Consider the following 72,089-nt stretch of genomic DNA (forward strand, 5'->3'; position numbering starts at 1 on the left):
CAGTGCTGCTGACCCTGGCACATGTCCCTGCTGTTGTTGGCTCCAGCATGTCTGTCTGTCTGTGCCCTGTACTTTGGATCCCTGTGGCCCTGAGGGAGCCGTTCTCCACAGTGTGAGTTCATTCTTTTCTCTGCTGCAGTGTCTCATTGCCACTGCTTGCCTGAGCAAACGCCACCAGAGCTTGGCTCACATCGAATCGCTGCCGTCACTGGGCATCAGCTGTGGTGGTGTTCAGAATATGTAATGTCCTGTATTTATCTTCTTTCTTCCGTGATGTCATGTCCCACTGGAGCAGCAGCATTCGCCACGTACTTTGCATGGATTTGTGTCTGAAAATCCATTCTCAAATATTTTACCAGTGACTGTTATTAAGGGTGAAACATACAGTTCTTGCTTGTTTTACTGTCCCCTTTGCATCTGTGAAGAGACATTAGTAGGGTGATAACCCACTTCTCTCTCCTCTTTTGTTCCAGGTTGACATTGCCTTTGAAAAATCTCACTTCAGAGGGAGCAGCAATGTAGTTCTAGTTTCAGTTCACATTAGATATTTAGCTTAAAATGAAGTTATGACAAATCCTTAGACAACTCATAAATCTAAAGACTGTGATAGTCTTTTTAGCAAACTGTCAGCGCTAAATATTTTCACCAGTCACTTCACATTTCCATTAGCTCCTTAAAAAGCTGAAGTTCAGATTTGAATGAAATCTAATGTTTATGGCAGTGTTCCCTGTCTTTCAATTTAGACGACTGCTATGAAGCTTTATTTTAGTTAGGTACCTATAGTATAGGTAAATGTGTTTTCAGGGGCTGCTCTTTCTTGGGAAGACCACTGTTTTGTTTTCTCTTGTCTCAAAGGTCTGCATGGGTGTTTTGGGGTTTCTTTGGCTTGGTTTGGTTTTCCTCTCTTCCGCTATTCTACTGTACTGGTCTCCAGACCAACACAGGCCTGTCCTTGTTACTTTCATTAATGGGAATCATTGCTTTTGGATGGGATGATTCAACATAGCTGCCAATATAAGGAAGAGTCAAACCGTCATGTCCTCTCATTGTGCTAATAATAGTAATGTACCATTTTTCTGGCAGGCAATGCTGCTGCTAGTAGCAGCTTCAGGAGGGATCGCTGGAAGGGCAGCAGGGTCATTCAGGATCTCTTCTTCTTCCTCTCACCTTAGTATCTTTTCTCATACAGCTTCATTTCTCACCCGTTGAGACTGAACCATTCTTTTCATTGAAATAACCGCATAATTCTCACTGTGGTATCAACTAATTCTGATCTTGAACTGTGTAAAAAGGGCAAAGATAGTGCTGTTTTGTGAGGGGGTAGGGGGGAAACAACAGTTTTTGTGCTACCCTGAACAAAGTGCTACTAAAATTACAACTTGGAGAGTGCCATGTTAAAACAGTATGTGGATGTGCACATCAGGATGTCCTGTCTAAGTCACCTCAACTAATTGGAAAATCCACTTCTCTTCTCAATACCAAGGGAGCTTTCATATGATTCCCTTAACATGGGTGACACGGGAATTGTCCAGCCCTACTGGTTATGGAGGTTTTGAAGAATGCACAGTATCTGGAGTTTGATATGAAAGAGAAGAAATTCTTGTTCTTCTCAAAAAAAATAATAACAAAACCAAAATCTTTACAGTCAAAGAAACTTAAGGGAAATAGGCTTAAATGAAAGACAGTAGAAATCTGTCAGGTTACGGCAGGGTCTAGAGCTTTTCTAGTTTAAAGATTTCTGATAAATGTTTTATGGACTTTGGTCTTTGTTTCTTTAATGTTTGCCAATTATTCTAGGAAGTTGTTAATCTTGAGGGGGGAGGGAGAAGGTCTGAAGCAAACTGAGAAAATAACCTTTAAGTTATATACAACTTAATTGCTTCCAAAACAGCAGCCATATCTTATCCCTATGTAACTGCCTGCATTACTGCAAGGCCCGTGTAAAACTGCTGGCAAGTCAAAATGGCCCATTCCTTCACATAGCAGGCTGCTTGCTCGCTCTCTGGGAGGGAAAGGGGAAAACCAGCACATACAGAGTAAGGCTGTGGGGTCAGTGTTTATCTGATGGAAGAGGGCAGCTTAAAGGACATTCCGAGAACTACCTGAAGCTAAAAGTGAACGGGTATTTGGGGTGGTGATTAGGAAGACAGTTGGTATCTGTGCACTTGGAAGGCTGCAGGAGGTTAGGATCTGACCATCAGCAAGTGGGTCTTCCACGAAACGTGTGGGAAATGCTCTTCATAGAAGCTGTAGACCTGAGCTTAGGTGTTTCATGTTAGCCAAAGTCTTTGTGTCTGCTGCACTGGAACATTTGGGTTTGAGTGGGAAAAAATCAGAAGTTCCTCAACAAGATCCCTCCCAGACATTCATCACAGCTTTGATTATTTCCATTCAGTGAAGACATGCAGAACTCTAGCACTTGAAAATGGTAAATGCTGTAACATGACAATAAGAAATAATTTAAAAGACCTAGACCTAGGTTCCTTACCTTGAATACAAACATCAGATATAGGCATATCATGTTTTGATGCATTTATAAAAGCTAAAGAGAACTTCATGATAACTGTATCTTCCGTGATTGCATCATTATATGCTTAGGGACTCTAAGTGCCTAATTGACACTTTAATCTCTTTAATTGAGGTGGCTCCTGCCATTTGAAACTAATATATACACCTACGGTGATCGGAAGTCTGCAGGGATCAGAAAAGATTCCCTGATTTACCTGAGAACTTTTTTCTAAATATACTGTTCTTGTATTTTTCTAAAGCAACAGTTACTTTTCATAATGATAATACAAAAAACCTTCTCCAGTTTCCTTTTTTTTTCTTCCTACTCAGCAGCCATTCAGTACACTGAAACAAGGAAATGAGGATCTTTCAAAGTAGGGATACTTTGTATAAATTATTTCTAACAATACTTGTTGGTTTTGAAGGTTGACATTTCCTATGAATGTTAACAGTTAAGTAATATAATGGAACTGTCAAAGAAAACAAGATATGAGTTCCTCAGAAAAGAATAATGTAAATGTAGTGGTTTTCCTCTCAATGCAGTATGCTTTGGCAGATGCCATCTATTCTGGGGAAGTACCACATATACAAAGCACACAAATGTAAAGAGAGTGGCTTCAGGGCAGTCTGTCTCAAACCGAACAAGAGCACTGGGCATTTGATGGCACATCTTGAAAGTGTGTCAACTCTTAATTTGTAAAGACTTGGTGTGTCTGTGAATGAGTGAGCAGTACTGATGACAGGGAAGATGTGAGTTATTTCAGAACCTTCTTGGAGGATTGTCTGGTGTTTGCCATGGAGGCAGCCAGGCTGAATGGGGGCCTTTGACTACTGTGGTGTTATGAATTACAGCATTGCATGCCATGCTATAAATGAGTAACAGTGTACACAGAAAAGGGGCTGTGTACCCTGTATACAGAGCTGTATTTTCCTTCCTGACAATTCTTGTTCGGATCACTTCCATCTTCCTTTACACCCTCTCCCTGAGTTCTCCTGTGTGTGTATAGGGGTGTTGGTTGGTTGGCTTAGTTTTGAGGCTACACGGGAAACTCGAGGGAGAAAACAGAAGATAAATCGCATATCCCGCTCCCTTTTCCATCAAAGGGCCATAGTCCTCTCTTAACTGATACAGTGCCTTTGGTAAATGTGCTGTTACAACACAAGATGCAGGGGAAGAGCACTGGTAGTGGCTGTACAGCTCCAATCCAACAGGCATAGGGAGAGTACCTTCACGAAGTGCCATGGATATAGGGAGTGTATGACTATAGCGGTAGTTATAGTGATAACACTGTCCCATCAATTTCTTCTTGCCTCTTTTTTTTGCCTCTGTTTTGGCTATGTAGCTCACTGCTAGTCAGCAGTGATCAAACCATTGCCATGTCTGTCCATTTGGCTGTAGCCTATACAAAATGCAGTTGTACCTCTGTTAACCTCTGTCGCATGTTGTGTGGACAGTTTGTGGTCGGAAAGGAGTTGCCTGGTGTATTTCTCTTCTCCCAGTCAATTTCTTGTGTGCTCAAGTTTCAAGGGGGAATGTAGGCACTTCAGAACTGTAGGAATGTGAATCCAGGGCATTTAAAATGGAAAATTTCCTTCATTTAAAAAAAAAAACCAACAACAAAAACAACCACCACACAACCTAGCTTTTTGCCAGTCAAATCCTTTGTGTGTTTCAAAGTACCTGAGATAAGCAGCAACTTCTCTGGCCCCTTTGACTGGCTGTCAAATGAGGACAAGTTAAATCTCTGGGGAATTCTAGGTCAGGCTCAATCTGCCCTTAGACTCCTGTTTAATTTGTCTTCAGTATTTTAAGTGAAAAATAGCTTTAAAAAGTATTTGCAAATGGAGGAACTAAAAAACAGATTTACTTTCTCATACATGTCTCAGGGATGGACAGAAATTTCCCCAAATTCAGCCATTTTTACACCTTCCTTCCAAATCATAGTCAAATTATTTTAATATTTTTCCTTAAACTAGACTAGCAAGCCATGTGGGAAAAGCATTTTTTTCCTACACAGTATTAAGACTGTTCAAAGAGGTATGATATGCCTACATCTTTTTATAGGAATCCATACAATATTTTGTCAACTTTACTGCATTTGAAGATCATCTGGAAGGATTAGAAAACCTTCTCCAGTAAGATAAATATGAAATGCTGATTTCATTGTGTTAACAGTAGGTTTTGATTGTTTGTTCTTCACTGAAGGGAAAAATAAATATAGGGAAGACATTTTCCATTCCAACTTTTTAATGAGCAGGGGGGTGTGTGTGTGGGCATTGTCTTCTCATGAAGGCTTGATTGTGTGTGCTTTTCTATTGCATATATTGTAGTAAGCCTGGTAGTTAAAGCCAAGTTAAGACCACCTCTTCTTACAAATCTAAAATGACAAGTCGTCTTTTGCAAGTGCATCCAGGAGTTAGTAGAGTAGTAATAGCTGTCAGGTTCAAAGCAAAGCTAGTAATTAAATCTTCTGACCTATCATGTTAGAAATGTAATATATTTCCCTGTTTTCAGCACACAGGATCTTATGTATTAGTATGAATGCATCTATTAAAATACCTTTTATCACTATGTTTTGAGCTTTTCTGTCTTCATGAAATCACATAGCTGCTTTCCGTAGAAAGCCTTTAAAGAGCTTCCCACATCTGATCTGATAAAAAGCATCTTACTGTCATGAACCAACCAGACAAATAACTGTTCAGCTGTGGTAACCTTAACGCTTGCCAAAAGAAAATGATGCGGGGTATGTAAACCCGCGGGGAGGAGGGGAAGAATTGTGGTGAGTGGGTAGCCTCAGGCTCTGCTCCAGGGAGTCCATGGGAATTTCACCTCCTGGCTTGAAGGACAGTGGAGTCAGGCTGACACTCAGCAGCAAGGAGCTTTACCCAAACGTCATAAGCATATCATTTAGCGAAGAGAGAAGTGCGTAAGTTTTGCTTAAGTGTTTCAAGATGTAACTGTAACCTCCCTTGCACAGGGATCACAGGACTTTGGTTTGGTTGGGGCATGTAAAGACCTTGCATGGCAGAACTTCCCTTTGACGAGTGCATTGTGTCCCTGGCTCCTGCGGGAGCTGCCGGTGCCAGGGCATCTCATCTTTCACCTTGTGGTTCCTCCCTCTTTCTGTAGGGGTGACAGTGTAGGACTGTATGAAATGCAGTCTCCTGACAAGGCTGAGGAGGCTCGTGAGGACATCACGTTTTGCATAATCACACGTTGTCACCACCATAAGTAAAGGTGAGAATCCAAAGCTGAAACTCTCTCTTGTGCATATAACCTGTCAAACTTCATCCTTTTTCCTGTGTGTCCTTTAGCTTTTGTCCTTGGACCCCGTGGCTGCTGGGCCGTGAGCTGCATCATCAGCTCCGACAGGATGAAGTGAGGGGAGATGAGTCTCACGGCCATCCATGCCTCTTAGCTACTCTTGGCTGACACAAAAAAACAGATGAACCATGGGCTGTCACGCAAATACAGAGCAGATCCCACAGCCTTTCTTTCCACAACTGTCACTGGTCCTGTGCTGAGCCTGACACAGGTTTCCTAATTCTGCCTGTCATCTTGTGGCTCTGTACAATAGAGCTTTCTTGTTGGGAAAACCATTACAGCACATCAGCAAAAGCATGCTGGGTGAATGGAGCAGCAGCTGACTGCGAAATATAAACAAGTAGATGTCTGTGAGAAACAAACTGGGAATCGAGATGCTCCAGAAGGGCTGGGCCTAGACCAGACACCGTTTAAGTTTCATTTGTAAGACAGAAGCTTAAAAAAGGCAGATTATGCTGTTTACCAGTCTGTCATTCCCAGATTTTAATGGTAAGAAAGCAGTCACAAAGAATTATTTCTTTCTTTCTGATGAATAAAGCCAAAGGTTTCATTCAACCAGGGTGTGGCTGAATGCAGTCAGATCTCTGTTACAAGTTTTCTGGACATCCATAGTATGGGAGACTGCATCCTGGAAACGAGCAACTCTGCCAAGGTATTAAGGATCATACAGGCTACAGAACTTTAAGTTACTGTTACAGGGAGAGGACAGAGGGCTAATTTAATCCTTGGCAGATGGGATTTAAAAAAGAAACATTTTTCTCTTTGCATGGCATTCATGACAGTAATACTCAAATTCTGTACCTGGTTTTCACATCTTTAAAAGGTCTTTTGAAAACCTGCAGGAGGTATAGAAAAAGAACCACAAGAATTATTAGTGCAGAAAAAATTTCTGGTAGTGATTTAATGTGGGAAGGGTGGTGTGTGAGCAGCTTTTATTTATTATTTTTTTTCTGCATGTGTCTTATTTGTAATTATTGGATCCCTGTCCAGATAATTTTAGGACAAACTTCATCTCATCCAAAGACAAATGTCTAAAATAGGTCAGATAGATTGATCTGTCAGGTCTGTCTCTGTGAGACAGATTACTCTGTGGGTGATGGAGGACAATGTCACTGGCTGATAAGAAGTAGGCAGCTAGCTCTTAAACACTGGTAAAAAATGATCAAAAGAAAACAGGCTGAGAAGGTATGAAAATTATGGAGAAGGGCTTTGGGTTTTTTTACATTAATTAAATAGCAAAAAAGGGTAAAATGGCAAGGCAGCAAGCAGGGGAGATGACCATTGCTTATGTCCCTTCAGAAATACTTTTCAAAGTCATATTTTGTTGGTAGAAGCCCAAGAAAAGGAGGAAGATCTTGAGTGCCAGGATAAGCATTTTAGTTGTCTGACAGACCAGAAAGAAAAGACTGCATTTTATATATATTATGCATCGTCTTTCTACAGGACTTAGATGGACAGGTTCTTGTTGAATATCACGATCAGCCTGCAGGCTGGGTAGCTGGCAGGATGCTGGCTAATCGAGGAAGAGCCTCTTGGGAAAGCCTTGTGTGGGAGGGGAGATAAGAGGTTTGTCTGGCTCTGTGTAGAGCTTAACCTGGTAGCTGGATATCTCCAAGGAAATGTCAGAAGGGAGGATTGAAATTTCCAGTTCGGATAAGGAGAGAGAGAGGCCTGGAATAGGAGGTAAATCTGTGAGGTCCCCCTGTAGAAAGGATAACTGAATTTCTGTGGCTGGAAGAGATTGCCTAAGAGCAAACAGGAGGAGAGGCAAACGCTGCTGATAAAAAGCGAATTGTTTCCTCAGGATCCCACCTGCCTTTGAAAGATAGAAGTGGGAGAGAGGGCCCCAGAAGGTGGTGGTGGTGGAGCGGTTAGTGAAGTGCTGAGTGAGGTGCTGGCAAGGGCAAGATTTTAAGAGGAAGAAAGAGGTCAGGAGGTGTCTGAGTTGGATGAAGCTGATGCAATGCTGAGAGTACTGGCCAGGAAGAGTTTTGTGCTAAGGAGGGAGAAGGGCTGGCAGAAGAGCTGGAAAACATCTGTGGTAGAGCGGTAGGAAAGGAGTTTGCAGGCAGCTTAAACACTAACCATATGAGAAGAGACTGAACATCTTAGCTGCCTTGTACTAACCTTCTTTTACTTTCCTTTTTTATTTTCCTCCTCCTCCCATTTAGAGAGTGAGAGTGTGGTGGGTTGACCCTAGCTGGATGCCAGCTGCCCACCAAAGCTGTTCTATCACTGCCCCTCCTCAGCTGGACAGGGGAGAGAAAAATGGAATGAAAGACTCATGGGTCAAGATAAGGACAGGGAGATCATTCACCAATTACTGTCATGGGTAAAACCAGACTTAACTTGGGGAAAACCTAATTTAATTTATTGCCAATTGAATCAGAGTAGGGTAATGAGAAAATAAAAACACATCTTAAAACACCTTCCCCGAACCCCTCCCTCCTTCCTGGGCTTAACTTTACTCCCTAATTCTCTACTTCCTCCCTGCTAGTGGCACAGGGGGATGGGGAATGGGGGTTGCGGTCAGTTCATCACATGTTGTTTCTGCTGCTCCTTCCTCCTCAGCATGAAGACTCGCACTCTTCCCGTGCTCTAGCGTGGGCCCTTTCCATGGGGTGCAGTCCTTCAGGAACAGACTGCTCCAGCCTGGAGTCAGCCACAGGGTCACCAGTACTGCCAGCAAACCTGCTCCAGCATGGGCTCCTCTCTCCATGGGACCACAGGTCCTGCCAGGAACCTGCTCCAGCGTGGGCTTCCCACAGGGTCACAGCCTCCTTCAGGCATCCATCTACTCCAGCGTGGGGTCCTCCATGGGCTGCAGGTGGATATCTGCTCCATCGTGGACCTCCATGGGCTGCAGGGGCACAGCCTGCCTCACCATGGTCTTCACCAGGGGCTGCAGGGGAACCTCTGCTCCGGCGCCTGGAGCACCTCCTCCCCCTCCTTCTTCACTGACCTTGGTGTCTGCAGAGTTGTTTCTCTCACGTATTCTCACTCCTCTCTCCGCCGCTGTTGCGCAGAGTTTTGGTTTTTTCCCCCTTCTTAAATATGTTATCCCAGAGGCACTACCACCATCGCTGATGGGCTCGGCCTTGGCCAGCGGCGGGTCTGTCTTGGAACCGGCTGGCATTGGCTCTATTGGACACAGGGGAGGCTTCTAGCAGCTTCTCACAGAAGCCAACCCTGTAGCCCCCCCACTACCAAAACCTTGCCATGCAAACTCAATACAGAGAGGCATAACTAGAACTGCCGGCTGAAGTTCTAAATGGAAAGAAGGTGAACGGCTGCAGCTCTTCAAACCAGTAAATAGCCCTTCCCACTACTAGAGAAAGTGGTGGATCTCTAGAGTTGTCCAGCCCAGGGCAGGTCATGTGCCTGGGCAGTATTTGTTAGTCACATACAAGTTACTTGTCTTGCTTTCAGGGTACATGGGAAATGGGTAGTAATTTGTGGTGTCCAGGTTAACAAGCTAATGCATCCAGTGGTCCTTCTGACCCTAAGCTCCAGGAAGTCGTTTTCTTAATTTACAAACAGATATGCTGTAATGAAAATAGATTTTTTTCCTTCCTAAAGTGTCAAGAGAATGTGGGAAGAGGGCAAGAACACAATTTTGTCAGATTTGCTAACTTTCAAGCAGAATTTGTGGCAAAGAAGCAAGTAGGAGGGGAAGGTTAAAGCGAGGAGGATGTGCAAGAAGGGAGGAGGGAACCTGGTTTTGGTGACATAACTGTTAGTTGAATAACTGATCGGTAACCTGAAAATGCTACAGTACATACATATCTGAGCTTGTTCAAGTAAAGGTTGCCTGAGCTGTCAGGCCAGTCCTTTAACTACTGTTGTTTTTTTTTCTAAAAGTATGGTAGACTTTTTTTTTTCCTGTGTCACATCTCTCTAATTGGAAATCAGAGTGGAGGATGAGAATGTTGCAGGAATTAAATGCTTGGGTTTAGAAGTGCCAAAGGTTAATGCATGCTTCAATAATTACAAGTATTTTTAAATAGCATGTTGTTTAAAACTTAAGATGAATAAGGAAGACCAGAATCTTGAGTGTTTGGCTGTAAACTACTTCCAAGCTGCGTTTTTTTAGATTTGGTAATAAAGGGTGGGTTTTATATTGACAATCTACATAATCAGTTTGAGGATATATGTTTTCTGACTATTCACTGGAAAGGAACTGAGCCGATGATTCGTCTCACAGAAATGACACTGTTGGATAAATCTGAAAATGGGAAATAGCTTGAAGTGAAACTAGAGCTCCTGCCAATTGCTGTGTTCTGAATTCCTCCTTTTCCTGGCATCTCATCACATTTATTAAAATGCTCTGCCTACAGACTGATTTTGCTCAAAGTAGTGGGATTTGCATGTGGTTTTGTATGTATGATGTTTTTCTAGTACAGTTTCTAGAAATGCTTTGCTAAGTGTGTGGAAAATTGTTGTAGTTCACTGTTGATTTTGTACATAAGTCCCTGAATCTAATGCTGGATATGATTTGTGATCCTTCAGAGTATGTTTTCCTGAAGTTCTGGATATGGGGGCTGCAGCTATGTAAGGTGATAGTATTTTTCCCCTTCAGGCTTGGTAATCCATTGCATTAAAAAAAAAAATCTCTTGTGTGATGGGATTAATCTTCCCAAGCTGATAAGTACAAACTGAGCCAGTAAGTGGAGAGAGTAGAAAGGGTTAAGAGGTGAATTTTGTCTTTCTGCACGAAGACCACTTGTGCCACCACACAATTTTAAAAGCTTATTGACAGAGTGGAGCTGTTAGTTCCGGTTTTATACAGTCAATCTAAATAAAGTCTGACCCTTATTTTTTGTTTTTCAGGCTTGTCTAACACTATCTTGAGCCAAATTCCTAGACTGGTTGGTGCTTTCTCATGGGATCCCTGTGACTGACAAAGGAGAGATTGTTGTGGTAGGCGTTTGCATTGACTGTCTTGGCAACACTTGGCCTGGGCACAAGCAGATGCAGTTTCCAATGCAGCCACTCTTTCACAGGACTCTTATGCTAACAGGAGCTGGGAGGAAAAAAAGTGCCTGAGAGGGGGTTTTATAGTCTTTGGAATTGCTGTTGTGTTCCCCTATAAAAATCAAAACCACATAGCCCAAATTGCTACGGAGGAGGGAATTTGTCAAAGTTTGCTTTTAATTATGGAGCTCTAGAATGAAAAGGGTTGGTTCATTTACCAATTGAATGTAGGAAAACAACAAAATCTGCATTCTAGTTAACTTCTTAGCAAAGTCCAAGGTGCAGAGAGAAAGACTTGTTTTGGTGCTGTTCAATAACTGTTTTCGAAGCACAGTTTTACGGTGCTACCTAAAATGGGTTCACTAGGCTTTTATTTTTATCTCTCTGTATAACATAGAGATACACAGATATGTATTTCATGTTATACACATAATACGTATCTTTATATCTCTGTAACAGAGCCTGTTTTGCTTTTATATACGGTCCTTGATTTCATAGTTTAACGTCCCACAATACTACATTTTCAATTTTAAACAGCAGTAAATCCATACTCCAAATAAGGAAATGAGATAATAAAAAAGTGATTTCCTTTTTGAGATGGCTACATATCTAATGCACACTGTAGCAAACTATTGATATATTTTTATAAATGAATTTCCAGTCAATCAAAAAGAGTAGTGCATGTTTATCTTGTCTTCTAGAGGGTAGTAAAAATTCTGTTTAAATAATTGACGTCTATCCTTTTTTCTGTTTGCAGTTTGGAAAAGATCATCCTGTAAATATCACTAGAGCTGGAAGTGCTGTATTATGCTTATCCTAATACGTGGCTATACGTGTAAATAACGACATCTTTAGATTCTTCATTTGCCTAAGCTCATGATTTGCTGTTGGTAGCTTTCCATTTTCCCACGCAATGCCACTTTTTCATGCATGCATCTTCTGGAAATAGTATTGAAAAAGTCATATACTTACAGACTGGCGGATTTTAATTTTTTTCTCTTTTCCTTTAAAACTCATGTTCTTGGCTGAATTATCAAAGTGTAATGATGTTCATGCTTGACTTTTTCTAATCACAGGAGGAAACCTGTTGTGAAGAAAACATAATCATGTCCTTATTGGCTTGAATGTCAGTACCGAAGTTTTAATATAACAAGCTGTATGTTCAGCTTGAGTAACAAGTCTTTAGTGTAAAGAAGTACTGTTTAATTGTAAAGCATGTTGAAATATTTTTAATCTGGGATTTTTTTCTGCTCACTTTTTCAGTACTAACTGAAAAAAATCTTTTTTGTCACATCTTTTTTCCTAGCAGAAAAACAAAATGGGGAAAAAAGGAAGAGAGATTAAACTTAATTTAAAACCAAAATGTCTGATACTGTTTTCAGTAACCCTTGCTTAAAAAGCAAGTTGAGGTTCCAAAAACTACGGTTTCATTGCTTTTAATTTTAACTAGTTGATTTAAAACTTAAATACAGGGAAGTGGAAAGGATTTCTTGGGTCTTTCACGGTTTGGACTGTAGATGATATAAGTCCTTTCATAAATTTTCATCTTACAAGTAATCAGTATTTTTGTTCCCCCTACTTCATTTGGAAAGCTGTAATAGAAACATATCATGCATCTCTGATACTTAGAAACTTGAAGAAAGTTTCTATAATAAATGTATAATGGCAAGTTTATACCTGTCTGTCCTTGTGGTCGGTGATGTCTTTTTAGCTTAAACAATTCCTCTCCCATTGTGTGATGCATATTACCCTGCATCATATGTGCAGGGAGTGACCATATCTCTTCTTAGAGCTCCCTATGTGAAGCTAAATAAGCAAAGGTTCGTCAGCCTCCTTCCCTGAGATCAACTCTCATCCCTCTCCCTGAGAGTCCCCTACCTTCAGGCACAGCAGTCTGCCTCTGCACCCATTCCCCACTGTGTTCTTACAAGACGTGCAGCTTGTTCTCACCTCCCTGTTTGTTTAGTTTGCTGCTGACATGTTTCTGAAGATCCTCAAACCTCTCCAGGCACCATATCCCCTTTTCTGAAATACAAGGGGAAAAGTGTGTGTAAAGTACTCTCAGGACTTGAGTCCAGTCTCTTGGAAAAGCATGCAGAGCTGGTCTTTCTTTTTTCTTCCCAAAGAAGTAGAAACCTCAGTTTAGTGTCATTGTTCTGCCAAATGCAAAACAACTGTGGACTTCTACAATCTTTTGTAGACTTCTGTGATCAATGTGAGAGCAGCTCTGACATATTGTGCACATACACAGCTGAAATGTGCCGTGAGGTTTTTGAATCTTTCTGCTGCCTGCCAACCCTATTTCACTGAAATGACTCAGGAGGATTACTGAAATGGAGCATATCCTGGCAGGGGTCTATATTGGAAAATATTTGTGGCATATGGATGATTATGAGGTATTTGTGTAATGAACAAGAACATACCATGCATAGCTCAGACTATTAATACAAAGCAGAAGAGTGTTGCTCCCTGATTTTTCCTTGTCTAGCAGGCAGGAGCCCACCACTCCTGTCCATGTGATAATGAACATATTGGCAGAACTCATTGGTCTTTCCTAAGCATCTAGAGAAAAGTTTGTGCATCTTACCATCTTTAGAGATGCTTTCATAGATGTAGCTTCTCCCTGCTCATTAGAAGAGAGAGAAGGGAGCAGATGGAGCAAGTCAGAGTTTTCCAGTAAAAGGCAAAATTCTTCTCTAATGATCTAGTGTTGGCTTGAAATTGTGGGGCTTTCTTATGGAGTTGTTTATTTCTGTCTCATTGTTTATAACCTTAAAATAGTTATAATGTTTCATTTTGCTGTGGAAGAAAGCAATCATAATATTTTGGCTTTGCTTCAGATAAAGATAATGTTTTCTGAGTAGCTGTTTGTAACCCTAATGGCAGCCGAGACCTCTATAACTGAGTCAGTGTACCATAATTGAGTGACAAGTGTGCAGTGTGGGTGATCTAGCTCTAGTGACACATTTATAACTTGCATTATTACTATTATTATGTCTTGTAGCAGTAGCCAAAGACACAGCTTGGCTCAGTCCAACATAGAAAACTTTGATAGCTAAAGTGAAATTTAGTAAACATGGAAATATAATCTGCCTACAAAAGTCAAGTAGTGTGTTTTTCAGCCTGTGACAAGAAGGAAGAACTGCACTGCAGAGGTGGCAAACTCATTCTGTGGCGATAGCCACAAAATAAAGTTTGGTTTTAATTACAGATCATGAAACAGGATGTAAAATTAAACCTATTTATTGGCTTTAGTGCACAAAAAACCTCCTCCAATAGCAAAGAAAGGTTTGAAGGTGGGAAATTACTTTTTTAAATTACATTAAAAATTTTGCTTATTATATCAGCTCATTCTAGAGCCATCTGCATTCCTTTGTTTGCCTGGTTATTTATATGTGCAGGTCTGTGGCTTGTGCAGAGCAACATGGAGTGGTTTTAACCAGGCAAGGGCTTCTCAGTCTTCAAGGTTTTAAAATTCTTAGTTCTGACTGTCTCACTGTTACTACAGAAGAACTTAGTATCCTATTGAAATAAATAGCTGTAGGTTGCATTTCTGAGGTTTTATTTCAAATACAGGAGGGGTTTTCCTCCTTTGTTTTTTGTTTTTGTTTTGTTTTAAACCTAGTATTAGTTTCTAGTAAGTTCAGACTGAATAAAATGTTTTGGGCTTGTACCATATGCCAAAACCTAAATGGGAGTTATTTCTCCCCTTCTTCTTATGCTGTAGAACTGAAATCTCGCTGCAAATGTTTACTTTTTGAACAGATTCTGTATGCATGTGAAATTTGCTCTCTGAACAGTTTGTTCCAGGTTCTGTATAACTGGCTACTTTTCTGTTAAGAAGGGATTGGAAGAGTCAGTGGAGTTGGGGATAGTTAATTTTTGTCTTCTGTTCAGCAAGTGAGAAGGGAGTAGGGGACACTGACAACAGCAGATGTACAGAGCAGTGGGGAAAAGCAGTAGGATTCCAGTACTTAAATGTGCTGGAATGTACTGGCAATGTACAAAGTAGGGAAAGAGGCACAAGTCAAGACACTTGTCTGCTGTTGTGTATTTTGACCTTCATAGAGAAGAGTTAGGCAACCGCTGCATACCAATCCTTGTAGCAACTATCTGTCCTGTGCAAAAGGGTCTTGTTGCTGCATAACAAAGTCAGTTCCTAAGCTTTCATGAGCAGAACTTCCACGTTTTCTACTTCTTTTGAATGCAACTTACACAAATTCATTACAACAGTACTTTGCCTTACCCTAGATTCAGACATTACACTGGGACCTCTAATTTTATCTCTGATCAGTCTTTCATTCTCCTGTTAGTATATTGATCCCATCTCTTGCCAAGTGAAACCAGTTCAAAAGCTCCCTCTGTATTTGCTCTCATCTCAGTATTACTGAATCTTCCTCCCACCCCAACAGCTAGAAATTGAGCTCTTCCTTCTTTTCTCTTTAATTCTGTCTTGCTTTATGCATGTCTCAATCCAGTTTCACTTTCCTATAAAATTTGCTTGAAACCATCCTGCAGGATAAGAACTGCCAGTGGGAATGAAGCTACCAAAGAACTTTGCATCTCAGAGAGAGAACCTGTTAGCTTCATTCCTTTCCTTTGCCATCATGGTAAAAGGCCAATTTACAGCTTGCCATATTAGTCAGTAGTCCTTTTAATCTATCTGTCCTAATTTTGAGGACTGGTTCCCATTTCTGTAAAGATAGAGCCTAGGGCTGAAGAGGAAGCAAGTTGGTGGCTGCTCTTTCACAGGCACAAGCTGAGCAGTGCAAGAAAAGTAGTTTTTTCAGGGTCTGTGGAAGGAATTTCTCCAGGAACTTGGAGCCCTCTCAAACCTCACCATTTGCTGTTCCAAGCACAACACCCACTTTTCAACCACGCTTTCTTTAACCAAAACACAAAGCCAATCTCCCCAGAAGAAAACATTTTGAGTATTAGTAGAGAAGGCAGAAGAGAGTACAAACTGTCTGTGACACAGGATAATTATATTGCCTTATGCACTACATACCACTTTGCCTGCTTTTTCCGTCTGCTAAGTCTGTGACCACTGCTGGCGTTGCAGGAACCCAGGCCTCCTGGTTATTTCAGGTCACTAGCAGGTAATGGTGCATCCTCCTCAAACCCACCTCAGTTGATTTAAATCCATGGTTAGAAGTTAAGTCCAGTTTGTCCCTCAGTATTGAAGCGTTGTGCCCAAGTGCAGGAACCTGTAGTGTTAACCAGTGAGCAGGGGAAGAGGTCTCTGTCCAACAGCCTGAATTATCACTCTAGTGCTATTCTTCTGTGACTGTAATCGGTTCCTTTTATGTTGCTTTGTGATTATTTTTTTTCCTGTTGATTTTTTGTGTCATCTTTATCAGGCATTTTTACAAATGGTTAGTTACTTTTATTCATTTGCTAACAACCACATAGTTAGAAGCCCCATGTGGTCAGCTTATGCTTTATATGTTTTTAAATCTTCTATTTGGATGTTTCCTGGTCTGCCTGTCCTTCTCTCATTTTCACTGTCTTTCTGTAGACCTTCATTAGTGCGGTTTGGGTTTTTTGTTCTTTTGAAGTATGGATAGACTACAAATGTGCCTGTAGTTAATCAGTTACTGACCTAGTTGCTTTGTCAGTCATATTCCCAAACTTCCCATTAACTCAACCGTGTGACTTTAGCTATTAGAATTCAGAGGCTTACAGCTTATGTAGCATTGCCTTGGCTTACAGCTGGTGCAGTAAGTCGGGTGCAAAAACCTCCCTAGTCACCATTTAGAACAGAGTTTGGTATGGATGAAAGAAACCCTGAATTTCCTGTCTTCTGTTGCGTTGTGGGGTCTTCCTGCACTGCTCTGCCCTGGTCTTTCCCACCTAAATGAAATGTGAAGCCCACCAAGAACCTTTGTTCAAGTTGTGATGCTCTTGCTCCCATTTGTGCTGACCGGTGTAAAAGAGATGCATTGCCCTCGTGTCTCCAACTTCTAGACAAATGCTTGTTCCAACTCTTTTGGAGAAGCTGCAGCCAGCTTCTCTGCTCCTTCCTCTTGTTTGTTTTTTAAAGTAGCACTGCTTTGCTTTTGAATCTTTTTAATTGGTTTCCTGCTGGAAAGAAACTAAAGGGCTGCCTTTGCCAATTAACTAGGGCAAAATACTTTATTAGTAGACAATGTAGGTTAACCAAGGATTTCAGGAAAGAAATGGGGGATACCTTTGATGGTTAAACACTTCTTCCTTGGTGGGGGGTGCTTTTCATTAAATGCAGTATAGGTTTTCAAAGGCATTCCAGGATTCAGTTCCTTCTCTCTGAAAGTTTTCTTCCTGTCTAGTTTGAGTATTGACAAACTATTTAATCCTAAAAGCACGTAGAGCTCTTAACTCCTAGCCAAGCACTTTTTGTCCTTTGACAAAAAAAATCTGGAGAATGATTTCAGGCCTGTGACACAGCTTACTCATGTAATAGTCTATCTTTAGGAAGATTAATAGCCATATTTTAAATTAAATTTCTATTATTGGTCTCCTAGATTGCTAGGTACAATAAAGTCAACCAAGAGAGAGCAATCAGATTGAGTTTGTTACTAGGAATATCTAAAAACAAACCACAAAAGCTAATTTTAAGCAGTGGATTGCAATCTATGTTGTTTAGTTTAGAATCTCTGGAGCAGTTCCTTTCCAAACGTCTCTATTTTAAATTGGTATGTCACACCAACATGACTGCTCTTTCACGGTCTCCTTAACATAAAACAATATTGTGATCATTAAAGTAAATAGGAAAAAGTAACAATTACAAAACTTACCAAAAAAGATTCATTTCTTAGTGCAGTAGATTCCCTTTAAATAGGGGGGTATGTCTCAAGAGCTGAGGGGTGGGGTGGGTGTGGGTGTGTACCATGTTACTTGTCTGGGACCTTAATGAACAACCTCATCTGTGATCTTCCCAGAAGCTGAAAGAGGGCAGGCTTTTGTGGTTTGTCTTGTTTGGTTTGGGAAAGCACGAATTGAACTTGGAAAGATTCCTACTATCTAAAATGCTCAACACGTGGCCTCTGGAAAGTATAGAATATCTTTAACTACTGTTTTTTTAATTCAGCCTTTTTAATAATAACTTTTTCCAGTAAAATTTTTGTTTTACTAAGGCTTTTCTGCTTTATTTTTTAACACTGAAGTAATGTGAAATGGTTGATGTTGATTACTTCTGCTTTTTTAGGCTGCATACAAAAGGGAAGAAGCTACAGGAGTCAGAACTGCTCAGACAAATACTGTTGTAACAACGATACTTCCTGATAAGTGGGTCTAGAGAAAATGATTGTCCACTAAATTCAGCTACTCATCCATTTTCTTTGAGGCAGAGAATTTAGTACCGAGGGTATTAAAATTAGTTGAATTGTTTTATAACTGTTGATGTGCTAGAAACCAGGGAAGTGCTTGAGAATAGTCACATAGGAGTTAGGGCATCTCCCCCCATAAAGGTGGCAGGATCAATAGCCCAACTGAAGTGCATCTATACCAATGCACGCAGCATGAGCAACAAACAGGAGGAGCTGGAAGCCATTGTCCAGCAGGAAGACTATGGTATAGTGGCCATCATGGAAGCATAGTGGGATGACTCTCACAATTGGAGTGCTGCACTGGATGGCTGCAAACTCTTCAGAAGGGACAGGCAAGTCTAGAGCTTAATGATGGTGACATAGAGTTGAGTGTCTGTGGGTAAGAATCAGGGGGAAGGCCAACAAGGCAGATATCATGGTGGGAGTCTGTTATAGACCACCCAACCAGGACGTGGAGACAGACGAAATATCCTATAAGCAGCTGGGAGAAGTTTCACGGTCCCTAGCCCTTGTCTTCTTGCGGAACTTCAGTATACCAGATGTATGCTGGAAATACAATAGGGCAGAGAGGAAACAATCTTGGAGGTTCCTAGAGTGCATGGAAGATAACTTCCTAGCACAGCTGGTGGGTGAGCCAACTGGGGAAGGCACCCTACTGGACCTGTTTTTTGTGAACAGAGAAGGACTTGTGGAACATGTGACAGTTGAGGCTGTCTTGGGCAGAGCAATCATGAACTGATAGAACTTTTGATTCTCAGAGAAGTAAGGAGGAGGGGTCAGCAGAACTGCCACCTTGGACTTCCAGAGGGCTGACTTTGGCCTGTCTAGGAGCCTGGTGGACAGAGTCTCTTGGGAGGCAGTTCTGAAAGGCAAAGGGGTCCAGGAAGGCTGGACACTCTTCAAGAAGGAAGTCTTGAAGACACAGGAGAAGGCCATCCCCCTGTGCTGGAAGATGAGCCGGTGGGGAAGAAGACCAGCTTGGCTGAACAGAGAACTTTGGGTGGAACTCGGGGGAAAAAAAGGAGAGTTTATGACCTTTGGAAGAAGGAGCAGACCGTTCAGGAAGACTGCAAGGATGTCATGAGGTTTTGCAGGGAGAAAATTAGAAGGGCCAAAGCCCAACTAGAACTTACCCTGGCGACTGCCGTAAAAGACATTAAAAAGTGTTTCTATAAATATATTAACAACAAAAGGAGGGCTAAGGAGAATCTTCATCCTTTACTGGATGTGGGGGGAAACATAGTGACAAAGGATGAGGAAAAGGCTGAGGTACTTAATGCCTTCTTTGCCTCAGTCTTTCATAGGAAGACCAGTTGTCCTCTGGGTACCCAGCCCCCTGAGCTGGAAGACAGTGACGGGGAGCAGAATGAAGCCCCCACAATCCAAGGGGAAATGGTTAGTGAACTGTTACACCACTTAGACACCCACAAGTCTATGGGGACAGGTGGGATCCACCCAAGGGTCCTGAGGGAGCTGGCAGAAGTGCTCACCAAGCCACTTTCCATCATCTACCAGCAGTCCGTCCTGGCTAACTGGGGAGGTCCCTGTGGACTGGAGGTTAGCAAATGTGACTCCCATCTACAAGAAGGGACGGAAGGAGGATCCGGGCTGTCAGCCTGACCTCGGTGTCAGGGAAGATTATGGAGCAGATCATCTTGAGTGCCATCATGCGGCACATACAGGACAACCAGGTGATCAGGCTGAGTCAGCATGGGTTTATGAAAGGCAGGTCCTGCTTGACTAACCTGATCTCCTTCTATGACAAGATGACCTGCTTAGTAGATGGGGGAAAGGCTGTGGATGTTGTCTGCCTGGACTTTAGTAAAGCCTTTGACACTGTTTCCCACAGCATTCTCCCGGAGAAACTGGCTGTTCATGGCTTGGACAGGTGCACTCTTCCCTGGGTAAAAAAATTGCCTAGATGGCTGGGCCCAAAGGGTTGTGGTGAATGGAGTGAAATCCAGTTGGCGGCCGGTCACAAGTGGTGTTCCCCAGGGCTCAGTATTGGGGTCAGTTCTGTTTAATATCTTTATCAATGATCTGGATGAGGGGATCGAGTGCTCCCTCAGCAAGTTTGCAGATGACACCAGGTTGGGTGGGAGTGTTGATCTGCTGGAGGGTCGGAAGGCTCTGCAGAGGATGTGGACAGGCTGGATCAATGGGCTGAGGCCAATTGTATGAGGTTCAACAAGGCCAAGTGCCGGGTCCTGCACTTGGGTCACAACAACCCCATGCAACGCTACAGGCTTGGGGACGAGTGGCTGGAAAGCTCCTGTGCGGAAAAGGACCTGGGGGTGTTGGTCAACATCTGGCTGAATATGAGCCAGCAGTGTCTTATGAGGAGCGGCTGAGGGAGCTGGGGTTGTTTAGCCTGGAGAAGAGGAGGCTGAGGGGAGACCTCATTGCTCTCTACAATTACCTGAAAGGAGGTTGCAGAGAGGTGGGTGTTGGTCTCTTCTCCCAAGTGATGAGAGACAGGACAAGAGGAAATAGCCTCAAGTTGCGCCAGGGGAGGTTTAGATTAAATATTAGGATAAATTTCTTGCCTGAAAGGGTTGTCAGGCATTGGAACAGGCTGCCCAGGGAAGTGGTTGAGTCACCATCCCTGAAGGTTTTTAAAGACATGTGGATGAGGTGCTTAGGGACATGGTTTAGTGGTGGACTTGGTAATGTTAGATTAACAGTTGGACTTGATGTTGTTAAACGTCTCTTCCAACCTAAACTATTCTGTTACTCTATGATAAATTTGTATTTATATTAACTTCTGAAACCTGTAGTGCACTGCAGTGTGCACTATGCAAACAAAAAAAATAAGTAAAATCTTTTTCCCGCTGAGGAATTTGCAGTCTGAGGATGACATTGACCCTATTCTGGGTATCTTAAAGTATGGAGCAAGACCTGACCTCATGTTCAAGGTAGTTTGCTTGATTACTGTTAGTAAACTGGCTGAGTATCTGTTGAACTTCTGAAAAGGATTTTTCAGGCATAACTGATATCCAAGTTGGGAGGCTTGAAGTAGGTGTCTTACCTAGGCAGGGGCATGTCTTCAAAGAGCTATTAGCTGTTTCCTGGGTATTGTTTTTGTGAGACAAATTTTAGTCACCTTCTAGGTAATGGACTGATCACTTAGACTTGTGGAGGGAGATCATTTTATGAAGTGGCGTAGGTAATATATTGTATGTATCAATGCTTTAAATATAAGTGTCACTACTTTATTTTCTTTCCTTCTTTAGGAAGTAAAAGGACTTAATTCTGGTAATGTTAACTTCCTATAAAAACCATCAGCACTCACTGAAGAAATCTCTTCATTTACTGTTTTGTTTTTAAAGCTCTTCATAAATCTCTAGAATGATGAACACAAACTTAAGCTGCCCTAGAAATGTTTTTCCTCCTTGCCAGAATAAATCTATGCAAATTCCTCTCACTTTATGCTGCATGCCAGATCTCTCTGCTGCGAAACTGCAGAGAACAAGTACGTGTTTTCCATCCCTGTGCCCAGCATGCTCTCTGCTGTAAGCAGGTCAGCACTGCCACCCATAAGAAGCGTGCAGCGAGGGCTGTGTTTCAGTATCCTTCCTGCCCACAGTCACGAGCAGGTAGGAGTTACGGATTGAGCAGAGTGTAGGTTGCTTGCACAGAGCCACAAAACAATATTGTTCCTATGAATGTGCCATGTGGGATATAACCAACAGGCCAGAACTGAGTACCTGCTGCAATATGTGTGTTAATTTGGGGAAGGGGTTAATATGGTCTAGGAGTGCTGAGAGGCAATGCAAAATGTTAGCAGGCAATTCCTATCTTACGTAGTGAAAGTGACAGCCTACTCACATCAAATCTATAGCAAAGTCAAGTACTCTGATCACACTGGGTGTTTTTGCATTGCTTCATTGTTACCTGAGGTAGAATCATAGAATCATTTTGGTTGGAAAAGACCCTTAAGGTCATTGAGTCCAATCATTAACCTAACACTGCCAAAAGTCCACCACTAAACCATGTTCCTAAGTGCCACATCTACACATCTTCTAAACACCTCCAGGGATGGCGACTCAACCACCTCCCTGGGCAGCCTGGTCCAACTGTTGACAACCCTTTTGGTGAAGAAATTTTTCCTAATACCCAATCTAAACCTTTCCTGGAGCAACTTGAGGCTGTTTCCTCTTGTCCTGTCACTTTTTACTTTGAAAAAGAGACCAACACCCACCTCGCCACAACCCCCTTGGGTATGTAGAAAGTGTAAGGGGCTGACTTAACTACCTTCTGTTTTCTCTTTCTAACAATGCAGTGACATGTAAGGCAAGAGGCTTTTCTATTTTTATTTTATTTATATTTTTATTGCAATTCAAATCAACTGTGCTGATATCATGTTAGAAAACTTTATTTAAATTATTTTTTGATAGCTTATTCTATACTGAGTTGGTATTTTCCTTTAATAATTTTCAACATCTGTTCTGTTTGGGTGACTCAAAAGTCAAGTCTCTTCTATAATAGTATAGTTTAAAAAACCCAAAAGTCCTAATCAGCTCCATAGTGTCCTTACTAAATGAATTAAGTGGTAGGGAAAGCTATTTACAAATGTAGAACTGCTGGTAGTTTGTTCTTAAGGTTTTGTTATAAATGAGGAAAGAAAAAACTATAGTTCACGCTCCAAAAGCATCTTAATTTACAATTAATCAAGAAGTAAGAGGAGAAAGCTAAATGGGAACTAAAAGTAATAAACCAAGGCCCAAAACCTATTGATTTTTAAGAGCTGTGCTCAAGTGTACAAAGCTGTATGGAGAAAATCCCAGTAGCATTGCTCTGCATGTGTTCCTGAAATCAAAGGTCTGTAATTTATCAGTACTTGTTATCTAGACAATTGTAGCCTGGGGAGCCCTGAAGGGAGTGTTTCTACCGTGGTGAACTTGCACTCTTTCCTTTCTTCCCCTCACGCTTTCTGCTGTCTCTACATGCCTGAGAGCGTCAGCCTTCGGTTTCTGTCTTTCAGCCTTTGCTGTTGCAGAGGCGTTACGCATGGTCTCTGCCAGGCACGGATGGGATGCTACAGTGCTGCTGTTTTCTGCAGTGAACAGGTACATGTGTTGTACTGCAAACGTTGTTAATGTGGGGAGGGGGAAAAAACCACAACAAAGCAGGAAGCATTACTATACTAGAGTAATATTACTGTGAAGGATTAGAGCTGGGGCTGATGTTGAGGTTAATACGTTATATCATCTGAAAATACTGCAAATGCTGATTCTCACTCTGCAGAAGGAGAAGAGAAGGAAAACATGCACTCAGGTGGCTGATGCACTGTTCATCCACCCACCAGCCTATGTGATGTGGTAGGTACCAACTGATGTGTCTGAGGCATGACTAAACTGTGTGAGCTGCTCAGTTACGCACTAAGTTTGAGGCAGAAGAGGTTATCATTAGTTTCTTGTAACTCGAGTGATGTTCTAATCACTAGATCATCCTATTTTTGGTGTGTGCAGTCTTAGTGGTTCACAGTGACATAAGAACTTTCCCTTGATTGTGTTTGTTGAAGGTCTTCCAAGGCCTGTACTAAATGACTTGACTGGACCATCAATAAGAAGGTAGGAAGAAACCAGACCAAATTAAACATCTGCCCTTAATCCAAGTGTTATTACATAATAAGAACCTGTCTATAAGTTCCCTAGCCCATTCACACGTGAATGACAGGTCTATGCCCAGGCATGTGCTGGTTGAATGTCACATTGGGACATGACTTGGCGAAATGTAGTTGGAAGTGTAATTCTGTAATGTGTGAAAAGAAACTTGAGAACAAACAGCACTTTATTCACCAAGCTAGCATGGCTGAGATATTAACATAGGTCATATTATAATTAAATTTTGTAACACTGTGCTTAAAGGCAAACTGCTCCTCTCGCAGAGAGAAGAGGAAAACTTGTCCCACGCCAGTTTCCTAGTAGAACACCCTGACCTCTCCTGTTTGGCTGACCTGGGCTACCTTGCCTTTGGTACTGTGCGGTAGAGGTGAGACTGAAGAACTGGATTGTGACGCAGATGTCATAGGAAGAGGGCAGACTGCTTCAAGCAGGAGGAGCAACAGTATTATGTATAGGAAAGGAGATAAAAGACCAAAGAAAATAAAACTTCTAGGAGGATGCAGGGAAATGGTCAATTGGATTTGAACAGTGCGCAGAGAGCAATTTGAATCCAGGATCATCGTGTCCTAGCTTATAGGTGTAGTTTTTATCATGTGAAGCATCATATGATATGAAGGGTTGACTATTTGGTGAGAGATGCAGGAATCCTCAAATCTTTTCCTGGTTAACCATTTTTAAATTTGGTACTGTTGATCAGGCTAGATCCTGTTTGCAGGATGTACCAAGCAGGCTGTATCAGAGTTTTCTCTCCCTCAATCACTGAGGGGTGGGGGAAAAATCCTACTGATCTATAATTCAGCCTATTGCACAGCCCAAGCCATTCAATTTATTGTCAGGAGATGGAATACTTCCAGAAAGATGTGGTGGGGTTTTTTTCTGTTTAGGTTGAGGTGCGTGATACTAGACAGACAATCTCCCTCTGAAGGCCTTCAAAATCACTTTCCTTCTTCTCACTGAGTAGGTCATGAAAGCAGTTATCCTAGAAAATCTGCTTCTCTACGCACCCACAATAGGGTGACAGGTAGCCTGAATCAGTTTCTCCTTATGCTTAGTCTGGTGTGTCACACCGACATGGTGAGTGAGTTTGTATACCATGACATCTAATTCAAATACACTGTACTTTTCTGTCCTGTCAAGACTAGAGGGGCAGTTCTGGGTCATAGCTGATGCACAGTGCAATATGGTATGATGGAAACCGTTATTTCTGCAGTCCAACTTCTAGCTAGAGTTGCTGTTTTTAGGCATGGTTTTGGAAAAAGTAAAAGTAATTTTCCAGATGGCTGTAATTACTGCACAAAAAATTTCTATGAAGTTTTACTCTTTCTATGAAGAGTCTTTCTCTTTTCTTGTACTTTGGCAATATTTTCTTCCTAGTCCTATTGACTATATGTGCTCTGTTGGTTCTTCTCCCTCTTAATATTGTTAGTGGAAGATAACCCTTCAGAACAAAGGAGAACTTCATGCTCATCTCTGAGGGGCAGATCTGGGCCATGAGATTGGGAACTCACTGTCCACACTGGGAGCTGTTAAAAATGCTCTCTTTTACAAATATCTGCCTGGAATTTTGTGGTTGTTGTTGAATCATAGGAACGAAGAGAGCTGTGGGTAAGTTAACCAGACTTCACCCCACTCTGGATGCTGTTTGCAGCTACCAGCGTACCTGCTTTGCAGTTCAAGTGTAGCATATGAAGGGATGGTACTTGTGTATGTGTTGTCTTACAGCTAAGATGTGAGCTGTTGTTAAAACCTGAGCTCCATTGTTAGTATACAACTGTAAGACAGCAAGAGGGTTTGCAGTGGGTTTTTTCAATCCCACGTACTTTGTTCCTTCATCTGAGGCTTGTCAAGTGCTATGGAAGTACAGCACTGGGCAGTTCACCAAGCATGCCTTTTGCCATAGCTGCAAGGAAAAATACAATTTTGACTTGTGGAAATGAGAGAATTGCTCAGCTGGTCTCTCCAAGTGTCTCGGTCAGAACTAGGGCTCCACTCCCCTTGCTCATATTTGCATTTTCTCAGTAATTTAATGCAGTTTTAAATGTGGTTTCTAGCTTTAAGCTTCCAAGGCGCTTCTCTTCCCTTCCCCCCAAGAAAGAAAAAACCCACAGAGCTCGAGCTTGGTGTTACTTGCGTTTTGTGTAAACATAGCTCTTACTTTTGAGAGGGTCAACTGTGGAGAAGGAAAAACCTTGTGGTATGTTTAAAGTTTCAGATTGCTCCTTACTGATTTATTGCTAGTGTGGAGACAGCTCAGAGTGCACTAATTCATCAGTTCCTTGTAAGCAGAGAGGAGGGAAAGAATAGGAGGAAGCAAGGAAAAGGGTGGAGGGGGTGAGAGTTGGGGAAGAGAAAAATAAAAATATGGGCAGATGTTAGGGATGAGAGGAAAGGCATAGCAAACCAGTTGTTTTTGACTGGGTGGTTTACGAGTTTCTGGAGAATAATAAAATAAGATGTTAACCTAGAGAGCGGTGGAATTGTCTCTGTCCTTGTTATTACTGTTGCCTTTGCAAGCTAGAAAATAATTCAGTCCTGAGTGACTTCTCACTGCTAGGTAGTGTTCAGGGGTTGTTGCAGCTGTGAGTTGCATGTTTAGGTTACAACTGGCTTTGTTTAAAACCAGTCTCTTCTAGGTTGGCTTCATCTTACCTCACTTTAAGACCTCTTACAAATGTTGTCTGATCAATTTACCCTGGGCTCCTTTCATTGTGGGAGAGTTAGGACCAGCAAGAGGGCAAGGCATATGGGTGGAAATTTAAGGTATTTTAAATGCAGGTGGCTACTGGGTTACCTGTAGCCAGTAGTAGAGCTCTAGTTGGTATTTCCAGCAGAACTGCCAAAATAGTCAACACACCCTCAAGTAGGCACCTGTAGCCCATGACTATAATGGGAACTCACAGCTGGAAAACATGGAAGTATCATCTTAGCCATGTTAATTTGGAGTAGGACTTAACTGCGTTCTGAGCTGCCTGCCTTGGCTGATGAACGCTAGCTGCATAGCTCTTGTACCCATGGTTTTGAGCACAAATTCTGTTAACAAAGGCAGTGGCTACAAGGTGCAGAATACTCTGTAAATCTGAAAACATAGTAACCATCAGCTTTCTTCCAGCAGAAGCAAAATGTGAAAACATTCAGCCAGGAAAATGAGTTTGACTGTTTCTGATTTTTGTCTTCTGATAACCGAAAAAGCCAAAATCAACAGGATGTTGCTCTTTCACTCTGAAAGTCTCCTGGCTGTTGCTGGCATTTGCTGAAATGGTTATTCATATCACAACTCCTTTCAAGAAATATTACACTGCTTTTGTTGTATTCAGCTGTCAGTGGAGAGGGAAGGTTTGGGGTTTTTTTCCCCCTGAACTCTTGTTCTTTTGGTCGTGATGCCAATAAGTTGTTTTAATCTGTGCTTGATGTCAGAGTCTCACTACTATTTCAATCATGTAGTCTTGGTTCCGGTTTGTTGAAACTTGGGGAGAAGAGGAACAATGGAGTGTAGAGTGTCACTCTTCATATGGAGAAAATCTTTCTTATTTCCTAGATTCTGTGCGCAGCTGATTTTCCTGTCTCTAAGATGCTTACAGTGCTTAAACACTTTGACTGTTTAATGATTTAACCCATGGTCTTCCACACTTTTGCATGGGCTTAGTGGTTGCCACAATAATCCATAGGTCGTACCTTGGTCTTGGCCCTAGTATTCAAAGTCAGGGGTTCATAGCATTGAAGTTTATGGGAGTTTTTAATGAGGAATTGCATTAAAGTTCATGGGAGTTTTTAGTGAGGATCTAATGGGTTCGTGACTCTTAAAGCAAGCAAATGAGATGGGCAGGCTCATTCTCTCCAGACCAGAACGTGTTGCATTCATGCCAGTTTCAGATCCAGGTGATTACACCTGTGCTACAGTGTCTAGGCTTTTCTAGGCCTTCTGAGGTACTTCTGCATGGACAGAAGATGAGCTTGTGGCATGTCTATTTGTAGTATTCTTTAAAAGTTGGACCTTTTAAAAATCTGTTTGTTTTCTGTGTTTGTTTCCATAATGTGTTTTCCTCTCTACCCACCCATGCATTTGATAAAGAACATCATCATATACATACATAGATCTAGAAGCTGTCCATTACTTTTCTAATATTTAAAATCTCTCATTGTCTGTGATGTAATCAAAGCTGTGTAAATTTTTTTTTTTTTTTTGCCTTATATGATACATTAATTTCTCAGGAAAAGAAACAAGAAAAATTATTAGCGAGGTGTTTAGCAAGAAAACTTTAAGTTCCCCTAACTTAGTGACTTGTCCCAGAAGCGGTCCAGTAGATTAATTTTTTTGCACTCTTGATGCTATTGTTCAGGTACCTTTTATAGTGAGAAACCAGCTGTTCTTTCTTTTTTTCTTGGGCATTGGAATGTTTGAATGCAGTCTTTATACATGTACATATTTTCATATTATATATACATGTGCATCTATGTATTAGATATTTATATATATTAAAAATATGTTTTGTAGCAGTCAGGAAGGTAAAGCAAAGAAACATAGTGGCTATTCATGGGGTGGACTGAAGTCCCTGGAATAACTTGGTTTCAATTCAAGAAAGAGCCTGTTTCCCACATCCTGTATTGGCCAGGAGATTGACATTGCTGACAGTGGTCTAAGGTTTTACATGGTCTTTTATCTCTTCTGGGCTCGGGGCCTGGAATAGCTTGAAGATAAGAACAGAGATGGTGAGCTTGGAGTTGATGGTTAGCCGGTATAAGGACTTAAAGGCCAGGTCTGAAGAGTTCACAATAGTCTATGTGTTGACATGTCTTTCTGCAGTATTCTGTACAAGCTGAAGTTTCTTATGTGTTGAAAAGAGTTATGCCTGAAAACAGCAGCCTGTTATACTGCTGGAAGAACATGGCTTTACTGTTTGGGGTTGTTTGGAATTCAAAGAATGACTGATGTCTGCTGGACTTGTGCAGTTGATTGTGGATCAGATTTATGAGTAAGCCTTAAGAGTTAGGTAGGCATTTGGCAGGATTTAAGAACCCAAGGAAGAAGGCACCAAACCTCTGTAAGCTAGTCGTCTCTAAACATCTACATAAATCCAGTCTTCTGTGTGTTAGTTTGCCTGACATCTAGTAGAGAGAATTATTCTACTTTACTTCCCAAGCAGTTCTGTGAGGAGGAAGACTCGGAGACAGACAGTTAATGCAGTGATAGACACCAGTAACTAACTGGGATTGGTAAGTGAGAGGCACTAAGTCTGCCTGCCAACTTTTATAACCATAAAATCTACCTAGTGGGTGAATTTATTCATTAATGTGTTTTATAGAGGGACTTTTAAGTGGCCTTATCAGTCTGTGGTACAGCTAAGTAATAAAAACTGGCAACACCAACAAAAAATACTTGCTAATTGGTCAATTCTGTCATACAGGCTTCTTTATATTGCTAGGGAAATACAAATCCTACTGAGGATCCCTGGAAAAGCCTGGGAACAGGCAAAATGGCATCCAGCTCAAACTCTGACAAAAGGGTAACAATTAACTCAAGTTGCAGGACTGCCACTGAACACTCAGCCACGAATCTCGATCATGTAAGCTAGTCCCTGCTGACTTGGGGGTCTTGGAGATAGCTGTCGAATTGCATGCAGTGAGCTACAGCTGTGGCTACATAGGAAAGCTCAGAATTGTTTAGGTCACAGAGTCAAAATATTTGCTTAATAGATGTGGCAGGCAGTGCCAGTTCCAGAGTGTAGTGTAATAGCCTTTGTGCAGATGACTCCACTTCAGAAATGTGCATTTTTTTTCTCCACAAAAGTAAAATATCTGGGGAAATTTTTATAGATTTATATTTTTATATATTTATAAATACTAAATGTATAAGTCTAATATATAAATGTATTTTATATATAAAACATATATAAAACTGTACTATGACAGATGTGTGTGACTTTATTTAGGAAGAATTGTAACCTGGATTATATAAAAATATACATTTATATATAAAAATATATTAAAAACCTGTGTTTGTCAAAATAATTCTAGTTAAAATAATCCAGGCTACTAGATGAAATCAGAGGGACAACAGGAATGAGAACCAATTTTAAACCCCATTTAAATCCCTTCCTTTGGCTTCTAAAAGAGCTGTTTTCCATCATGTTAGTAAATTCAGATTAAGATAACTCCTTAAGGCAGATGACTTTAAGTGTATGTGATTAACTAGTTGTCTGGTAGGAGAGGGGACTGAAACCCTTTATTTAGACATTAAAGCCATCCCTGATCTAAAGCTGAAATTTTAGATTCTATTGAAAGTGCTATTTTGGGTCTTGCTTGGTAAAAAAGACCCACTAGTTAAAGCATTCTGTGTATGACTATTTTATTCAACCATATTTTCTAGTCACTTTTTTGTCACATAGCCGGTCATATATCTGTGAAGTGTTAACTTGATGCAATTGCTGTTTGACTGCACAGTGATGTGAAATACTTGACTATAGTGCAATGAGGAAAATAATACTGTTTTATAATTTCTTGAATGACTTGCATGAAAGAAAGTTGCATTATTTCCTGCTTTCATAGAGTTTTTTAACAGATATTTTCTTGTTATTTCTGTTTCACTGTTTTCTGCAATTTCTTGAAGCCTGGAAAAAAAGAATTATTCTATTCTTGCCTTACCAGAGATCAAGTCAGCCATTTGTTTTCACTTGAAAATGTAGTCTGTGTAGGTGGACCAAAAACTAAGGGATTACTCTTCAGAAATCCAGTTTGTATTCACTTAATTCATTAATTGTTGTGCAGAAATAATGAAAGATTCCTTCCCCTCCATACCCATCTCCCAGAACACATAGCAGTCATGTTTTAAATATGTTAACATGTTGTTATAGCAACAAGACTTCAGTCACTTCTGTGTTTTTATGCAGTGGTTCCTTTTCTGTGTGGACATGCACATGGTTGCAGAATTCAATAGTCATTAGTCAGGTTGTTGAATATTTATGTAAAGACTGCTCTGAACAAACTATTACTAAAGCTATTTCCTATGCTTCCTACTTCCAGCTTGCTTTGGAATGCTGTCCTAGAAAATGATGGGCTGCATTGCCATATTTCTTACAAATTCAGTATTACCAGATGTGGACCACAGTCTGCAAAAACATGTAAATGAGACTGACCTTGAGTGCAGTAGAGTTTGGTGTCTGGACTGACAACCAACTTATCTTCTGGTTTTCTGTGTCTCTAAGTCTGATTTGGTGCGTACGTTATCATGGCCTGTGAAGTATTGATATTTGCACTGAGTTTGGTAATCAACACTGAATCTCTAATGAACTAAATATTTATTGGGCTAAGGTCTGTTCAGTAGGTGAATTGGACTGTAGTTCTGTACCTCTACTAGCTGTATTTCTTGGGACCTCCTAGCAGATAGCCAAACCATGAGACAGAATTTTCTACTGGCTGGTGCTCTAACTGGGGGCCTTCAGCAATAGGGCATACCAGTACGTATTTTTCAATATTTTGTTCTTCTAGAGGTCCTTTCAGTTGCCTTCTCTTTCTTCTTGCTGTTACTTTACATCCTCCGTGGAGCATTGCATATCACTAGAAAGCATGAGAATACAATCTGAAGCCATAAGAAGAGACCGTAGCTATGGAATAGTAAGGGTCTTAATCTTTGACAAAAGATAGCTTTTTTCTCTTCTATTTTCTTGTGAGTTTGGTTTTTTTGAGTTCTTTTAAAGGTTTCTTAAGCATCATGATGTAAATACAGAAGCTTATTATTTAGTTGCCACAGTGTGCCAGATGATGATGAAACAAGATCTAGTCTGTGCTTTGGGAAGCTTCATTCCCTGTGTTCCTTTACAGGGATACCCAGCAGAGATGTTCCACTGGGATGTGGTAGCTTTCTGTATGCATTTTCCAAGGCTAGGTGGCAGATTTCTTGGTCCTTGCTTTAATGCCACCAGCGACAACAGATATTTATTCCCATGCAAGGGAATGTAAGATTCCGTTATTAAAACGAAAGACTATTTTAGCATAGATTTAGTGTGTAGTTGAGGTTGTAATGATTGTGTGTGCATATAATGCTGCAGTAGGCTAAAGTGAAAGGTGTAGAGTCATACAATGCTATCTTGTACTATTTTTACTCTATTTGAGAAAGTGACATAAAAAATAAATATGGGACTAATCTGGTGACTTGGAACTTGTTTTCTTTGGCAGTGTGGGATAGAAGCCTTTAGGAGTTAACTAAGCATTTTTTTTAATGCGCCCCTATGAATGGAGGCAATCAGCCTCTGCTGCTGCACATATTACTGTCTCAGCAGAAGGTGTTTGGCAAGGAGGGGTGAGCAGCAATGGCTCTACTGCCATTTGAAGCTGCATTCAGGTTTTGCTTTCTGTTATGACAGTGGCTGAGCTCATCAAGGATTACATGCCAACTGTATAGGGCAGCCAATTTCTGCTGGCCTGCTAGATGCCAGCTTGAAAGAAGGTTCACTTTAATTCAGTTTTGCTTTGCAGAAGACAAAGAGGAGAACTATTTTCCACTGAGGTGTTGCTGCAGTATAGTTGTGCTGCAAAAGAGGAATTACCACAGTGATACCAGTAAGTCTCTGAAAGTCCTGGGGATCAGGGAACAAGTGTAAGCCTTGGAGCTGAAAGGTTAATACCGTCCCCTTTATCATCACTTATTGACCCACATTGAATATGTGTAAAAATTTCTCTATCTAGATTGAATTGTATCAATATATTTGGTGAGCTTTTAGTGTGAATTGTGTCAGATTTTACATCTTCACTATCAAACTTGCTAGAATTTTGGTCTGCCTGATGTATGCAAGTGCATCCTTAAATTTATCCCTCTTCATTGTTCATCTGCTAGTTTCATCTGCTTGCTGCCATAAGCAACAGATGTACAATAAACTGGGCAGGACAAGCAAAGGACACTCAAACTAATAGCAGAGTTAGTTCAGGTGTGTTTGATCACTGATTCTCAAATACTTCCTGAATCTATCTGCAAATATCAGATAAACCAAAGTTTGGAAGAGGAAAATAGCTTTTGCTGATATTTTGTGTTAAATGAAAAAGTAGTGGCAATTGACAGTAAAGAAGCAGTCTGATAGCCTTAAAACTCTTGGGTTTTCATTCATATCACTATGTCAGACTTTCATGTTAACGTCTTAGAAAGGACTGCATGACACAAGTCTTACTTTGTGGTGTGGAGCTGTTACTCATGTGCCATTCTGCAGGACTGTTTAATCTTGTTTCCTTTGAAACAGTGTGGAGCTTATGTGTGGGCTTTTGGAGGAAGTGATCCAGAACATCCCTGGAAATGGGGTTGTTTTAATCTTTCTTCTCTCCCACTTTCCTCCCTGATGGCTGCCCTAGAAATAAGTATTATTAGGCTCTGCTCTTTTGGTGTCCTTTGTGTACCTTTTAAAGGGCATCTTCTAATGAGTTAGATTGAACGGAGGGCTAACGTGAAATCTTCACTTTGTTTCAGAGAATTTAGAGACCTTGGTGGAGTCACGTCCGCAATGAATTGAATATCAAAGACTCAGACTTCACAAACACTTCTTTGAACTCTCCATGTGATTTGTTTGGGGGCAAAAAAGCATATTTTGCTTGAACATCTGCTTAAACCTAGTCTAACAAACATAAAAGTCACTTGTTGCAGTTCTGGAGGTCTTAGGAAGTTCACAGATAATATGACTTAGATATAAGCAGTTGCTGCAAGTGCCAATGGAAAAAAAAAGCTGTAATCATAGTTGGAGTAGCGTAACTGCCTCTGTGGGGAAGGTAAGAAACCAGCTAATTTTGGGAAGGAGGGGGGCGAGATAATGTGGACCTTTTAGCAGCCTCGGGATGTGAATTTCCCATACTTGGAAGGTCAATATCACAGTGACAAAACAATACTAGTAAATACGGTATTAAGATTGGATATACTACATAAATTACCCTAGATGTTTGGGGGAGTGTGTGGTTTTTTGTTTTGTATTTTCCCCATGTGTGTAATGTGTAAATTAGCTTTCCTCTTTGTGGGAGTACATTTGTTATGTGCGAGATTATTTTCTTTTTGGTTAGTCATTTGACAACTCTCCATCTGGGCCCTGAAGCCTAAGATAAAGATGCTCTGCATGGTCCTATCCTATTGCTGTCTTGAGGGTGATATATAGGTATTACAGCCTTTTTTATAGCTCACTTGTGTTCTTACTTGCCCCAGTTGGTTGTTGCTACAACAAAGTTGTGCTCTTGGCATATAGCAAGGGTTGGGAGAAAAATGCAAGCGAAAACTCTGAGCGTACTGAGAATATTAATCGTTATTTCTAAAATTAACTTAGCAAACTGATCGATCTGTCATGCTCTTAGGAACAAAAATATCTGGCTCTGTGAGTTGCAGTATCATCAGGTTGGAAAAGGGGAATAATAGATGCTTGGTTCATGAAAGACCTTGTGAGTCTTGCCTGGGTAGCTGGAGTTGTGGCGGTTAAGGAATGTATTTTAAGTGATGGGTAATCAATGTTGGTGAAAGAAAGCTTGTAGGTAGTGGTGAAAGTGGCAGGAATTGGGAATGAGGTTTTTGCATATATAGTGTCAGTCAAAAGTCTGTGACCTAAGGGTATTTCCTGATAGCTCTCATATTTTGTCAGTATATTACATGGTTTAGGTTTTTTCCGTCTGCTTGCTATATGCATGTTCTATCAGGCAGGGGCTGTATAGCCTACTGCAAGTGCTGACACTGTCAAATTAGCCATTGCTGTTTATAGGTTTTTTTTTCCCAAAAACCTAACAGGCAGCAGCTGACAATGAGATTTTCAGTGGCAGAAATGTACCGAGTATCAATATAAGGAAATGATGGAGTATCTTTTGTGCTGTTTTTCAGACTGCTCTGCAATGACTACAGCAAGATATAGGCCTACCTGGGACTTGGTACTTGACCCATTAGTGTCCTGCAAGCTCTGTCTTGGTGAATATCCTGTGGAGCAGATGACAACAATAGCACAATGCCAATGCATCTTCTGTACCCTGGTGAGTTTGCTTTTTTATTAAGCATAAAAAACAATGCACAGTTTTAACTGCAGAAATCACATGTTTCTGCTGAGTACTTGACACAAATGCTAGCAAGTAAACTTTTCTGTTTTCCTGTGTTTAAAAAAAAAAAAAACCAAACCAAAAAAACCCCAACAAAACCCAACAAACTGCTGTATACAGTTACCTCCTTAGCAAGGTTAGTCATATTTTCCCTTTTATCTATTGGTGGCTTGGGTTTGGAGGTTTTTTGTTGGTTGGGTTTTTTTGCTTGGTTTGCGATTTGTGGGGGTTTTTTTGTTTTTTTTACCTTTAGCCACAAGTGTTTCTGGAACAGACCCATGTACACACTTGTAACTAGGAAAGTATTTAATATATTATAGATTCTAATTTCACTCTACCATCATTACAATCACATAACAGGTTTTCATTACCATATTGCACAAATGTGTGCCTAGAAGAACAAGAATCTTGTCAGTTAAGTATAAAACACTATTTGGTGAACATAAGTGTAGTATGTAGTAAAGATCATCACAGTAAATTGGTATTGCTAATTTACAGAGAAACAAAAGTAGTAGTAGTTTTCCACCTCTAATGATTTGGAATGAAAATGTTAGATCCTTTAATTTTACGATGGGTTCAGGTACACAAAAAAGTCTTTAACCATGGTTCAGCAGTGGAAAAATTACAGTAACATCAGTAAGAATATTACTTCTGGGATACATGCTCAAAGACTTTAACACCATGTCCTAAACTCTTGAGAAATAATAGGTTCAGACACGGGATCAGGTGATATTTTTTTTTTTTAAATTCAAAAGTCCTTTTCAACAGAGTTAGGCTTTTTGTGGGTTTTTTGTTTTTTTTTTTAATGTTGAAGAGCAAGGATTTTTTAAGTAGTCTTTTTCTTTTATTTTTCTTCATGGAAATATTACCATTTTTTAAATAATAGAATTTTTTCTGACGGTTATTGAGAAGCTGTAGGGGGTTGCCAACAGAACAGACAGCTCCTTTTTGTTGCTTACTGAAAACAGAAAAAAAGCAGCAATGCAAACAGCTCAGTTTCTAATACATGTAATATTCTAAAATCTCCAAGTTGTCGCAACCAACTTTAACGTTGATGTTCCATGGGAAAAGAGAAGGTTAGTACACAGGCCGGTAAACAGGTACAATCTGTTGCAAACACTATGCCTGTCCAATTAAAAAATAAGTATTGCTTTGTTATGCATTTTGAAAGGAGTGTTTGCTCGAGCATGCAAAAAGTATATAAAATAATAGGCTTTGTGAAAACTGTTCTCTACTGCACAACGGGTAGTTCTGGTATTTACAGCTGAGTTTTCTGTGTCTCCTCCTGTTGCCTGGATGCAGAGAAGATTTCAATTTCATTTTTCAGTAACATTTAAGTGGCAGCAGAAAGGCTGTGTTACCAGATACATCTTTTCTTCTCCACCTTGTTCCTTCTGACTTTTGCCGCTGTCACTGATCTTCCATTTCTTCTTGGTAGAATATTGTTGCTGACTGTTACACTGTTTCAAAAGATATAATCTGTTATAGATATTAAAGATGTAACCTTTGATAACCTGTTCTTAGGACCTGGCATAAGTAAACTTACTGTGGTGACATTGGATTCTTGTGTCAAACTCTATTCAAATGAAATCATCAGTCCATGTTTACCACTTGTATTTGATTGTCTTGAATTCAGCTTTGTCCTGTTCAAGCGAACCAGCGTACCTTGTCTGCCTTTTGTCTGCCCTTTGTATGAGCTTCACTACAGTGATGTTTGAGTGCCCTGAAAAAATAATTTACCCTAAAGTTTTCCCATGAATTAATAAGAAATAGTATTTCCCTTGCTTTCATTGATGGTGGTGGGGGAAGAAATAAGAATCAATCCCAGTAATTGCAAGAGGGAATAGCTATAAACCTGTTACAGCTCTGGAATTCAGTATGACTGAAACCCAAGGCCTCCATCTGTACCTTGTGGGCAGCCTGCAGTTTAATAAATTGCCTAAGAAAATCCTCCTGTAATGAGGCAGGCAAGACTGCTTAGCCCATTGGCAGTGGTTAAGGAAGAGTGTGACAACTATGCACCGATTCCCTCACTGTTGTTCCTCCAGAAACTTGATGTTTTTGGAAATAATCATCGCAGTCCTCAATATGAACTGTGTTTTGTAAACAGCTAAATTAGAGTTATTGAAAACCAACAGGGGAAAAAAATAGACTCCATCCAAAGTCTTGAGTCAAAAGGCTATGTAGTGGACTGCGTAGTGGAATACGTAGATCCAGTGCATTATACTAGGATAAGTGGAAATATAATTGGAGAAATATTTGACCATCTCTGTTTTGTTCTTGATGGACCAATATATAATTTTGTTGTGGCTTCATCTTTTACATAAATCCTCTGAGGTAACTGATAGCCTCTGCAGTGATATGAGCAAAAAAGAAAAAGGGATGTCCGTTACAAGTGTGAAAACTATTTTTGCTGCACCTTTTGCTCCTAGCTCTAGCCCTTCTGTCTAAATCCCAGCAAGCTTAGACAGCGTGAGTATACATTACAAAGAGATCTTTCAAATGCAGTGCTACTGGTATGTAGACAGATCAATGTGCAGACTTCTCAATCTTACAATATTTCTGTCTGCAAGTCTTCACTCCTTTATAAGCATAGAAGTGCTGTGGTAAAGATCTCATGAAGGATTGTCTCTTCCCGACATTTATACAATAACACAGCATTGCTATTCAGAAATACAGAATGGGGACACTGTTTCCTTTTGCTCTCTGGCAGAGCTGTGCATGGATTGAATAGAGCAGACTGCCACTCCTCTGCTGATAAGGCATAGACGCTACAATTTCCCATCGTACTATTTTGGCAGTTGTGGCTATTAGTACAATACTCCATTATTGTTTTTATCATTATGATCGTTAATGCGCACACAATGCTGTGAGCGCTCTTAAGTTTTGTATATCTCATCCATTAGGAATGTATCCGTTGTTGGATTGCTTGAGGTACCAGAGGACAAAAGTCTAGAGAGTAGAAAGGAAAACAAGCTATCTGCTGTTGGCTTTTTGTTTGGTTGTTTTTCCGAGTATTGTCAAAGGGCAAACTAATATCTCTTTTCTTCTGGAATCATGTCAGCAACAGGACCAATGTTAAGTGTGCTTTTCAAATTTTGGACCAAAGTGCTTAAATGTCTTGCTTTTTATTAAATCACTTTTTCCTACTTAAATAGCACACAGTAGATAGCTAGTAGCTGTAAATTTCAAGATAGTCACTTAGTAGTTGCTTGCCCCAGGAGAAGTAATCGATTTTTCATGTTTTCTTCAGAAAGCTTTCCTTATGGCACTTACCTCCTTATGGAAGGAAAGGGATAATAGAGCCAACAGAGCATCACTTTTTTTCTTTTTGTTTAGTTTTGTTTTCTATCAGTTACTGCACCAAAATTTTCCAGTTATTACTTAGCCTTTGCTTTTTCGGGGTGGGGGGAGATAGGGAGGGACCAATTTTAGTCTAATTCCTGCCTGAAATTCTGACCATTTTAAGACACATGAGAATTTCATCATAGATTTATAAAAGACAGGATGTTCCCTTGATGTGTTGCCAATTGTATATGTACTAAAATTACAACAGGTTTTGTTCCAGTTGATATTCTTGCATGGAAGTCCATCAGTTAGTTGCTGAAATGTGCTGTGATTTAGGATTACATGTATATGTGTGCGCACATATAATTTTTGTATATATAAGCATACACATAGAAGTGCCAAATAATGTGTTGCAAGTACAGTGATGCCACTACTCTTACTCAAGACAGAGTAAGCTCCTCTTGGCTTCACGTTAGATCATTCAGTCCCCTTCAACATTTCATGCAGTGCTGATCATTCTGGTATGGGAGGATTCATTGCTTACATTTCTCAAACTTAAAAAGAAAATCAGTGAAATAGGCAGTCCAGACAAGCAAATATCTAGAAGAAATATGAAGCCTGAGAGAGAACTTGTGTTTGATGGAAAAAACTATTTTGATTATTCATCTGCAATCCACCTTCTTACTGCTGGACGGAAAGAGTGCTATTCAGATACGTGAGACAGAGGTCCTACAATGAAAAGAAAATAACAAAACTAATGTTAAGACCTACCTTCCGCTCCTTGTTTGTGATTTCTTATTGGCCAGTTGTGGACATGTAGATCAGCTTCGTGGTGTTTGAAACTAATACTTCTATGCCAATTTTGTATCTGTTTAGTAGATACCTGTACTTTGATTCTTACCTTAAGCCCTTGAGACAGCTGTTTAATATTCCCTGGAGCTTTAGGTGTCCCTCTGAGTTTGGTAAAACTGTGATTTAAGTCTATATCTAAGTGTATTCTGTCTCAAGTAGCATGACAGTGAGATAGTGATAGAACTCTCCTATCACTAGTGCTACTTAGCCAGGATTACTGCATTTGCTTAATCATGACTGTTCATACATGTCTACTTAATTCTAGTCATTCCCCTAATTGAGCTTCTTCATAGGCTGAAGTCCTGAAAGGAAGGGAAGACCCTATGATGAGCAAGGCAAATATCATTAGCCTGCCTGTAACTAGCAGCAGGCATCTTTTTTTTTTTCTTGTTGTCATGCTTGATTGGAAGCACATAAAGCTTTGCTGGCCTCTAAGTTGAAAGGCAGGAAAAAGCAGGATTTACTTAGTGTTCTCCCTCACCCCAAATGAGGCAGCATCAGCTTCTGCTTCCCCTGGGGCAAGGCAGATACCAAGGGCAGTGTGGATGGGAGCAGGTGGGCTTGGCTACTTTCCTCATCCACCACGGTTTGTTCCTGCTTGCCAAGAAAAACCTGCCCTAGCAGGACAGCACTGGGCTGAGGCCAGGCTGTGCCCTCCTCTACCAAGAGGAGATGTCCTGCTGGCTTTGAAACAGGAGGGAGGGGGAAACCTAATGGCTTGTGAGGTTTTGTAGAGCTCTGGGTACTTCTTAGCAGCTCTGGTGTTTTCCTGTTTCCCACCAGCTGCTGGCAAAGCTTAGAGCTTGCTGGTTGTGCTCACTTTCCCCAAACCTTAGCAGAGAACTGATACTAGTATTGACATGTGATGTGTCAGTAGAGGCTTCATGGTTAGAGGTCACTATGTGTTTGCATAGCAATTCATATGGCTGTCCGGGTTCTGACTTGTCTTGTAGGTGCTGTGATGACAAAACTCGCTGCATAAATAATAAACTTGCCTATTTGCAGAGTAATTAATGTACAGTTGGGAACTGCAGAACCCTGAGTGAAAACTAAACTTGATCCAGAGCCTTCAGCTCTCCCCTCTCCTGTGTGACGTTACTAAATGAGATTAACATTATCTGTCTTCATCGGGGTGTTGGGAAAACGAGTTCATTTTTGTTTGCATAATGTTTTGCATGTGAAAGTGAAAGGTCCTTTGTTTGCTGCAGGTGTATTGTCCTCCCACTCAGAAATATTCATTCTGTTCTGAAATAGAATAATTTTTTTCGAACAACCATATAAGGGAAGACTAAATTTTTTTTATTGTTGTTTTTGTCTCCTGAATGTTTGAGTTTCATCCTGCATATGTTGGCATTTGAAAACTAATTTCTTTTTGTAAATTTACTCTGTGTTTCTACCAATTGCAGCCCTAAATAAGTGAGAACAAGCAGCTTATACAAGATAATGGAGGGGTAAAAATCCAACATGAAAAAAAATGTTTACATACATCCATTTGAAATATCTATTCTAAGATAAAGATATACACGAACTGCAAGATATTATCCTTGTCTCATTTGGCCGTTTCCTGCTGACTATCTACTGATGTGAAAGGTTTCTCTGAAGAAAAATTGTTCATCTTCTATATACTTTACAGTACACACTCATATATAAAAGTGTATATAAACTCCCTCAAAAAAACCAACCCACCATTTCAAAGGATAGGCAGCTGTAAGTCTTCATTGCCTTCCCTTTCTCTATTAAGACATTCAGCTGGAAACAGGCACTTGTTTTTCAGGTTCATTTAGTTCCTGTTGCTTGGTTCTGCTTGTGATTTCCGCAGCCACCAATTGCTGTATCTCAAAGGATATTTGCCTTAGTCTAATATTTCTCCAGCTGAAGAAGTCAGCAGGGCTCCTCTTTCAGGGATAGCTCTCACTGAAAATACCCGCATCCTTGATGATACATACATTTCTTCTTGCCTCACTTTCATCATTTGTTGACTGATGGCCTGGTGCTGACACTTGCCTGTACTCAAACTGGCACAGTTACTCTGATGCAGAGGGTTTGGAGGCTGCACTCAAGCAGAGGGGTGCTGTACCTCATCCCTAATGTGAATATCTTCTCTGTGAGTTGTTTGCATCAGTTAAGGAGTGTGTACTAGGGACTGCTGTGATATTTGGGTGTACTGTCAGAAAATATTTGGGCAGAGATAGAGCCAAAGCAGCAAAATCTGCACTGCTGTCCATAGACTAAATCCGCAGCCATCTTTGCACTAACCACAGTGGCATTTGCAATGGGTGAATCTCTGCTCCTGGGAGGCTGCTGGCCATTTCCCATCCTGAGATTCTACCAGCTGATGGGAGCACAAGGACTTTTGGACAAGACCAATTTTTACAGCTCAGGAAAGGACGATCAGATGGTTTGCCCTGAGACATGGAAGCACATGGGTCGCATTTATCTTCCTCAGCCAGGACACCGTTTGGCCATCATCCACAGGCAAGATGATGTGACTGGATTTAGGCTTAAAATATAGGCTTTAGCAGGGCTGCAGAGCAGCTGGTGCAGTCTTTAAAAACTGACAGCGTGGGGGGGAGGAAAAGACATTTACCCTTGGCAATTTTGAACAAAAAAGCGTCTTTAAAAAGAGGCCAAGTGTTGGACAGGTAGAGGCAGGAAACCTGTAAAACAGAGCTTTTTCAAATTACTTGCCAGTTTGGGGAAAACATTTATCACCTGTGACATTACCCATGTCTGGTCCTGGCCAAGGTCCTGTTCCCAGTGCGTGCCTTCTTGTTCACAGCATAGGAAGCCAAATTTGGGCACTAGATATTTCCCTTTTGCAGAGCTCTGGAGAGCCTTGCAGGTGTTTGTCTTGAACAGAGTGAAGGTTTTGTATGCCTGTGTAGCATGATTTTCATCTCAGCAACAAAATAAAGGATATAAAGAGCAAACGTGTAAGAATGTTCTGCGTTACTGCTTTCAGATCGTAGATTTGATGTACTGCGTGTCAAGACAAGTGACTGTTTCCTCCTGTGATTTATTCTTAAGGATGATGAATCAGCTGCAGGGTTAATGAAAATTGGAATTTTGACAGTGAAGATTTCTTTGAAAGCAGACTATTGTCTTCGAGAAAATGTCTGTAGAAGTGGAGATGACCTATTTTAGTTCAAAGTAGAATCACAAACATTAAACATCTCTCTAATGTGCATCTGACTCGGAGATCTAGGTGGTTTGTGACGTTGAATATAGCTTCTGTTCTTGGATTTGGTCAGTATAGCTGAGAGTATACCTAATAAAGAAAAAAAGATGACTCCCACAGTCATGTGTATGCCTCAAACAGAGCTTTGTGATTAAGTATGCATAGATATTTTCCAGTAAAACACTTGTTAACCAAGTAGGATTAGGGTGATACTAAAAAGCCAGATTGTAGATCTGCAGTAGAAGAGAATTGTGCACAGTGCAAGAGTATTTCTAAGTTGAGCCCGTGGTTAAATAAGAGTAGATTTGAGCAGTATTATAACTACTACTTTACACAAAAAGACCACATAGTAGGTTTGAAAGGAGCTTAAAAGCTCTCTAAGAAACCTACCTACCTACATTTTTTTTTCTTTTCTCTTGCATGCCCTAAGTGTACCATGAAAATTTGGCAGAAAGTAATTTTCTTTTTCCGTGAACCACTGAGATTAAAAGTGCATTTGTCTTATCACCAGATGAATGTTCCTCTTGCTTTTAGAAGGATCCACAAAAATATTAAGAAAGTTAGTATATAACAGTTATATATGGCTACAGGAATTCCTACTTTTCAGAAACAGGGAATACTCGGGCTCAAACCTTATTCTATCATTCTTCCCTCCTCTCCAGAGAATACTCCAGCTGTAGGCTACTTATTTTAGGGGAGTTTTTCCTCTTGAGATTGTTCAGCTTTGTCTAAATGGAAAGTCTGTCTAGAACACGATGTTTTCTTCAGGGGAGAGGTCTCTACTCCAGAGTGAATTTGTTGTTTGGACTAAAGCGAGGCGGAACTATTATTCCAGGAGTATTAGCCTCCACCTGAGACATGGACACCTGAATTCATCTCTCTGATTTATTTGTAGTGAGACACATTCACTCACTCTCATGTACTCTGTCTCCCCCTGCCCCAGTGAGTATTGTACACTGCATCACTATTTACTATTCTAATACAAAGCTAAAAATGAGCACTGCATCCTGTTACCTGAAAGACTTACAGACAATGTGTCTGCCGTGATAAATACCTATTCACCAGACTGACTGCAGAATTAGCTTAGTGGAATTAGCACAGAGCAGTAGAATAACCTTGGTATTATGCTGTCTTCTGGCAAGAAAAGATATCACCTTCTCAGTATTCATTTCTGATTAATGTAAAGAAAAATACCTGGGGTGCAGAACATAAAAAAAAAAAATTTACAAAATACTGTCAAAAGCAGTTGTTGCAATATATTTCCTCATTTCTTATTCATCTGTGTAACCTCATCACAGAAATTTTGAGCTTTGGCTTAGTATCCTTTTAGTACAAAAACTGCCTGTAAGCCAAACTGTAGATCTGTAGCTACAAACCACTGCTAAATAAGTGCTTCTCATTCAATATCCTTTCATATTCTTCATATTCTTTCCCAAAATGTAAGGCCAAAAGGAATCATTACATTCATCCAGCCTGATGTCACTTGTAATGTAGACCATAAAATACCAAACAGCATTTCCTGACTCTTCATGTGGTTGAATGCAAGTTTATATGAATATGTGTGTGTGTATGTATATATATTTTTAGAAGTTCATATAATTCTGATTTGCAGATGGTATAGAATTTGCTAGACTTTAGCAATTTAGTCTACAAGTTAATAATCATCTTTCTTGGAAACATTTCTTGTTCAGTTTGAGATTTTGTCCCACTATTATTTTCCATTTCCCATCTTTGCATTGAAACTTAGGTCCACTAATTTTAGAATCAGATTTTTTTGTTAAAAAAAGTCTCCCATGTTCAAAAAGCACATTAGCCCTTACTTGTGTCCCTGAAGTGGGGTACAAAACTCATAGTGATTGTCTGCCCAAGGTGAAGTGTTGTTTTCCTGGTTAATATTTGTGCAAAATAGCAACTGCCTTTGTCTACCTTTACTTTAATATTCACCTTTACCAAATGCATTGTAAAAAAAATCGTTCCTTCTCTATTTTAGAACTTGGTAAATGCTAGATTTCTTTTCTTTTATTTCTTCTTTTTTCCATTTCAATTTTATCAGTAAGTGTTTGGGGTTTTTTTAAGCGTTTTACCAATACCAGCATGCAATGATTTTCGTGAAGTGCACATTTTGTTTCAGGATGGCTGTGGCCTAGTGCCAGCACTAAAATACTTTTAAGGTTTTAAGAAATAAATCAAATGATACGGTGATGATATTCTTGGCTCTGCAATCCTGTCATGGTTTTTTGGCCTTTCCAAATCCGTTGACTTATTTATAAAATTTCCCATATGACTTGGCACTTGCATCTGCAGCATTAGAATAGTCAGAAATCTGCATTTTGACAAAATCCACCTAGCAACTGTTAAGAAAATAAGACAGGATAATCTTTTTGCCTGCCTAACTCTCAAAGAAAAGATGATATCCTGAATAGCCATTCCTTGTCACCTGCGTTAGTAACGATGACTAGTAGATTTGTTGTAGCTTTTCAAGAAGGTATGCTCTTGTATTTTAAAAAATGAAGACGTTCACCAAAAATATCTTCAAGTGTTTTTACTTCCGTGCATTGTGTATTGTAAAATTACTTTAAGCACCAAATGAATGCCTTTTTTCTGTCGAAGTAGATGGTAGATAAATGCTGTCCCACATTGAAACAATGAAAGTCAGATTCCTTCTTATAAATTATGATGGGTTTAGTTTGGTTTTGGGTGTCAGGAGAAACAAGTCAAAGCACCATCATCAGAAATAGACATAATTGTTGCTCAAATTCTCCTAAAATAAAATCAAAAGCTTTGATTTTTAATCAGAGTTTTAATTCTTTATATTGAGATTTTGCTGTGGCCTGTGCAAGTTTGTTAGAGTTAAATGCAGCAGAGTAAAATTACCTGTTACAGTTTGGAAATTAGGCAAAAAGTAACCATTTTGATTCTCATAGGGTATTTTGATCTTTATAACATTAAACAAAATTATGTGCAGCAGTGAATATACCTTTCTGTGTGGCACAATCCTTGATGTACAAAGGTTAGAAGTACAGCTCATCTTGCAGACCTCTAAATATTAGGCTATACTTTGTAGCTTCAGAAGGGAAGTCATTCCTTTATTAGCCATCTATCTCTGAGGCAAAAAAGAAGTGTAGTAAAACCGCTGCTGAGTTGGGCTCTCAGTTGGTCCTTGTGAGATAATGGATTTGGGCCAAAACTCCTCAAAGGCTCGTGCCTTTTGTCATGGGAACAGCAAAGGACAGTAGGATTCTCGGATTACCAGGTGAAAGAAAAAGTCATCCAGACACCAGAAAGGACAGCAGCAATGTTCAGGAAGAGGACAGTGCAGGGATGCACAAGGAGTGTGCATACACAGGGAAAAATGCAGGTGAAATCTTCGAGGGAGCTAACCGGTCTCCTCTGACTGATCTTATGATGTTTGGCAGCAATTGGGGCATGCAATGCATCTTGACCTGCAGTTTATATAAACTTATATAAAGTTTTAAATATAGTTGATATATACATGTGGTTTATATATATGGTTTATATAGTCTATATATAGTTTATATATAACACATATGCTGTCCAGTGCTTTGCTTTCCTTTGTCTACGGGAAATTACAAAAGTTATATGGCAGTTTTCATGGGCTTCCCTGTCTAACATTCATACATGGTAATATATTACAATCTCCTTTTAATTTAAAAATATATGAAGTTGTAAAATGGATGTTAAGGTATAGATCTGTATAGTTAAGGAACCTAAACAACCTTAGTAGTGTCCCAGAGTGCCAGCATATAGTAGCTCGACTAATGACTAAAAACTTACACACTTGGTCCTCTCTTCTTGCTGGCTGGGCAGGTCTTCATTATTCCAGGTGAAGATTGTCAGAGTACAGAAATGAAGTACAAAACTGAATGCAAAGGAAACGTTTCCTCTTATGACGTAATTAATTTAGTAAAGAGTTATTTTTTGTGAAATGCCAAGTCTTACCCTGGCTTCATCATGTCAGACTATATACAGAAGCAGAAATGTACAGAATAACCACCACCAGTTTTTGTTAGGTTTAGAGTATCTCCAAGTGTGACTGACTTAAATAATACTCAGTTATTTAATTACTGAAATACAATGAGTTTTTTTAAATAAACAAGTGGAATTTAGCAAAAGTATTGCTTCAAATAAAAGTAACTTTCCATTGACGCATGTCCATTAAAGGAAGAATAAAGATGCTCCTCAGCGTATTGGTTTTATAAGGGTCAATGTACAACAAGAAGGATATCTTGTGACCTTACTCCAACCTCAGCCCTTAGGTACCTAATTTCAGCTCCTGTTTTCTCTGAGGAATAATTATGTAATACAGTTAATTTTTACACTCCCACATTTTTCATTCATCCTATACAGTGCTTTATTGCCTTAATTGAAAGGCTATGAAGGTATTTTCTTCCAGCATGGGATCAACTACAAGCTGCACAGAAAATGATCAACAATTTATTTGTCATCTTTTTGTAGTTGTTTTGTAATGAATTTTTCATAGTATGTAACTGAGCACCTAATCCTACTGTGTTGTTTTGCTTGCATGCTGGTGCATTTCTAGCACTGTAGCTGGTTTAAAATTTTCTGACACAAGTGGCACATCTTGTGTCCGCTCTCAAGAGAAGCCACAGCTGCCCTGTGCTTCAAATTCTCTTGCAACCACTTTGGATTACTCCTTCTCCCCTTGAGGAATCTTTGTCCACTCAAGACTTCCCCACTCCAGAGTGTTTTATACTCTGCCGATTTTACAGTGATATTTTGTGGCCTCAAGACAGCATCTGTGTTCCCAGAAGGTATAGCTTAAGAAGTTCACTTTGGCTGGGCTGTTTTTGAGGAGGTAGGGGCCAGGGCCACATCAGGGGAAGTGGAAGGCCTTGGACACTGTTCGTGGCAGGAATGAACTGTGTCATTCCTTGGAAGATGTGAAGAAAGGGAAACAAATCAAGTAGTCTTTGGCAATGGTCCCAAACAGGTTGAGGAAGAGAATTAACCACATTAATGATTAATGATGGCAAAGCTCATTCAGCTTGAAAAGTACCTTCTATAAGTGCTAAGTGCTGGCATTAAAAATGTATGCATTTTCATTTTAATCCACACTTGGCGTGTGCAGATGGAGGGGAAAGGGAAGAGCCAGCAGTGTCATTATGGCAACACTAATACATCACTTCAGCTGAAATCGCAGTTTGCCAAGGCACGCAACCTAGGACCTGGTTCTTGCAGAGCTCAGCCTGCTGTACTTGCTGCTAGTGGTTCTCTTGAACTGCTCCACCACCCACCCTGCAGAGCTCTAAGTAAAGGCTTGGAAACCTTCTGCAAGTCAAACATCTTTTAAGTGAACAGTTGTCTTCATTAAACCCCTACTGATAAAGAGGAAGACATAGACCATAATCTATCACATGTGGATTTTTTACACATGTAAAATGTTTAAAGATATCAATTATCCAGTTTCTGGTTTTCTTTTCCAAAAAATAGACCTGTTGTCTCTGTTGAGTAGGAGATGCAGGGAAGGGGACTCTGACAGAAATGATTTGTTATGCTATCAAGGTGGTGGCATGTTGCCACCAGAAAAGCTGTGTAACAGGGCAGCAGAAATTATGTGGGCAGGAAGTGAAGTTTTTTTCTGCAATCAAGCTGCAAGAGGTAAAATCTAGAATAAAATGTTAATATAGGCAATAGGGTCTGAGAAAGGAGCTGAATAGACCTATCGAGAGGCAGAACAAAAAGAGAAGAGGCTGAATGAGTAGACTCAAAGTCTGGACCGTAGCAGCTACAAGCCGCATGCAAAGGGTTAAGCCGGAAATATGCTTGTTGATGGGCCTGTTTGATGGCATGGTTGGAAGGAAGAAGCGGTTTTGTGCTCTGACCTGCAGTTAGGCACACTGGACTCAGCAAGGTCAATGCAGCCCTTTGCCTTCCCAGGCAAGTCGGCGGTTGCGTACCTTTTGCAAGTTCTGTCTGGAAATGGTACTTGAAGTCCCTATTTTGCCAGCTTGCTGTGGAGTGTGTAATCCTTCTTGCCTCCCACCCAGCTGTATGCTGGGCTTGTTTTCTATCTTCATTTCACTCTGCTTTTTGTCTAGCCTTGCTCTTTATTCACGTAGCAGGTAACAGAGAGTTAGGGATCTACTTTCTGTAATTGTCTCCAGTTTGTCACTGCCAGCTGAGATCACAAGCAGGGTGAGAACACCAAGGGTGACCCATCTACTGGAAAGCAGGCCCTCATTTCCTCTTTCTGTGTAGCATCGGGCTGGTGGAAGTTGCATGGTATCTGCAGGGAGAAGGATATCTCTCTCTCCATCACTCCCCTTGCCTCCCCAGCAGACACCGATGTGGTAGCTCTCACCTTGACGTGGGAAGTATGGAGGTGGAGGGGGGTGGTTGCTCTTCAAGAAGGTTTGGTCTTAATTAGCCCTTAGCCTAAAATATACACCTTTCTTCTGTGTTTTGTTGATGGTCGTGCTGTGCACTACTGTGTTAGATGCTACATTTTCAGTTACGACTTGGGTAAAATGCTGTGGTTGCTAGGGGAGAAAAGTATTAGTATTGCCATTATTTATTATTCGGTCCCCATGGAAACTGTAGTTCTTCTGGGAGTCCTAATTCTCACGTTTTGTCTTCCTATGGAAAAGATGTATCTTTAACCATGAAGTTCAGACAGTTATTTTCTAGAAATAGAAGGCAAGATACACCACTCCCTTTTGCTCTCTGATATGCTTGACAGATGTCTGTCTATGGGTAGTTACTGCTTACTAAGCTGCGTTGTGGCTTTCAGTCACATAAAGATTTTTGGAGTGTGGTTAATATAATTTTATCTTGGTGGTGTTTTATTGTTTTTTTTTCCCCTCCTAGCTCCCTGTTTGATTTATCTTTTCCCCGTTATTTTTTAATTTGCTGCATATTTTAAATTGAGGAATAATTACTTGATGGGGAAACAAACTTGCTGTTTTCTATTTAAAGGTATAACCATGGCAAAAGCTGTGAGCATGGTCCATGGTTGTAAAAGGGACACAGTAGTACCTGTTTTTTCAAAGAATTTTGAGTTCTTCAGATTTTCAGAGAAAAGCTGTTAAAATACTGAGTGGTTTATTCTTGGTGGGATAGTTAACTCAGTCTTTGGCTCTCTTACAGTGCCTAAAACAGTATGTGGAACTTTTGATCAAAGAAGGTCTAGAAACAGCGATCAGCTGCCCTGATGCTGCCTGCCCAAAGCGAGGTCATCTGCAAGAAAATGAGGTACACTTTTACTGCAAATAGGTTTTTTTAATTTTCTTTCCAGGATGTTTCAGTGTGTCTTGCTCTGTATGTTACAGCTGCCACTGTTGCCAACGTACATTTTCAATAATTCTCTAAAGGTCAAATATTTTGTCTCCATTTGTTGAAAATGCCTTAGATTATTGCTGTTCCTAATTGGAAATTTGTCTTTTCCTTTTCCTTCCTTCAACAGATTGAGTGCATGGTTGCATCAGAAATTATGCAAAGGTATAAGAAGCTACAGTTTGAAAGAGGTAATACATGTAACACTACCCATTGCAAGACTGTGGGAATGGTATCACTCCAGAGCGATGCCATAAACCAAAATCTGGCTCTGCACATGGTCATGCAGTAGCATTGTGCATTAATTGTTTAGTCATCACAAACCAAACCCCTCCAAAAACCGAAAAATATTGTTTCTGTTCTTGCCTGCATGATTCGCAGAATTGCAATGTTCTGGGAATAAACTAAGGAAAGAAAATTACTATGTATTATATTGTTCTATAACTAAGAGAGGGAGTGACTTCTATTTAAAGCTTTGCTGTTTGTGTTGACTACCAGTATTCTAGGGGCTGAGGAGGTAGACTGACCCCTTTTATGGAGCTCTTGTGATGGCATCTGGTGCAGAATTATTAGGCAGTTCTGTGTGTAATGATAACATGAACCTTATTAATTTTTATGAGGATGTAAGCTGACTGGCTGCCTATGGGGTTGTAGAACTATGTGGCCATAGAGAACTTACAGTAAGGTTTTGCTGCAGGCAGGACCCAGCCTAGAAACCACTGAAGTCATTGGTAGGTTTTTACTGACTTCAGTGGGCTTTGAAACATGAAATGACTTACCAGTGAGCAGCCTGCAAGAAAGGGATGTAACTGTTTAACAGTCTTATGCTATTGTTAATTATGTGGTTACATTAGGGCAGAGACCAACTTGAAATAGAGTCCTAGTGGGCAAGGCACTGTAAAAACAGTTTCTGATGGGTTATACCTGCATAGTATACGCTCTATTTAACTTCAAGTACAACTGAAGAAAACTACATCTCATTCTCAGAAAAGTTTAGTTCAGTGAATGAAAGTGGGCAATTAATTCAAACTCGGGAAACTCACTTTAGTTTGGTGCCTGTTTGTGAAGCAGGCCAGATTTATGTCTAAGTGGGTAGCATAAATTAAAAGACTTCTTTTGAAAATGTGTGTCTTCAAATGCCCTGCCAGTCAACCTCAGCTGGAATGCATTGTTATGGAAGGCCAGCCTTGTAACCGCCTTTGAATTTTGTTCTTTTATGCCCCTTTACAGAAGTGCTTTTGGATCCATGTCGGACTTGGTGTCCATCTTCTACTTGCCAGGCGGTTTGCCAGCTCCAGGAATCAAGCCCACAGGACCCCCAGCTCGTCCAGTGCAAAGCTTGTGACATTGAGTTCTGCTCTGCTTGCAAGTCTAATTGGCATCCAGGTCAAGGCTGTCAAGAGAACATGCCAATCTCTTTTCTTCCAGGAGAAACAAGGTAAAGTATAGCAAAAGATCAAGTATTTAGAAACAAAAAACTCAATCTTTAAACAAACTGGAGTATGAATAGTAAAGAGGCATTTTCCTGATACCTTGTTTTAAAGCTGTTTCCTTCGCTTAGTGCTTTTAATCCTGTATTCTAAAACTGCATATCTCTAGGCAGCCTCACTCCTTGCCACCATTCCTAGCAAAGCACAAAGGAGAGCACCTTGAGCCTCTATCAGCTGCCCTTTTGCCCCAGTGGGAAAAATTATATCCAGGCATCTCATGAGCTTCCCTTCAGAGAAGATCTCGTTGCTGCCGCTATTCTGGACAGCATGAGGGCTGGTAACATCATGCCAGACACTGATTTTTTAGGATACTCTGCCAGTCATCCTAACTGCTGCACATTTGGCCAATGATCTCACATTCTGTTTCAAGCTGTTTCCAGTGGCATACTGCAGCCAGTGAATAAGAAGGGCTGTTGTGCATGTGTTCCACTTAATGTTTGGGCTTTTTCAAAGATTGTATAGCAGTTCAAGGTATCATTAAAGCCATGGCCAGCCTTGGACTCAACTATTCGTAACTCGTCTTCTTTCAAGCTTTGGTGTAACAGATGACTAGCTAGGATGCCGTCATAGATTCATTTAGGTTGGAAAAGACCCTTAAGATTATCAAGTCCAACTGTAAACCTAACACTGCCAAGTCCACCACTAAACCATGTCCTTAAGCACCACATCTACATGTCTTTTAAATACCTCCAGGGATGGTGACTCAACCACCTCCCTGGGCAGCCTGTTCCAGTGCAGGACAACCATTTCAGTGAAGAAATTTTTCCTAATATCCAATCTAAACCTCCCCTGGTGCAACTTGAGGCCATTTCCTCTTGTCCTATCACTTCTTACCTGGGAAAACAGACCGATGCCCACCTCTCTACAAGTTCCTTTCAGGTAGTTGTAGAGAGCGATGAGGTCTCCCCTCAGCCTCCTCTTCTCCAGGCTAAACAACCCCAGCTCCCTCAGCCGCTCCTCATAAGACTTGTGCTCCAGACCCCTCACCAGCTTTGTTGCCCTTCTCTGGACACGCTCCAGCACCTCAATGTCTGTCTTGTAGTGAGGGGCCCAAAAGTGAACACAGGATTCGAGGTGCGGCCTCACCAGTGCTGAGTACAGGGGCACGATCACTTCCTTACTCCTGCTGGCCACAGTCTTTCTGATACAAGCCAGGATGCCATTGGCCTTCTTGGCCACCTGGGCACACTGCTGGCTCATATTCAGCCAGATGTTGACCAACACCCCCAGGTCCTTTTCCGCACAGGAGCTTTCCAGCCACTCGTCCCCAAGCCTGTAGCGTTGCATGGGGTTGTTGTGACCCAAGTGCAGGACCCGGCACTTGGCCTTATTGAACCTCATACAATTGGCCTCAGCCCATTGATCCAGCCTGTCCAGATCCCTCTGCAGAGCCTTCCGACCCTCGAGCAGATCAATAAACCCACACAACTTGGTGTCGTCTGCAAACTTGCTGAGGGAGCACTCGATCCCCTCATCCAGATCATTGATAAAGATATTAAACAGAACTGACCCCAATACTGAGCCTTGGGGAAGACCACTTGTGACCGGCCGCCAACTGGATTTCACTCCATTCACCACAACCCTTTGGGCCCAGCCGTCTAGGCAATTTTTTTACCCAGGGAAGAGTGCACCTGTCCAAGCCATGAACAGCCAGTTTCTCCGGGAGAATGCTGTGGGGAACAGTGTCAAAGGCTTTACTAAAGTCCAGGCAGACAACATCCACAGCCTTTCCCCCATCTACTAAGCAGGTCATCTTGTCATAGAAGGAGATCAGGTTAGTCAAGCAGGACCTGCCTTTCATAAACCCATGCTGACTCAGCCTGATCACCTGCTTGTCCTGTATGTGCCGCATGATGGCACTCAAGATGATCTGCTCCATAATCTTCCCTGACACCGAGGTCAGGCTGACAGCCCGGATCCTCCTTCTGTCCCTTCTTGTAGATGGGAGTCACATTTGCTAACCTCCAGTCCACAGGGACCTCCCCGGTTAGCCAGGACGGACTGCTGGTAGATGATGGAAAGTGGCTTGGTGAGCACTTCTGCCAGCTCCCTCAGGACCCTTGGGTGGATCCCACCTGTCCCCATAGACTTGTGGGTGTCTAAGTGGTGTAACAGTTCACTAACCATTTCCCCTTGGATTGTGGGGGCTTCATTCTGCTCCCCGTCACTGTCTTCCAGCTCAGGGGGCTGGGTACCCGGAGGACAACTGGTCTTCCTATGAAAGACTGAGGCAAAGAAGGCATTAAGTACCTCAGCCTTTTCCTCATCCTTTGTCACTATGTTTCCCCCCACATCCAGTAAAGGATGAAGATTCTCCTTAGCCCTCCTTTTGTTGTTAATGTATTTATAGAAATGAGTTCTTGGTCAAATATTGTAACTCTTGCACATGCTTTTTGTGTATACTTGTCAAGAACTGAACGTCACTAAACTTCATGGCAAGGTAAAAAACTGAATATATTTTCCTTAGTGTTTTGCTTGCTTTTAGTTTTTATTTCATGCTTCAGTTTTTACTCCACTGAGGTTTGTTTTTTCATTATTTTGGAGCATAATGTGCCAATAGTAGTTTGCGCTACCATGCATTTGGAGTTTCATATGCAGTTTATGGATTCAAAGCGTTTTTCTGTAATAGGTTGCCCCTGGTGTGACTAACGAGTGTGTGTCCTTTTATCCTGCCATTGGACAAATCAATCGATCAATCAAGGGTCAGTCCTGTTTTCTAGCAAACTGTTGATTCCCCATCAGTCGTTCTTGTATCTCCCACTAGTGAGGGCTGCAGGCAGCGTCATTTGTTAAGGTACATTTTAGTTGTTAGCATGCATATGGTAGAAAGCTACTCAAGGGAAATAAATATTCTTCCAGTGTTTCCACATTCCTCTGTGCTGTGCCCACTATACGAGCGGACATCCTACAGTTTTGCACAGTCGTGCAAGACAAGAAGAGGCAGTGCTGACCCTATCTCATGAACCATGACTTGTTAGGACAGTGTTAGAGATTAAGAGATCAGCTCTGAAGGAACGGCATGCCCCAAAAACCTCATGGTTCCTGATTTGGAGGGAAATTCCTAGGAGGATCCTCAAGGATGGCAGAGACAACCAATCTCTCCCTGGTGCCCCAGTCTGGAGGAATGTAGTCTGGGCTTGTTGTGCCAGCAAGGGATTGGTTCCTCTTCTTTTCTGAGAAAGAAGAAAGAAGGAAAATGAAAAATTATCTAGATAAACAAAATATTTAGCTGTGAACTAGCTGCTGCTCATCTGATATATTTCAGGACATAAATGTATAATATCTATTAGTATCACTAGGTAACAAAAACAGTTGATAAAATACGTGGTGAAAAAAATGTCCTGACTCTTATGTCAATATTACAGTCATTAAACATTTTTTTCTAGAGGTATGTTTGAAACATAGAGTATAGCCAAAATATCTGAATAACAAACCTTAGTTGAATACCTGGATCTCTACTAATTTCTCTTTGTTTTTTTTTTTTTTAAATAAAAAGCAGGCTTACCTTCTTAGCACAGTTCTTAGAAGTTCTTCTCTTCTTCATGACCACACATATTAATTCCTCACTCTCTCCACAGTTCAGTTTTTAAAATGGAAGAAGATGACGCTCCGATCAAACGCTGTCCAAAGTGTAAAGTTTACATTGAACGGGATGAAGGCTGTGCCCAAATGATGTGTAAGAACTGCAAACATGCCTTTTGCTGGTACTGTCTGGAATCTCTTGATGTGAGTACATGCCATGCGCTCTGGTTCTCAGAAGCTTAGAAGTTCATTGCTTTGCCATCCAGCTCTCTCATCAATCAATTAAATAGTAGCTCACTAGCTTCTGCCCGACTTGGTGGACCGCAACCCACCAGAGCTGATGCTGGTAATTTGATAGGATTTGTATGCTCTGTTTTACTTGTCTGCCATTTATGATCTTAGCACTTTGCATATGTGAATCAGGAAATAATCATTATAAAGTAAAATTTTATGAAAATGTTCATTGCAGTCTTTACATGGTAACTAATGTGTTTGAGGGGTTTTTTGCTTTTTTTTAAATAATATTTCATTTAGTACTGACTTTTCAATGTTCCCCTTCTTGAAGGAGTTACAGGATAAGCATAGCAATGTTCTCAGTCTGTGGAAGTTTATCAGAGAAATTCTAGATTTGGTGCATCACCATGCAGGAGTCTAGCAGTCAGATTTGTGTACCATTCATTGTATTCTGTGGGACAAGAAATAGATCTGACATATGAAAAAGAATACAATGTTCTCCTAACACCAGGAATTTGTCAGTCTATAAGCTGCTGCTGTCATATGTTTATGTTTTTTTAAAATCAGCCTGTTATCGTGCTTAAGGATCAGACTATATACAATATACAACATACATTTCCATGTCATCTGTTTTGTTTTATAGCATATAATGTTTTAGGTTCCCAAAAGCTACTCTGACTATTCAAATCCTGTGGTTGTCCCATTTGAACGCTTTACTAACAGTCCTTAAGTCACAGTCTTCTCATGTGCTCAGTTAAAAAGCAGTGTTCCTTTGGTACTAGGCCTGCTACCTTGTCTGGTTTGCGAAAGGATGGCAGGACGGATAGGGAAATAATTTCTCAAAAATCTGTATTGTCCTTTTATTCTTCAGCTAGTAAAAGGAACCAACTTTGGGAAGTCTGCGGTATGAGTATTCACTTTCCTTTGCTCTTTCTGTATGGGGGTAAAATATATGCAATGAACAGCTTATCTTCTTGAATCCTCGTGCTAAATGCCATACTAGCATTTAAATACACAGCATGAGAGTCTTTGGGAGAAGAATTCCTTGTAGATATACAACACTTGCTCAACAAACCTGCTTGTGAAGATGCTTAACTATAAACAAAGCACTTCGGAAAGGTTGGACCTGGCAATATCCACTTTACTAAGCTTTTATCTTCCTGTCCAATTCCTGGTTATAAGTTCTCAGGAAATAGTATTTTATAACTTGAAGAACAGTTTGTACTTCTGTTTATTACTTACCTTTTCATTTAATATTTTGTAGGATGATTTTCTCCTTATACATTATGACAAAGGACCTTGTCGAAACAAGCTGGGACACTCCAGGGCGTCTGTTATCTGGCACAGAACACAGGTAAAGCTTGGATCTTTAAAAGCTCTGCACAGGTTTACTACTGTCATAGTGCCTTCCTTTGCCTTTCTCACTTTAACACCTTAGGGCAAAATTCTGTGCCAAATGGTAACTGATTTTCATAACAGATTTAAAGAGGGCAGTAGCTTGGAGAGGAACAGTTAGCTCTCCCAGAGAGGACACTCCTTGGCAGAAAGCCACTGGGAACTAGAAAGGGTGCATTTGCAGAGCCAGTTAAGTGCCAATCCAGATATGCTCTCAGTAAACCTGGAGGACAAACTAGGTTGCCACCATCCATACTATTAACCAGAAAGCTCATCCTGCAAGGGATCTTTAGTTCTGGATCCAGAACTGGAAAGGAATTAGCTTGAGTATCCTCAGTGTCTTGCTGTGGACTCCAGTTGACTCAGTCTTGTAGGTTGGACAGAGGGTAACCTCGTGAGCTCATCAGTAGTTCCAAACACAGATTCAAATTGACAATTGCAAAGAGTGTGGGGGATACCTCTGGTATTCTAGATCCAGTCTTGCTGGACCCAGCATGAATGCTGGTAATGGAAGAGCTCTCTGCACTATTTCGATGCGTACAAAATAAATGCCAATATGTGACTTAGTCCAATCTAATTATTGCCTTTACAGTCACTTCAGAGATACAGGGACATCTGGGTGTCTGAGTCATCTCTTCCTAAATTAACTGTGTGCCAGTAAATATCTACCTTAGCTTGAGATGAAGTGCTTTTTGTGAAGTACAGATTTCTTTCTATAAACCCCACGTCCAGGGAATAAACCCCATATCTGGACAAACAGCTAAACTGAAATAAAAGGAGAAGGATCGCACCCCTCTCCCTCCACGTACACCCCTGGCTGCCTGAGCTATGGACTGGTTTTGCTTGGCTTAGCCAATGGTATCTTAGGAAGTGTGTGGGTATATAAGCTTTCTTGATACACATGTAATATGAGGTTATTAATCTGGTATTTGGAATCTGTTCTTAGCCACAGCAGTTAGTGCAAATATGTTTGATAGACAATATATTTGATGTTCTGGTCATTGTAGAGAAAGAAAGTGGTAATTCTCCACCAATCAGGATATAATTCTGCTAAACCCACTAAAGCCAAATCAACATTGCAATTGTTTCCTTATGTTAAGTTCCTTTCAGTATTTATCCAAGGCAAATTGAGGTAAGCCTTTGGTTTGTTGTTTGTGGATTTAAAAAGAATATTTGTTTTGGCCAGAGGGAATGGCTTCATGCTAAGTAGGGCAGCAACTTCTTCAGAAGCAACAGAACCAAGTAGAAAATGTGTAAGTAATACTCAGCAGGCAGTTTTGTTTAAAAAACAAACAAAGAAACCCACACAAAACCCCGCAAATTAAACAACAAAAAAACCCCAAACAAAATGAAACTTAATGAATTCTTTGATGGCATATTGAGGCTGAAAGGAAGGTGTAAATAGATATCTCATAAAAATTTCCAGTAGTCAGTCTGGTCCACTGAATTGCTAACTTCCAGCTTGGTTCTGTCTGACCAGTGCACTCTTAGCCTGGGCTGCAGAGAGCTAGGCAAGGGCATGCTGTCTCCAAAGAGCAGTATGGCCATAGTTGCAGCTCACAGTTTTTAAAGGAGATGAGAATTTAGCTTTGGTTTATGTCTGTGGTAAATAAATGCAAAGATTAGTAAATGGAAGTTGCACCAGATTGCAGCACCTCCAAAAAAAGAATGAGTAATGAGATGTGCACACCTGTGAAGCCGAAAAAGAAATTGCTCTTGGCAAGAAATAAAATTGTTAGGGCAAGAAAGTTTGAGCTCCTTATCCCTGGACAGCCAAAAGCCAAGACTGAAAGAATTTGGTGTAGCAGGAGGCAGTCTGAGGGTGGTGACTGCTGTCCCACAGCGCCATCTCCCGCAACCAGCCTTCCCTCTCAGCCCCTGTCTGAAGATCCCTGGAGAGTGGAATTGCAAAAAGAAATACATAGTAATCTGAATGAGAAATTGTCTGTGGCCAACAAAAGTACTAGTAAATCATCCCATCTATACCATGGCTAATTAAATATTTGCCAGTTAATTGAAGCGGCATATCTAGCCCTGGCTAGAAGAATTCTTTAATGAGTACTGCACTCTAATTTCATTTTGCCTTCTGTTTTGAGGTTTTTCTAGCAGATTAGCATTCCACTCTTGCCCTCGTTATTCAAAATTATTCACAGACACTCTCATGTGAATAAATCTAAATTATTTTCTCAAATAATTTGCAGGCATATTGTTGCAGCGTTACTCTTACGGTTGCCTGTGGCAAATGGGAAACTTCCTGAGGCAATGAACCTCAACTTGAATGTTTTTTTAATAATTTTCCAAATTTAAACTGTGTAGACACTAATAGAGTTTGGCACACTGACAGGATGGGTAGATCTGTGGTCCTCTGTCCATGCTGGGAAGAGGGTGATCAATAAATGTAAATGAAAAAAATGCTTTTAGATAGTTAAGTCATGTCCCCTGAAGCAGCAGGATGAGCTCAGGTCTGACTGCAAAAAGCCATTTGGCATTTGCAGAGTCCTTCTATAGTCCATAGTGTTTGTAATCTGTGGTTGATATTCCCAAGCTTGTGTTCCTGCTAGTGGGAAGTTTGTGGGAGTCTTCCCAGATTCTCTGTGAACAATACCGAAACCTTGACTGATTCTCTTTGGAGTTTCTCCAGCAAAAAGGGGAGCACCTGAAAGTGGAAGTCTCTAACTCTCTTGTAGTCTTGATCCTGAGGTTTAGTATTTATGTTTGATCAAGTAAAAAGTATCTAATCAGTTGCTTCATTAGTTGTTTGAGATATAGCAGAACTCAAAAAGACATATAACCATCTGCATCACTTTGTGTGACGGAACTGAGTTGTATGGCACGGCATGGTTCTGACTGGAGCAATGAAACACGAACACTAGCTCTCTGATTTCACTCATGTTTACTGATCGCAGGAGCTGACTTTAGGGTATACCTGGGGGCAAGTCCTGGCTCTGGTAAGGTCAATGGCATTTGGTGAGATCCTTTGAAGGACACTGATGATGCACTAGTGTCAGCAGAATCTAGACAATTGTTATCCCTAATGCAATGCTATTCCTTTCTCTTGCAGGTTGTAGGAATTTTTGCAGGATTTGGTCTTCTACTTCTGGTGGCCTCCCCTTTCCTTCTACTTGCTACACCATTTGTTCTGTGCTGCAAGTGCAAATGTAATAAAGGAGATGATGACCCTCTACCTACCTAAACAGAGAAGACTGGACTTATCACAACATGTGTTTTGATTTTTTTGTTGCTGTTGATGTTTCCCTCTTGCACTTACATTGCTGTAGCCTTACTTGCCCTGCTCTGCTTTTCATTGACACACAGTCTCGGTTCCAGGAACTGTTGTTACTACTGTTGCGTAGATGAATTGATAATAGACAAGGATGATAATGGAAGGCAAGTTTGGTGCTAAAGGGAGACCATGGATCCAGGTAGCTATCTGAAATGAAGAGGTGATACTGCTAAAAATAATGCAAAAAGTTTCTGTTGCCCTGCTGGTGGACTTGGGACTGTGATGAATGACATCAGCAAAACAAGCTAAAAATGCATACGAATCTAAACTTTCTGCATATCCGTTTGCTTCAAAATTTGGTGTCTTATTCCTGTATATATTTAAGTTGCCTATCATTTAAATCAGATAGTCAACTTAGTGTGACTTTACCATATTTATTACACATCTGTTTTTTGTTAAAGCCATCACAATGTCCTTTTCAGTACATATTTTTCCAAGTATAACAAAATCAATAAGGTGCATATAGGCCATCCTATGCCTTTCTTGAAATTTGGGGAGGCTTGGAGGAACAAAGTTGGTCCTGTTGCCTTCCAGGAATTTTTTGAAGTCTTGTAAGAAATCCGTTTGACTGAAAGCTACATTTTAAAAGTGAGTTGATGAAGCTGTAAGGTTGAGTGGTGACACAAACCTGCTATCCAATCAAGGTTCTTTTAAAAATGCATTGATGGTATTGATTACCGCTGGACCACTAGTGTTTTTCTGAATTGTTATTTTTTGCTGTTGATTAGGGTTCTGCTACACTTACAGGGCTACGTAACTTCTAATCCAGGTATCTTAATCTTTTTATATAGATATATATGTACAATCTTATTTAAACCAAATGTGTAAATAGCTGTGCTATTGAAATATTTTGGAAGTTCAAGATAGCTTGCTTCTGTCTTTAGGGCAATTATTGAAAAATACAGGACTAACTTCACTATTTAGCAGACTCTTGGGTTTTCAATGAATCTTTCCTTTTAAGTATAAAAATACATCAGGATTATCCCTGTCGTTAATAATAAAAATGCCTGGGATATTTGTGGAAGTTGTACTTTACATTTAAACTACTTAGCCCATTTTCAGAGTTAATATCGTATGATGTATGGTGTATGCTTTAATAACAATACTGTGACGAAAAAAATAATCACTTGATTCAATAGCTTTGTGGAATTCACAATGCTGTGTTTCCAGGGTATAAAGCGTGCTAGTCAACATACTATTAATCATTCTAGTTTCTCTTTAGAAATATTTTGTTGAAAACCATTTTGCTCTGATTTTAAAGCCTACAAGAATTTGACTAATAACTTCTTGCCATGAAATATGAAGCACCTGAAACAGTGTATGTCTGTGTGTAGTACTGAAGGAAAACATCCTTTTGAATGGCTTATGGACTGAAGTTTGACTGCGTTTTTTTCATCATCATTTATTTCTGTGCATTATCAATGTACTGAGATGGATGAACATGTTGAAGCCAGGATAACTTTGCATTGAAAATGTATTAAGACCCTTAAATACAACTGCTTCTGGCTGCTGTCACAGACTGGGAATATGTTTTCGTAGCTCAAGCATAAGGAAATAACTCCTTTCTTTATTATCTTTCATTTTATACTGTCTGTCTGTTAAATAAAAAGACTGTAGGGTACAATTTTGAAAAGGGCCACTGTCTTTTTACAAAAGTACTCTTGAATTTCTTCTCCTCCCCCTTCTTCCAAGTTTAATGGTATCCAAATTCAAACTGTGTCTAACCAGAGATTTTAGCTCTGGGAACTGGAGGTTTTCTGCAATTCACTTATTTGGCTTGATTTTAATGACTTCAGCCATTATAACGTGAAGAAAAAGGATAGCTGGTTTCTAGCAAATCTGAACTCCTTGCGATATCTTCAGATTGTTTATGGTAATGTACAGTTCAGATCTTTACTCGTAATATCTGGTTTTGTTATCACAGTATTTTCAGTGTTTTAGCTATCTTTGGTATTAAAAATTGCTTAGTTGTTCAAAAATATCTGTAGGGAAGTCTGGATAGTGCATTCGATCGCTGTTTGCCAGCCCCCAAGGGGTGTGTAAAGCACTGCTGAGTTCAGCGGGCAATGAAGTGGTTATCTCACTCCGGTCCTGGCAGCAGCTCAGTCCATCTCCCCAGAGGTACCCTGAGCTGAGCACCTGGCTTGTCCCGAGTCATAGCTTCAGTGTGCAGAAGTAACGGAAACCCTTCTGTGAAGGACAGCTTCCTGCAGGTAAGCTTAAACTATGACATTCCATCCTTGGCCCTGTAATTCTTTTCAACTGGAGAAAAAAAAAATGGGAGAAAAGGACATAAAGATTTCATGTGTTCTTAATTTTCTAATTGGGAGCACTAAGGGATTTTGTTGTATGTGGCAGTGGCTCTAAGGACCAATTCTACGACTGGCATGATAGTAAACAGCAGAGGTGCAGTGGCCTGTTAACAGTACCAGAGTGTCCTGGTATGAGGTTTATTTTCTCTGTGCCTTTCTTAGAGACAGCCTTTATGTGGCAACATAGCCAAGCTTGAGTTTTCCACGGTACTGTGTGGCCAGTTAATAATCAATGTCAAAACTAATGCATTTCCAGGTTAAAAAAAAAAAAAAAGGAAAGAAAAAGAAGTCCTTTACAAATGCAGACATTTTTAAATGATAGTTTATAATTAATGCTCACAGGTAACATTCTATATAATCAGAAAACTGTGTGATTCTGTCAGTATATCTCTGTCTCCGATCTCAACATACTTGAATTGCTACTGGAGATTTTTATGACATATCGCTTGTTTCACATCCTGGCTGTTGGGATAGACTATATGCCTACATATATTTACCAAGTACCTAATCCTTTCAGGTTTCCTAAACGTCATTCCATCTGTATTCTTCTTGGGGAGTTTTTTGGTTTGGTGTTTATTTTTTTTTAATGCTGTTTTGTTTCCAAAGTAGCAACTTCTGGCGGTGATGTATTGAATTTGGGGCGTTTTTATGTTATAGCTTATGTTGATAGTATGACATTTAATACCTGAAATTGAATTGTAAATACTTTAAACTCTGACATTTAAACCCCCTGAAAAAGCGAACGTTTGTCTTTGCTGCTTTTCAGATGAGATTCTGTTAAAACAATTTTGGCTTTTTAGATTTTCGCCAGAAGAATAACATTCACTGCATTATTTCTGTTGCATTTTTATGGTTGTGCTATTGCTTAGGTTTTTTGCATTGTCTTAAATGCTGTTTTTAATGGAGTTTGTAACAGTACATCATTTGCATGTTCTGTTGGGATAAAGTGGTGTCCTGTCTAGCGAGCATGGGACCAAGTGTGGAGTCCAGTCTCCAGAGGCTTTGCATCTCCCTAGACTTACCATTCATTAGTTGGGCTGAAGTCAATCCCAAGAGAGATCAGTAGCATAGCCTGCACCAACTTCAGTGGCATTGAGTTTTCCCCATGTGACATTGGACAAGTCACTTATCTCCTCTTATCTCAATTGAACCATCTTTTAAATGGATGGACCAATGTTTACCTACCTCACAGGAGGGCTGTGAGGGCAAATTCATTGGTTTTGAAGCTCTTCAAGATTCAGTGATGAAAGATTACATATAAATGCTTACTGTAGTTTTATGTTAATATTTCAATTTTATTCATGTTGGCATTCATCCTGAAACCTCCTACTACTGACTTTAGTATGCAAAGAACTTGGGGTGCTTTCCCCCACATACCAAGCAGCATGATCTTTCCTCAAATACTCCGGCTTATGAATTAGCCAAAACCCCAAATAAGAGTTGACTGGATCAACTCTCAGCTTACAGTTGATCTCCTGACATGCAGGAAACACAATCAAAATTAGTGAAAAGCTCTCTTGTTTATGGAGTTGACAGGATAAAATATTGATAGATCAGAAAAAGATGAAGTGCTTTTGATTTAAAATTGTTATGGGCAGGAAAATAAAAATGAAGTTTTGTGCATTTCATCTGTAGGCCTTTTACTGTATGGGAATAGATATATTTAATACAGGCCTTTCTCATCCCAGTGAGGTGCAGCATGCATAAAGCTTTGTGCAGGTTTGCTTTTTTAGAACCAAAGTTTGTACATTTCACATACATAATCTAAAATCTTGAGGAAAACAGATAGAATACAGTTTTTCATGACAGTGATATAAAGATATCAGAAAAGCCTGCATCAGTGCTTAATTGCTAATGCACTTATACTAAATAAAGCATGCTGTTTGTGTTTAGAGCCCTGTGGTCTTCATTATTGCTTTGATTTGTGTATCTCTCTTGTAAGAATTCCAGGAACATTAGGTACAGGTACGTGGTGCATAACTGAACCTTTCTTGATCATTTTATCATGGATGTATTTTAAACTTGTATAGGGATAAGCATGAAGGAGTCATGCATATGTATAAATAATGTATTTGACCAGTGTAAAAATAGTTCTGTTGATGTATTTGAAATGTAAGTACATTTTGTGCCACTAACACTGTGATGTATAAAAAGAGCTGTTGAATGCCTTTTAATGTTGTGTTTTGTACTTTGAATCATATTGAAGAGTTTAATTTGTAATTTCAATAGATATTTTAAATGAATGTGTCTCCTGTGATTCTTCATAGTGGCTTTTCAGTGCTATACGTTCACTAAAGAAAAGTGCTTTTGTTACGGTAGGACTCCCTGTGTTTATCTGCCTCACCATCCTTCAGAGCAAGCACAGCCTGTGGCCTGGAGACCTGCTGCCTCACTTCTGGGCATAACTGCAGTTTCTGACTCATCGCCTCACAGCTTAGCCGAAAGAGTGAATCTGGTTATCTCTAGAGCTAATTTGACCCACAGCTGGGTCTTTGGTCCAGCTCCTGTTGCAGTCGTCGGTGTACGCTCTAGCTGGGTGAATGTGCTGCTCCGAGGATCACTCTGAGATGCATGTATATTCTTGCACCACAGATTTAGGTCTGGTGGAGGTGGCTGTAACAGATCTCTCCACAGTGAGTAGCTTGTATTCCCCTTGGTTTGGTGTTGTGGAGGTGAAACACTTAAAGGCAAAGCCCAATCTCCTGTACAACAGAGCATACTTAACTCTCTGACAGTGGGAACAGGGGGCTTTCATGCTCTTGACTCCATCAATAGGCACTTTTGCATTTTGCCTGAACAGCAATTGAGGATGCAGTCTTTCCTTCAGTCCCCATAGTTTCTTTCTCACTTGTTAGGATACAATTTGTCTATAGCCACAAAAAAAGCACAGGCACAATTTCTTTAAAAAAATGGTGTACCTAACTAATATGCATGTATGTGCTTTGTATCTGGCAATTTAAGAAAAATCAAGGCTTAAAGCAGTCATTCCTTTCTTTCATTTTCATGGAGCATAATGATTTTTCCCCGTAAGGGAAAGATCAGTTTAGATATTTTGTTCAATTAATTGGACAGAAAATAGTCTATAAATGCCACAAGGGGTTTTGACCTATTCTAGGAGCAGGTATTATGAACAAGGCAACGTTTCTACTTTCTTTCTCTGCTCTCACAGTCAGTTGCTTCCAATTAAGGTATGTTTTGCTTTGCATTTTTCTTTTAGAGAGCAGGCTTGTTTCTCAGTCATGTGCAATTATCTTGTAGATTAGTAACATTTAGCTCCTGGGCATTTCCTCAGTCTCTCTGCCAGCTTCAGCTTACCTTGCTGTAGAAGGATTTTCTTACCCAATGCCTTCAGCTGTGTGACTGGGTTTCTGCACAACAGGTCTGTAATCAGAGAATCAAGCACAGCAGAAAACTCTTAAGTGGAGTAATGGGCTTCAGGGTCTCAGCTGTCTAAAATTAGAACATTTAAGTTGAATTCTTAAATGGAAAACTTCTAGCCCTGTATGCTCTAGTAAATAGAGTGTCCAGGATCATTCAGTCACCAGAGGTGACTCACATCCGTAGTAATAAGTTCTGTTAGGAGTGGCCCCAACCCCAGAGTACCTCCTGAACTGTACCTGGGTACTGGGTGGGAGAGTTCAGGTCAAAATCATGCCAGTAACGGTCCTCTAAGAACTAAATGGTTGAGAAAATTGAATCCCACAGCACAAAAACATAGTGCTAGTTGTAGCATTCTACTAGTTTTAATGGTACTAATAGACATGTAACTGTAGACATTGAATTATGTACTCACACACACATGGGGGTAGTGCTGGAGATTGCCACTGCCAACCTGCATGCAGAGTGCATCCACAAAGGTCTTTTTTTTTTTTTTTTTTTGTATTGGAGATCATCTAGAATGTTTCTCATACGAGATTTTGTGCTGTGGGTACTTGCCCGTTAGCAGTGCATCTATACCAGGAGTCTTATTTTATACAGGATATATAGAAACTGATGGAACTTCTGTTGATTTTGAAAGAAAGAAGGGAGAAAAGACTATTTTGTACAAGGAAGCCTTTGCTGCCCACAGTACGCATTCTGGGAACCAAGATTCAGCATTCATTCACTTAGATGTATGAGGTTTGTCTTAACGTTCAGGTGTCTGGCCTTAACTGATGTCTGGCCTTAACATCTCCTGTGTCTCGGACACTCCACTTCCAATCCTAAACTGCTTACTAAGATAGTTGCCTAGGCGCCTTAGTTAGCAGTCTCAAGGTGCTTCTCAGGTGTGGTTTTGCCCCCCACACACACTTTGATGATAGAAGAAGTCTAAGCAACTGCCTTGGTACAGGGACATAACTTCTACATGGCTAAAACTGAGTGAAACAGTTGTAGAGTGCCTTATCACAAGTACTGCTTTCAGATACCAGGGCAGAACTTGGTGGTGCAAATTAGAACCACGTTACTCTGCTCCCATACCGTGTTTCCAGATGAATGTGTGTGTGTGTGATGACTAACTTAACACATATGTGGCACATATACAAAATGTTTAGGTGCTGTAAATCATGCAAACCAACTCACACATTCAAGCAACGGAAATGCACCTGAAAGACTGAATAGTCCAGTTCCTGTGTGGTGTGTGCAGAGGAGAGAACAATGTCAAGCTGTATGTGCCAACTGGTAATTTATGCTTGGTGTTCCTTGGTCACTTTTTTTTTTAAAGCCAAAAATGAAATGAACGCTATAATCAGTATAGAAATGCTAAATTTAAAACTAGGTCCCAAAGAAGGGAGCCCCTGGGAGTAAACTCCTAACTCAATGTCATTTTCTAAAATCCAAATGTAAATATGTGTGTCTAGCTGATGTGTGGTACTTTATTTTTATGTGCAGCGTGTCCTTAAATGTCAAATGTGGCTTCTAGTCAGCGTAGCTTATATATGTCTACAGGAAGAAGAAATTCTACTGTGTAATTTTGTAGAGCAAGAAATCTGATCCTGGAGCAATGCAGATTGCCCATATTAAATAGACTGATAAAGGTTCTGTGACTTTTTTGTAGCTTTACATGGAAGAAAGTATATTAGGAATAGAATTAAATTACTTCCTCCTTCAAAACACTGCCTTTTTTTTCCTGACTCGCTGGAAAAGTAAAACCAAATGCCTGTAAGGTTGAGTAAGTGGTACTCCATGTATGCTATGAATTGGATGCTCAGAGCCCATTAAAACGGATTAGTCTTTCTGTTACTTTTTAGTGAGTTAGGATTTTCGTTTTAGGTGAGCAACGAGCTCATCTTGCTGCGTAAGAGAGCACCTGCTACAGAGAACTGTGTTTCTCTGACAGGGTTTTCTCTGCCAGTGATTTGCTTCAATTGTCATGATCTGTTTTGTGTGACAGAATCTGAGAGACTGATTGTGCTATGGGACTATAAGAGAATAAAAGTTATATATCATTCAAAGAGAGTGAACATAACACACTAATATAGCAGCTTCTGTAGGCCTGACCTGCTCATACCAGTCTAAATTAAAGCCTGTGGGCTCAGCCATTCCTGAGGTCTACACTGCTGTGGTTTATTCTTGAGAATGACTACAAACAAGTACACATTTTATTTTTTCTCTTTGCTCCCTTGAGATGATGTTTTGGGTTTTGGTGAGCAGCAGAAATGCTTGAGCTGCCTCAAAATCTTGAGGTCTCCTTATATTTTGAGAATGACACTGTCATTTTGTGGGATTACCCACAGGAGAAATACATGAGATATTGTGCAAAATTTCATTTTAAATCTGCCTTGGCAGATGAGCATAATGCAGCATTTCTTTCTTTATTTTCATGCCTCATTAATTATTAGTGTACTCATTTTGTTGAAGTCTCATGTAACTTCTGTGATGGCAATAGGTCGAGTGAGGGATACCTGAGTCGGAATATGGGTAAACTTTTCTCGATGCGTTAGAAAAGCAGGCGGAAAGGGTATTTTAAGGCGTCGCGGTGAGCGGTGCTGCTGTGAGCCAGCAGAGTGCAGTCTCTGAACGCCATTGCAGACAATAAGGACTGGCTTTCTTGGAGAGCATTGCACAGAAATCCATAATAACAAGATTTCTATCTCAAGCTTTTAAAGTCTGTGTTACAAAACCTCCGCAGAGTTAATTGTAATGATATCATGGCTAAAAATAACGATGTTATGGTGGGCCTGCACACTCTGCTGGGGCTGTTCTAGTCTCTGGATATTAACATATGTTATCGCTCCTGTTCTCTGAGAGTATATAAACATTTTCCGAAAGTGAAAAAGCCTAAGTATTTGAACTTTCAGAAAATTGATATAAGCATAGAGGTGTTTCAATCTGCAAATGTAAAATGGGAGGTGCAAACCAGAAGTCTCTTTCAAAATGCCATGTTCAGAGAGCACTGATTCATCACACTGAGAGAAGAAGGGGGAACACTAAATGTCAGTTAGTTCAAAACAGATTAAATATTGGCTAATAACATTGCATCTTCTCTATATTTTATAATTGACGGATGTTGTAACTGAGCCAAATTATTCTCTTCTCCCTTCCTACCCACGCCTGCTGTCGTATCTGTGTTCCTCAATACAGATGTTCACCAGAAACAACGCAACTGTCCAAACAATAACTCTAACCATCCGTTTAGCAGTCAACATGTTTGGCATGGGGGGTTGCTGTGAATCCTTTTCCCTTTACCTCGCTCTATTTATATATGTTCCAATGTTCGTGTGTCTTCCTTCCCCCCACCTCCCAAGTATATCTGAGTAAAGCAAAGTGAAAAGTTAGTTTCTTCTATTTTTTGTGGCCTAGAGATATGTTTCAGGATCCTGCCAACACTAACACAAACTCTTAACTTTTAAAGGAAATATAATGTGCTGTCCCAGCTGCCACCATCTCCCTGCCCAACTTCCAGGGACTCCTGGGAAACTTCTGGTTCATGCCAGTTACAGCCTGTTAGGGACGTGTTTGGAGCTGGATCCATTTTTGTTTTTCAGGACCTTGCAATTACCTTATGTGAAACAGTGCAATTAGAGAATTGGGGTAGTACAGTGTGTCTTACCAGACTGCTAGCACTTTGCTCCCACCATACACTGCATTTTGTTCAGCAGATTTCCCCAGCCTTCAGCGCTGATCAGGTGGTTACAGACTAAGGATCTTCTCAGTGCAGGATGTCTCCAGCCTTTCAGTGCTACTTGCAACTCCTCCTGGCTTCCCAGCAGCAGGGTATTGTTTCTAGGTGCAGAGCAGCATTGCATGCTGAAGAATGGCCCTTGAAAGATGCGTGTCTCTAGGGGCCATCTCACTGCTTCCCACAGTAGGAAACAGCAGAGAGATCCAGAGCAGCAGAAGGGAGAGGCACTGAGAAAGAGCACCTTTCTCTCTGTCATCTCTACCTATGCAGTGACAGACAGAAATGTGGGTTTGGTGCTTAGTGCCATCAGTCTTACCAGCCATTTTTATCCTTTCACTTGTGATCTTAGGACGTGCTGCATTGCAGGCTCTGCAGGCAATTACTGGCATCTCCTTAGAACTAAGACTTGGTAAGGGAGGCAGAGGGGAGGTTGTGGCTGGGTTAAAACCTGAGAGCCTTATGCGAGAGCTGACCTTCTGAGTCAGCTTCTCATTTGCACTAAAACTGAGGCAATTAACCCAGATATTTTCTCTGCCATTTGTCTGTGGAAAATGAACATGAGAAGCTACAGTACCTGCAAGCGGTATCCTTGGTCCTTTTAGATATATTCCAGTGCTCGCTTTAAAACCAGAGAGCTCTGTAGGGTGCAACCTTTGGTAGCTTTTACCATTGTGCCTGACAAAACCCCTTCTGAGCCACAGGGTCTGGCCAGAGGCTGTGGCTGCAAGACAAAAGAAGCTGAGAAATACCTGAGGTTCCAGCAACATCTGCTTTAAATCACAGGATACCTTAATTACCCTTCAGGATATTCGGTACTTGAGGTCTTTAAAGCTTTTGATGGCAACCTCAAATGCGCAGCCTGTCAGCACAGCTCAGCAAGGTTTTAACACTTCTTTTGGCTGGATGGACTTTGACTTTCCTTACTCCAACAGGAATATGAAGCTCACAGAGGAGCTCTAGCTGCTATCCAATGCCAGCAAAGCAGCTGGGAGCTGCCTGCCTGTCCCTCTGCTGTGGCTCCCAGCACCATGGAGCACTCGCTAAGAAATGCTCATGATTGTCTTTGCTCGTAGATGTTCATCTCCAAATACGGGTGGGCAGCAGCCCCACAGAGATGACTGTGGTGTTACTGGTGTCTTGCTTCAAGCAACAGTTTTTGGCCTCAGTCAGGAGGCTGCATCAGGCAGGATTTGCCAATAAAACAACTACGATGCCCCAGTGGAAGGGTTTTACAGGGCTTTACATTTCTGAGTATTCAACAACACTGTGTGAAACACAACAAATTATAAAAGCTCCTGGATACAAGGAGCACTCAACGTGTTGGTAGGGGAAGGAAAACCTTTTCTGATTACAGGAAAATGTCATAATCTCTTTAAAGGCCATAAAAGCAGTCAGAAGATGAGGTCCAAAAAAATTTCCATTACTCTGTAGAGCGTCCTGTATGTCCTTTGTATAAAACAGGTATTTCCACCCTGAAGAACTCACCCTCTCCTAACAGCTCTGAAAAGCTACTGAAGACTCGACATAAGGTTTGTGTGATGGGTGTATGGGTTGTGTGCTACACTCTGGTTAATCGCTGCCCCTGAAGCAGCTGTGAGGGGGTGGCTGCAAAGGAATATTGAATGAGAGTAATCCACAAAGATTAGAAAAGATGATAATCACTTGATTTGCCAGAGGAGAATCAGGCAATTTAAGCAAACGTCTCTGAATCATTACTATTATTTCCTTCAGTGAGCAAGATTTCAAACGATATCTGGCAACCCCCCCTCTCCCACTCCACAGAGAGGAAAACCTCTCTGGTGTTACTGATGACTTTTGTTTCACTAAAATGGAATTTTCTTGCTATTTTAAACATAAGAAATAAACCCCAAAATTCCAACAAGCTCCTGCATGCTGCACAATGTGTGGCTTAGGTTTTTTTTGTGCATGGTGTCATGGCAACAGGAAGAATTAAAAATTAATTATAATCCAGGCAAGATGGCCTCTACTTATATTACATGTTGGGTTTAGCCTGGCCTTGTGATTTTATTTTTGCCAAAACAATATCAAAGGTGCTCTTTGTGACTAAGGATTTTTCTTTCTTTGGTAAATAAATCTTGTGGTCGCTAATTTGAGCATGTAGCAAGCTGCCAATGAAAATTATGACTCTGAATTAATATAAAGATATGAGACAAAAGAAGATTCAAAGGGAAAACCAGAAAAAGGTAGTAAGGGATTAAGAGAAACAGATCTTGTTAAACTTTAGTAAATCCCATGAGTAAAACAAAGCATGTTCTTTTTAATAGGAACAGCTCAATGAACATTGCTGTTAACAATGTCTCTAAAAAGATTCAATTTATGGACTTAGTAATCAGATATGAGAATGTGTTTAATCTGAGAATTCTTCAGTACCTGTCTTGATATGATGATGCTTTAACCTTAAAGACACTTTGATGGTACACAGAGAGAACCCAGTGAAAATTCAATTAGGCTTTCCAGCCTAACAGGTGTTTCACTTGCTCATTCAAATACAAAGTCCCAAATTCTTAATTTTTCTCTTCTGCTCTGCGTTGCTAGAGAGTCATATATTGCATACATTTTCCAATATAAAGGGCTAAATTCAATTTTTTAACCATTAGATAGCATTCTTACGCCTGGAAAACCAGCTCTGCAAACCTGTACCAGCAAGGTTATTTTGCAGTTCCACCTGCAGACGCACTGTGCATCCTGTGAAGGGACCACAGCTGGCAGGAGAGCTTGGGAAGACTGAGATTTCCCTGCAGCAGATTCCCGCAGCCTCTGTTCTGTGTAACCCCTATATGGTGAATGAGTGACCCATTTATGACGCAGCTTCCCGAAAATTATGAGAGGTGTAAAGGCCTAAATCATAAAGAAAAAGGAAGTTCTTCATTCTTTATGTCCATCTATTGGATTTTGAACCATAAGTACCCACATCTGCAAGTTTTCATTCATTATGAAGACCAGAATCGATGTGTTTAGAAAAAAACAAAACAAACAAACCAAAACTGAGATTCAGCACAAGCTCCAAAAGTAGGACTTTTGAATAAATAAAAAAATCCAACAAGGTGTTGCTTTTTTATTCTTTTGTTTGCATTAAATGTTTTGCATGCAGCTTATTTCCTTTGTGCCAAGTCAGTCCTGAATTACATGTTCCAGGTATCAGGTAGCCACAACCTACCGATGACTAAACAAGATACTGTCTTTCTTTATAAATGGAAGGAGAAATGCTAATTTTTATTGGAATGAAAAGCTATATCCATCTGGAAAAAAAAAAAAGGCTATGTTCAGGTGTTATTGTGCATTTAGTTCTTGACTAAATGAAGAATGCAAGAGAAGACCTT

The 72,089-nt window shown here is 40.5% G+C and overlaps 1 protein-coding gene across 1 annotated transcript; it reads left to right on the top strand.

The window, feature by feature from the left end:
* Nucleotides 1-34,580: 34,580 nt before the first annotated feature.
* Nucleotides 34,581-59,244, top strand: RNF144A (ring finger protein 144A). Its single transcript, XM_059835599.1, has 7 exons — nucleotides 34,581-34,715; nucleotides 49,225-49,329; nucleotides 49,541-49,601; nucleotides 50,641-50,848; nucleotides 54,479-54,626; nucleotides 55,921-56,010; nucleotides 59,113-59,244. The coding sequence occupies exons 1-7, from the start codon at nucleotides 34,581-34,583 to the stop codon at nucleotides 59,242-59,244; spliced, it is 879 nt and encodes a 292-aa protein (XP_059691582.1).
* The last annotated feature ends 12,845 nt before the right edge of the window (nucleotides 59,245-72,089 follow it).

Source organism: Gavia stellata, chromosome 2 (assembly GCF_030936135.1).
Source record: "Gavia stellata isolate bGavSte3 chromosome 2, bGavSte3.hap2, whole genome shotgun sequence".
Lineage (NCBI taxonomy): Eukaryota > Metazoa > Chordata > Aves > Gaviiformes > Gaviidae > Gavia > Gavia stellata.

Excerpts from the sequence above, each read along its gene's own strand:
- RNF144A (XM_059835599.1), top strand. The coding sequence starts at position 34,581 with ATGACTACAGCAAGATATAGGCCTACCTGGGACTTGGTACTTGACCCA. Across the intron at positions 34,716-49,224 it reads AATGCATCTTCTGTACCCTG|TGCCTAAAACAGTATGTGGA; the intron begins GTGAGTTTGCTT and ends GCTCTCTTACAG. Across the intron at positions 49,330-49,540 it reads GTCATCTGCAAGAAAATGAG|ATTGAGTGCATGGTTGCATC; the intron begins GTACACTTTTAC and ends TTCCTTCAACAG.